The sequence below is a fragment of the Camelina sativa genome, chromosome 14, assembly GCF_030686135.1.
Source record: "Camelina sativa cultivar CO46 ecotype springtype chromosome 14, ASM3068613v1".
NCBI lineage: Eukaryota > Viridiplantae > Streptophyta > Magnoliopsida > Brassicales > Brassicaceae > Camelina > Camelina sativa.
In genome coordinates this window covers 18,660,883-18,731,944 of record NC_141893.1, presented here as the reverse complement: position 1 = coordinate 18,731,944, position 71,062 = coordinate 18,660,883, and the positions used below count along the sequence as shown (strand labels likewise).

The window sequence follows — 71,062 nt, the reverse complement described above, 5'->3', positions numbered from 1 at the left end:
GGGTTTTGGGGTTCATTGAAACAGGGAGCTGTACGAGCTAGATTGGTAGAGAAAGTTAATCGGTTTGGGAGACTAAAGTCGAGTCCTTATTGCAAGAAGATATTCTCCAAAAACATTTTCAAGAAGTGACTTTTATTAGTAACAAAAAGAAACTGTTGTTGTTAATTTTGTATTTCAAGATCCGAAACAAAGCGACACTGCCCTCTTCGTTTGTCGTCGGTCTCTTTTTTTTTTTTTTTTTGTAGTGGATGAGGAACAACTTTTGCTTAACCAGAACGTCGTACGTGTTATTATGTGCTTTATGCCATTATACCATTTATGATATATTCCTTTTATTTCAAAATATATGATGTTTTAACCAAAATACACAGAATAAAAAGTGTCTAATTTTAAAAATTTAACCTATAAAAAACAATACTGCATAATAGAAAATATTAAACTAATCTAAAACTTGTTAGAAATTTGAAAACATCCTATATTATGAAACAAAAATTCTTTTCAAAAACATCTTCCATTATTAAAACGAGGACATGAGACAATGGTTCTCCCCTCTTAAGAGACAATGGTTCTCCCCTCTTTCTCTATATATGTGATATCAAAGGAACGAGGACATGAGAAGTATTAAAACTAATTAAGAAGATCTGTAAGTTCTAAAAAGTTTAGTGATACATTTAATTAGATGATATGGAGAGCTTAAATAGTTTATTGGGAGATGGTGAACCGGAGATTTACCGAGATTGACGGTCGAGATGATAAACCCAAAAATGGAAGTCATGAAGATATTATTCTAGAAGATATTAGATAAATGTTAATATTGATTTAAGAAGTTTAGCATTATCGTATAAATAATATTTAGTTTACAATTATCATAATCTTAATTTAGGAAACTCATCTCTATATAAGAGAATGTATTTTGTACAATTACAATAATGAGAGTCTAATATAATTCTTCCTCTAACACATTATGTGTCTTTACTCTCATCAAATCCTACATGGTATCAGAGCCCAAGGTTCAAGTTCTGGTGGACCTAGAAAAGTGGATACGGACATGCCTCTTGTTAACCCGAGTAATGGGGGCCCAAGAAGGGGTTTATTATCGGTTCAAGTGGGATCGGTTCGAGATGGAGTTATCATCTCGAGGAGGCGTGTTAAAATCCCATTTGTGGTCCTTGGTTTGAAGGGGAGATTGTTGGAATACAATCCAAGTCCCACATCTGAAGTTTGATAAAACTATCATTAATATATAAAGGGTTAGGGCCAATCTACTAATTGCCAATTGGTTTTTAGTTAATAGCCCAAGATAAGCCCAAATTTAACATGTTGTAAAGAAGAATAGAATAATTTGTGTGTGTATTCATCGAGGTTTGTACAAGGTATTTATACAACTTTGGTAAACCCTAAGACAAAGATTGCTGACCAAGCAACTATACAAGTCGGCTAACTATCGAGGCCTTGTATACATCGGCCCAATACTCCCCCTCAAGATGGAGCGTGCAGATCACAAACGCCCATCTTGGACATCAGATTAATGAATTGAGGCTTACCCAACGCCTTATTTAAAACATCCGCTAACTGCTCTTTAGTACCAACATGTGCTGTAGTGAGAACTCCACCTTTAATGGCATCACGTACCCGATGACAATCAATCTCGATATGCTTCGTTCTTTCGTGAAACACGGGATTAGCGGCAATATAAAGTGCAGACTTACTATCACAGAACAGGCGAGCCGGTGTCGATGATGGGAAACCCAAATCCGTAAAGAGTTGTCTTAACCACAATATCTCGCGTGTAGCAGTCGACATTGCACGATACTCAGCTTCACAAGAAGAATGCGACACTACTTTTTGTTTCTTAGTTTTCCAAGATATCGGAGACCCACCAAGCAATGCAACATAGGCTGTTAAAGATCTTCGTGACAACGGACACGTACCCCAATCAGCATCGCAATACACAGAGAGTTGTAAATCGGAACGAGAGCTAAGCAAGATACCTTGCCCTGCTGTCCCTTTAGGATATGTCACTACTCGTAACGCTGCCGCCATATGCCTTTCACGTGGCTTTTGCATGAACTGCGACAAAATGTGAACAGAGTACGAAATATCAGGACGAGTGTTAGCCAAATAAATAAGTCGTCCTACGAGTCTTTGATACGAAGCTGGTTCAGGAAGAAGAGGACTCGTATCCGAAGCAAGGTGATGATTCTGCTCCATTGGTGTTTCAGCTGGCCGTGAACCAAGAAGACCAGTTTCTTGTACTATATCCAAAGTATATTTTCTCTGTGTCAACATAAAACCTTCCTCATTACGGGCTATTTCAATACCCAAAAAATATTTGAGCTTGCCCAAATCCTTCATACGGAAACACTCGGCCATATATGTCTTGAATTTGCGGATTGCCTCACTATCATTTCCACAAACAATAAGATCATCAACATAAACTAAAACACGAATCTCGACACTCCCACGGGTATAGGTAAATAAGGAGTAATCAGAGTAAGACTGAACAAATCCGGCTTTAGTAAGAGCGGTAGAAAGCTTCTCATACCAACAGCGAGGTGCTTGCCGGAGCCCGTAAAGTGATTTATGGAGGCGACACACTTTATTTGGTTCAGGATGTGTAAAACCTTGCGGAAGCTTTTATATACACTTCTTCATGAATATCACCGTGAAGAAAAGCGTTGTGGACGTCCATTTGATGCACTTCCCAATTATTTGCAGCCACAAGACGTAACAAACTTCGAACAGTTGTCATTTTTGCCACCGGTGCAAACGTTTCAGCAAAATCTCGACCCGCAACTTGTCGATTTCCTAGCACCACAAGGCGTGCCTTATACCGTTCTATACTTCCATCAGAGTGAAACTTGATTTTATAAACCCACATTGTGTCAAGAGCCACTTTTCCCTCAAGAACACCAACTTCTTTACCCATAGCATTCGTCCACCGTTTGTCTTGAATAGCCTCTTTGTAACTTCGTGGCTCCACCGATGCACTAACCGCTGCAAGAAAAGCTTTGTGGCGGGTCGAAAAACGTGCATCAGTGATAAAATCGGTGAGTGGGTATAGTGAAGTACCTTGGACCGTGACGAGAGAATCGCGGATGGAGTGATCGGGAAGAACGTGATTAGATGGAGTGCTTGCCACATTATTATACAACAGGTAATCTTGCAATCGAACAGACGGTATCTTCGTACGCTTACCATGTCCTAATTCAGCTTCGACGGTACTAGGATCATCATTCACAACACTAGCAGCAGATGTTCTAGGCGACACAATGGGTCCAACTTCTAGAATTGCAACATCAAGATCAGCAGGACTAACTTCACGAACCTCTGTTTCGACAACTTTGGCTGGGGAGTCCGTCTCACTCGTAGAACCCACGACACTCCCCCTGTTTTCAATATTTCCCGATACGTCAAGAAGCCAATCAAAATCACAATTGTCTACAACACAGCTAGAGGGTTCGGATTCCAACTGAGAAGAGAATGGAAATTCAGTTTCCTTGAATATCACATCACGAGACACAAAGAACTCATTTGTGTCCAAATCGTATAAGTTCCAGCTTTTCTTACTGTACGGGTAACCAACAAAAACACATTTTCTACTTCGTGAGACAAACTTGTCTTTGTCTCGTATCTGTTTGTGAGCATAACACAAAGAACCGAACACTCTCAGCTCATCATACGAAGGTTGTTGTCCAAACAACACCTCATGAGGACACTTATGACGTAGAAGCTTTGTTGGTGTTAAATTAATAACATGAGCTGCAGTCAATACCGCTTCTCCCCAAAATTTAGTAGGCATATTTGCTTGAAATAACAACGATCTTGCAACATTTACGAGATGACGATGCTTTCTTTCCACTCTACCATTTTGTTGCGGTGTTCCCACACAAGTGTTTTGATGTACAATACCCTTTTCTCGAAACAAAGATGACAAACACAAGAATTCTGTTCCATTATCACTTCGAACCATTTTAACCGCCTTACCAAATTGTTTTTCTGAATAAGCACAAAAATTTTGAAGAACACTCTTAAGTTCTAATTTTTCTAACAGCAAAAATGTCCACACAGTACGAGAAAAATCATCCAAAATTGTTAAAAAATATGATGCTCCGTTAGACGCTTTGATACGATAGGGACCCCAAACATCAACATGGATTAAAGCAAAATACTCACTTGTTTTATTAATACTTTCCGAAAAAGAATCTCTAGTTTGCTTAGCCCGAAAACATGTGTCACACGGACTTGGACTAGCAGAAACAGAAACACCAGAAAACAAAGGCATAGTAGCTAATACTGAAAACGAGGGATGACCTAACCGCTAATGCCACAACTGTTCATCAACCTTCCGAACTGTCTTGTTTACTCGAGCAACTTTGTCATCCGCAAAATAATAAACGCCATCACGTTCTTTCCCGGCTCCAGTCAGCGTCCTCGAAAACCGGTCATGTAAAACACACACCGCGTCGGTGAAAAACGCAAAACAATTAGAATCCTTCAAGAGTTTTGATACCAAGACTAATGAGCAATTCAAATCTGGTACATATAAAACATCATATAAACTAATACGATCCGATAAAACATCATGTCGTGATGATGTTGTACTTCCATCTGCAAAACCAATCGTATAAGGTGATGTATCTTTGAGATTTGAAAGAACAGACAAATCTCCCGTCATGTGATGAGAAGCTCCTGTATCAAGAATCACATCTCCACATATCTTACCAATCAATTTGTCACCACCTCCACTTGATTTTTCTTTCAACATCTGAGAAAGCGCATGTAACATTTGTTCTGGAGTGAGATTAGTAGAACCCGCAACATTCGGATTGGCACTTGTTGCATAGGCAATATTAACTTGTCCTCTTCCTCTTCCACCAGAAAAATCACCACGACCACTGCCTCGGTTTGAACCACGTCCTCCTCTACCATTCCTCTCGGAGAACCACTCTGGATATCCTACTATCTGCCAACATGAGTTCTTCTCATGACCAGCTCTCCCACAGTTGGAACAGAGTCGATCACGTCCTCTGTTTCCACCAAAACTTTGACCCCCAAAATTACTTTCTTCACGAGAATCACGTCGAGCTGTATTTGCATCACCACTCCCTTGTTCACGACAAGCTAGAAATCCAACAGCTTCATGTTGTTGTTCACGTACCTTTGCTGAATTCAGCCTGTCTTCTTCTCGAATCACTTTGTTGTACACTTTCCCGAGATCAGGCAACACATCAGCCTCAATAATTGCAGTCACCACATGTCCGAATCTCGACTCGTCGAGAACCATCACGAACTAATGAACTCTTTCATCTTCTCTCTCCTTCTCATATGCTGCTGCCGCAGAACACGTACAAGCCGGTGGTGGCCTATACGTTTGCAGCTCCTCCCACATCTTGGCAAGCTGTCCATAGTAATCAATCACCGCTTGCCCTTCTTGTCTACATGAAGCTAACTTAGCCATTAGTTGATGCACACGTACTTTATTCCCAACTGAGAAACGTTCTCGCAAATTGTCCCACAACTTGTGAGCATCGGTGAATAAAATATCCCACATATGCCCACGCTTCAGATGGTCATGCTGAGCGTGAAAGGGGGGTGTTAGTGTAAAATATCCCACATCGGAAAGATGTAAGGGATTTAAGTAATATATAAAGGGTTAGGGCCTCTCCACTCATTGCCAATTGGTTTTGAGTTGGAAGCCCACAGTAAAGCCCGAATTTAATATGGTATCAGAGCAATCGAACTCTTTCATCTTCTCTCTCCTTCTCATATGCTGCTGCCGCAGAACACGTACAAGCCGGTGGTGGCCTATACGTTTGCAGCTCCTCCCACATCTTGGCAAGCCGTCCATAGTAATCAATCACCGCTTGCCCTTCTTGTCTACATGAAGCTAACTTAGCCATTAGTTGATGCACACGTACTTTATTCCCAACTGAGAAACGTTCTCGCAAATTGTCCCACAACTTGTGAGCATCGGTGAATAAAATATCCCACATATGCCCACGCTTCAGATGGTCATGCCTGAGCGTGAAGGGGGGGTGTTAGTGTAAAATATCCCACATCGGAAAGATGTAAGGGATTTAAGTAATATATAAAGGGTTAGGGCCTCTCCACTCATTGCTAATTGGTTTTGAGATGGAAGCCCACAGTAAAGCCCGAATTTAATATGGTATCAGAGCAGTCGATCCTATGGATCTCTATTACTATGGGTTAGGATTTTCGTTTGCTTCCGCTTCTATAATTTTCTATCTATTTTTAATCGTTTCTTTATTTAAAAAAAAATCTATAATTTCTTTGACTTTTTATCGCTTGCTTCTTATGCAAGGTTCTTCTGATTTTTGTCAAAAAAAAAAAATCTGGAATTTGTATCTTGACACACACGTGAGTGTGTTTTTTTTTTTTTTTTTATGTTTGGCCATGATTTGGGTTGTGGTGAAAATAAATCCAAGATGTACGATGGTGTTGGTCTCTTGGTCAAAAAACAAAAAAAAGAAAGAAAGAGGAGGAAGATGAGAAGAAGGACGTGAATCGTGATTCTTTTTTTTTAAGGAATTATGTTGTATTGGTTAGTGATTTGGTCACGTTTGATTCTTATTGACTAGCAAGTTTGCTAGGGCGGTGATGAAACTTAGATGTGCGGTGTGTTGAAAGATCGATCATAAACCAATGGTGATCTTTGGTATCTAAAGACAAAGAAGAAGCGAGTTGGCTTGTTTTATAGATTCGACCAAAGATTATGTTTTTGGCTAGCACAAGTGTTCCGTGATGATGATGTTTAAGCTGATAACGGCCATCACGTATCCATGGTGTTGAAGATTGTTGGTGATTATGTTTCACCAAGTTTATTCTAATTATGGTTTATTGCTTAATCGAGCATAACCTTAGGAATTGACTCTACAGCTGAGTATAAATGCCACGAAGATGACTCTACGGCCGAGTATAAACGCTGTTGATGACCCTACGACCGGGTATAAACGTCGAGGACCTAACGGCTGGGTATTGTAGCCGCATTGAACCCTACGACCGGGTATAAACGTCGATGATGACCCGACGGTCGGGTATAAAGCTGTTATTTTGAAGACTTGTCCAATCTCACCCGTGTTACCACGTATGAGCTTGACGGAGGGTATTGGGAGATGGTGAACCGGAGATCTACCGAGATTGACGGTCGAGATGATAAACCCGAAAATGGAAGTCATGAAGATATTATTCTAGAAGATATTAGATAAATGTTAATATTGATTTAAGAAGTTTAGCATTATCGTATAAATAATATTTAGCTTATCATAATCTTAATTTAGGAAACTCATCTCTATATAAGAGAATGTATATTGTACAATTACAATAATGAGAGTCTAATATAATTCTTCCTCTAACACATTATGTGTCTTTACTCTCATCAAATCCTTCATAGTTAGAAATCTATTGAAAATGATGTTTATTAAATCGAGCTTGTTTTTATGTTTTATATAATGATCAAGATTCAAATGTTGTTTTTTATTTATGGCTAGAAAAATGATGAAAATGTATATCAAAAGTCTTTTCAAAATCATCATTATGAAAAAAATAAGACTTAAATCAGCTTTTCAATTTCCAGTATGATTTAAATATTATTTTTAATTTATTTATTCTTCCAAAACTCATTATTACTTTAATTTTTTTTTTATACAAACTCATTATTGCACCATTCACTCAAATTCTAAAACTTACTCCATTATCATTCCACAATTCTTACACTACATTTGAGTCCTTATTGTAAGAAGAATATTCTCGAAAAACATCTTGAAGAAGTGACTTTGATTAGTAACAAAAAAAAACTGTTGTTGTTAATTTTGTATTTCAAGTTCGGAAACAAAGAGACACTGCCCTCTTTGGAGCATGACTAACAACTTTTGCTAAACCAGTACATCAGGTAGTCGTACGTCTTAGAATATTTTCTTTATGCCATGACTAACAACTGTTCTCACTCTTTCTCTTTTAACATTATTTGATATGATCATTAGATCAAGGAACGAGGACATAGAAATGAAACATTAGGACTAACTAAGAATATGTATTGCAAGTTCCAAAAAGTTGAATGATACATTTAAATAGATGATGATAGAAGTAGAAATTCATTGGGAATGATGTCTATTAAATCCAGCATTTTTATTTTTATAACAAGCCCAAAACATCATGAATAGTTGTTTTTCATTTATGGCTAGAAAAAATGACGAAAATGTATATCAAAAGTCTTTCCAAAATCATCATTATAAGAAAAAGTAAGAGTTTAATCACCTTTTCAATTTTCAATACGATTTGAGCATTATTTTTAATTTATTGAATATTTCAAAACTTATTATTGCTTTTAATTTTTATTCACATTAATATTTTTTTAATTCTACTACTAATTTTCAAAAATCATCCAACTTCTTTAACTAAATATATAATATCAGAATAATAATAATAAAATGAAAAAACTATTTAATATGTTGAAAAGAAAAGAAAATATAAATGTTTTTAAAAAAATTGATATGATGGATGAGAAAATAAATAATGATATCAAAAGAAAATAAATGAAACCAGATAAATATACAATAGTGATGTGCTTAAACAGAAAAAAAGAAATGATTAATGTACTATTAGATGAAATACTAGACAAAATTGTACTCATTGTTTCATAATATATGATATTTTTAACTTGTAATATAAAGTTAATTATCTTTTATTGGTTTTCTCTATATATTGATCAAGCCTGGTATAATAGAATATTATCTTCTATTCTATATTCATGGTAGAATATATAGATACGATCGTTTATTCTATTTTGAAGCCTGATAGTATTGGCCATGATAGAATTGAACACTATCGTCTATTTTATACATTTGAGTTGTGTTAAGATAGAATAGCTTCAGACTTGTTTACTTGTGTATTACGATAGATTCTCTTTGTAAACCTAAAATGTTAATAGAAGAGAAATATATCTCTCTCATCCTCTCAAATTCCAAATTCGTCACTGTTCATCATATCCTTTTTTTTTTTTTTTTTTGGTCAAAAGCTTGGTATCATTCAGATCATACAAAGTTAAGAGTAGCCAATATTACAAAAATAATAAGGCTTACAATAAGCATAACCAAACATAACAAGACAAAGGGATAGCTAGAAAAGTTCGACAAAGAATCCATGATAACTTGGAGACAAAAGCTTAATGGCAATTTGACGCAAGTGACAACACAGTTTGTCGAAGGATCATCCATGGACAGAGCAATGAACGATGCAATGGTCACTGTCAATAGACTCTCATATCAGAAACCATAAAAAATTTGGTGAGAGATTTATCTCATGTAACCATTCTATTGGTTTTGTTTTATTTTTTATTTTTTAAAATTTAAATTAAAAATTAAATTATAGAAAATCTATTAAAATAATATATCTGAGAAACTTACACTTGTTCTACCAATGCATATGATCTTATAATATACTTTAACTTGACCACAATGGTTCTCCCTCTTTCTCTCTTACATGAGTTGATATGATCATGATGAGATCGAAGGAACGGGGACATTAGAAATAAAACATTAAGACCAATCAAGAATATGTATTGCAAGTTCCAAAAAGTTGATACATTTAATTAGATGGTATAGAGAAATTAAATAAGAAAAAATCTATTGGAAATAATATCTATTAAGTCTATTTTTTTTTTACAGCAAAGTCAGAAACATCATGAATAGTTGTTTTTCATTTATGGTTAGAAAAAAAAGACGAAAATGTATATTAAAAGTCTTTTCAAAATCATCATTATGGAAAAAAATAAGAGTTTTATCACCTTTTCAACTTCTAATATAATTTAAACATTATTTTTTAATTAATTTCTTCTTCTAAAACTTCTTATTGCTTTTAACTTTTTATACACACTAATATTTGTTTGATTCTAGTAGCAAATTTCAAAAAACATCCACTTTCTTTAACTAAATATATAATATCAGAAAAATAAACAAACGAAAAAATCCTATTTAATATGTTAAAAATAAAATAAATTACAATAAAAAAACAAAAAATTGATATGGTGGATGATAAAATAAATAACGATATTAAAATAAAATAAATGATACCAGATAAATATACAATATTGATGTGCTTAAACACAAAAAAAGAATGATAAATGTATTAGATGAAAGACTAGACTAAATTGTACTCTTTATTTCATAATATATGGTATTTTTAACTTGTAATATAAAGTTAATTATCTTTTATTGGTTTTGACCCTTTTTCGTCAACCAAACAATTGATTTTTAAAAAAATTAATATTATTTTGATCATTCATATTCTAAATATTATTATTATCATTGGTCAAATTATGTTTGAGTAGATAACAAATGAAGTTTTAGTAAAAAAAAAACAAAAATCAAATATACATTGTAAATCTCATTATTAGTTTGCCGATGTAATCATATTAGGGGGAGGTATTGGTTTAGGATTTAGAAAGAATTTTAATGACTTCATGTTCTTGCTGATTTTTAGAATCATAGAAAATTGAAAGTTAAAAATGAAGGATTCTAAGAGATTGTTTAGGAAGTTTTTTAAAATCTTGCTGATTTGTTTTTTCTAATCTTGTAAAATCTTTCTATTTGATGAAAGAGTTTTCATGACTTTTGTTATGAAGGAAATGATATAAAAATCCTAAACCAATAATATAAAATTTAAATTCATTAACAACCCAAGATTCTTTTGTTTTACTTGAATAACATAAAACTTTAAATGACTTTATAAAACTCTTAATCCAATAACACTAGATTTATCAAGATTTTAGATAACTTTTTACAAATCCACAACCAATAACACCAAATAAGAGTTTTAAAAAGTCTTGATTGAATAACAACATATTTACCTAACTTTTAAAGTTATAAAAATTCTTTCTAAATCCTAAACCAATACCTCCCTTTATTATAGCATAAATGATTCAGTTAGCTTTAGCTTCCCAAGAGTGACGTAAAAACCAAAAACATGGGACATTCTAATTAAGGAAAGTGCGATTCCAAAAGCGACATTAGGGTTTTCTGAGTCTCCCTCACGCTAGGGCTTGTGACGGCCACCACCGGTGAGCCTTCATGTCGGAGGTAGATCCCCCTCAAGGGGACGAGTCTTCTTCGCAAAATAAGCAACAATCTTATGCAGCTGCAGTGATTAAGCGTCCTTCGCTTAAGAAACACGACTATGATGTTAATTGGGTGGATGGAGTCCCAACGATTGTGGTTCCTGATGTGGTGCTTCAGGATTCGGTTCCTCTCTGGGACGATTTCTTGGTGGGTAGGTTTCCTTCAGCGGCTCCGCATGTTGCGAAAATTCATGTAATAGTCAACAAGATCTGGCCTCTTGGTGATAAGTCAGTCCGAATAGATGTTTATGAAAATTCTGCAACTTCTGTCCGATTCCGTATTCGTGATGAGGCTACCAGGAAGAGAGTTTTGAGACGTGGAATGTGGAATATTGCGGGAGTACCTATGATGCTAGCTAAATGGTCCCCCCTTCCAGAGGATGCGCAGCCTGTTATCTCCTCGATGCCCTTGTGGGTTTCTCTGAAGAATGTTCCTCACTCTCTCTTTTCTTGGGAGGGTCTCGGTTTTTTGACCAGCCCAATAGGTAACCCTATTAGGTTACACCCAGATACTGAGTTGTGCAGTCGGTTTAGTGAGGCTAAGGTTTTTGTGGACGTCAATCTTACGCAAACCTTGCCTTCCACGTTTCGTTTTCAATTGTCAAAAACAGAGGATGTAACTGTGGAGTTCCAGTACCACTGGCTCCCTCCAAAATGCTCTCGATGTAACGGGTGGGGGCACATTAGTGATGATTGTGTGTCTGCTCCAGTGTTCCCTCCTAAAGATTCTGATGTTGTTATTGAAGAAGGGGAAATTGTTTCTCCGAAAAAGGTTACGGAGGCAGAGGTTCCTCCTCCGGTCCCGTTTCAGCAAACTGCAGTTACTGCTGCTGCAGGTGTGAGTAAGGAAATTCCTTCTCAAGTGGATGATGCTGCCGGTTGGTCAGTTGTCTCTCCCGGGAAGGGCTGTAAGAACTCTGACAAAGCTCGTAGTCCGTCTGCTGTAGGACATATTACTGTTTCCGGCTCTTCTAGATTCTCGGTTCTGGGGGATACAGAGGATGTTGGTGACTCGGAAATGGCTAACTCTGATCATTTGGCTCCGGCTGCTCCGGCCCCGGCTGCTGTAGTTACAGAGCCTGCAGCAAAAACTTTAGCTACTGTAGTTCCTACTAAGCAGACAGCTGCATTGGATGTTCCCATTCGCGCTTCTCTACCATGGCAGACGAAACAGTTACACAAGACTACTTCAGAGTCTTCTTCTCAGCAAGCCAAGGGGGCTCCTCCTGGCGTCTCGAGCAAGAAGAACTCCCGAACTCGCCATTAATGTCTGGTTTTTTCTGGAACATGCGTGGTTTTAACAAAACTAAAAAACATTCTATTGTTCGTGATTGGTTGCAAACTGAATCTCTGCAGTTTGGGTGTTTACTTGAAACGCGTGTCCAGGAAACTAAGGCCCCTAGGATCATTTCTTCAGTGTTCCGTGGATGGTCTTCGATTACTAACTATGAGTTCAATGATCTTGGTCGTATTTGGGTGGTATGGAAGGAAGATGTGCGTGTAACACCGGTTTTTAAGAGTGGTCAGGTCGTCACCTGCTCAATTCTTTTGCTTGGTAACACTATGGAATTCTTTGTCTCGTTTGTTTATGCATACAATTTGGCTGAAGAAAGAAAGGAGCTTTGGGAGGATCTTAAGTCTCATTTTGACTCCCCACTTTTTACAAATCAGCCTTGGGTGATAGTTGGAGATTTTAACGAAATACTTGATGGTGCTGAGCACTCTACTTATGATGACAATCCCTTTGTCACTAGTGGGATGCGGGACTTTCAGGATGTGGTACGGCATTTTTCGCTAACAGACATGCCTTCGCATGGTCCTCTGTTTACCTGGGAAAACAAGCGAGCTGAAGGTCTAATTTGTAAGAAGTTAGACCGTATTCTGGTTAATGAGGATTGGAGTCGTCGCTTTCTTGATGCTTATGGTGTTTTCGAAGCTGGTGGTTGCTCAGACCACCTTCGCTGTTGTTTCTCAGTAGGGAACCAAGTCTGCAAACCTAGGGGGCCATTCAAATTTACGAATGCTATCATGTCCTGTCCGGAGTTTCTTTCCACCGTGCAAGCTTTCTGGGATACTTCGGAGAGCCTCTATCACTCTACCTCTGCTATGTTTCGTTTTGCAAAGAAGCTTAAAGCACTAAAACCTCTATTAAGGTCTTTAAGTCGCCGAAAGCTTAGTAAACTCTCAGAGCAGGTGGAGGTTTCCCACAAGGATCTTTGCCAGAAACAACTTGCTATGCTCTCAAATCCCTCGTCGGCTGCGGAGGAGGCTGAGGACCAAGCATTTCAGCGGTGGAATCATCTGTCTGATCTTGAGGAATGTTTTTTGAAACAACAGTCCAATTTACACTGGCTATTGGTGGGTGACAAGAACAACAAATTTTTTCACAGAGCTGTCCAGGCTCGACAAGCCCTTAATGCTATTCGAGAGATTCTCTGTCAGGATGGCTCCATTGCAAAAACTCAACCGGAGATTAAAGCGGAGGCAGTAAGGTTCTTTGAGGAGTTTCTAACTTTTGAGCCAAATGACTATGAGGGGATGAGCGTTTCTCAGTTAGAGGAGTTAGTGTCATTTCGTGTCTCTTCTCCTCAACAGGAGGGTTTGTTGAAGTTGGTTTCTGATGAAGAGATTCGACAAACGCTATTTAAGATGCCGGTTGGTAAGTCCCCTGGTCCGGATGGTTATACTGTCGAGTTCTTTAAGCAAGCATGGTCAATTATAGGACGAGACTTTGTTGTTGCGGTTCAATCTTTTTTCCTTAAAGGCTTCCTCCCTAAAGGTGTAAACTCAACAATTTTGACTCTTATCCCAAAAAAATCTGACTCTACGGAGATGAAGGACTACCGTCCTATTTCTTGCTGCAATGTGTTGTATAAGGTAGTCTCCAAGATTATTGCTAATCGTTTGAAGGTTATATTGCCTTCATTCATTGCTCCTAATCAGTCAGCTTTCATAAAGGATAGGCTTATGATGGAAAACCTGTTGCTTGCTTCAGAATTGGTGAAGGACTATCACAAGGAGTCCATCTCCCCTCGGTGTATGATGAAGATTGATATCTCCAAGGCCTTTGATTCAGTGCAATGGCCTTTTCTTATCAACATCCTCAAAGCTATTAATGTCCCCGCGAATTTCATTCATTGGATAGAACTTTGTATCTGCTCTGCTTCTTTCTCTGTGCAAGTCAATGGGGAGTTAGCTGGTTATTTCCAAAGCAAAAGAGGTTTGAGGCAAGGATGTTCTCTATCCCCTTATCTATTTGTCATTTGTATGAATGTCCTGTCCCTAATGCTGGATAAGGCTGCTACTGATCAGTTCATTGGTTATCATCCTCGCTGCAAAACAATGAACCTCACACACCTCTGCTTTGCTGATGATATTCTCATCTTTACTGATGGGAGCTCACACTCCATAGTGGCGACTCTAGCTGTTTTTGATAGGTTTGCCGCTGTCTCGGGCCTCCGAATAAACCTTCAGAAATCCTCGCTGTTCATGGCTGGTTTTTCAACTCAACATCAGCACGACATCCTACAGCACTTCCAGTTCTCTGTGGGCTCACTACCTGTTCGGTACTTGGGACTCCCTCTCCTCACCCGTTCTATGACGCATGCTGACTATCTTCCTCTCCTTGAGCGTATTCGTAGTCGTATATCCTGCTGGACTGGTCGGTTTCTGTCTTTTGCGGGTAGACTTCAGTTGATAAAGTCGGTGTTATCTAGTCTCACCACTTTCTGGTTCTCTGCTTTCCGTTTGCCGAAGCGATGCCTTCAGGAGATTGATAGTCTCTTCTCGGCTTTCTTGTGGTCTGGTCCGGCTCTAAATACAAAAAAGGCCAGAATCTCTTGGCTTGACGTGTGTAAACCAATGCATGAGGGAGGGCTGGGGCTTCGTCGTCTGCAGGATACGAACACGGTGTGTATTTTGAAGCTCATTTGGCGACTAGTGTCTGCTAGTACCTCTCTTTGGGTCAACTGGGTTCGAAGGAACTTGATCCGCACTGGTTCGTTTTTCTCTGTCAATGAGAGGAGTGTTGGTGGATCATGGATGTGGAGGAAGATTTTGAAATACCGTGACCTTGCTGCGAATTTACATAAAAAGGAGATATCTTCGGGCACTGACACTTCATTCTGGTTTGATGTTTGGAGCCCTATTGGTCTGCTGTTTGCTCAACTTGGGAACCGGGGTAACATTGATATGGGGATCCCACAGAAGAGTATTGTGGCAGAGGCCCTCTTGCATCGACGACGACGGCATCGTGTTGATATTCTGAATCAGATTGAGGATGCTCTTGACTCTATCCGCCACTCAGTGCACCCTCAAGGTAGTGATCGTCCACTCTGGAAACAGAGGAATGGTTCTTTTAAGAGTATATTCGCTTCCTATGACACTTGGTGTTTAATAAGGCAACCAAATGCTCCCTGTGCCTGGTCTGCAGGCGTTTGGTTCACTCATTCAACACCTAAGTACGCCTTTATAGCTTGGCTTGCTCACCATAATCGGCTCTCTACTGGTGACAAGTTAGTTCAGTGGAACGCTGCTGCAAATGGAGATTGTGTTCTCTGTCAGGGTTGTGGGGAAACGAGAGAACATCTTTTTTTCTCCTGCTCCTATTCCTCGAACGTGTGGTCTACTCTTGTTCACAACTTGCTGGGAGCCCGGTTCACCACGTCTTGGACAACATTGGCTTCTCTGCTCGTGGACTCTTCTACTCCTCGCCTACCCCTGTTTGTCCTGCGGTATGTCTTCCAATCCACTATACACAACCTATGGCGGGAACGTAATGCTCGAAGGCACGGAGAAGCTCCTAGTTCGTCATCCACCCTTTGCCGCTTCATCGACAAGCAAGTCCGCAATCGTTTGCTCACACTGACCTCCACCTCTGGCTATGAGAATGGACTCCAGCTCTGGTTCCGAAGTCATCCTCTCCCAACCATATCAGTCTCTTAAACTCTTCGGTTCTTAAACTGTTGTTCTAATATGTAAAACCAACTTTGGACCACTGTTGTTTTTTTTGGTGAATATAATTTAACATTTATACAAAAAAAAAAAAAAAAAAAAAAAAAAAACCAAAAACATGACTACGACTGATACAATATATTGCTGGTAGCTTTAGCTTTGGTTTAGTTGGTTTTTGAAGAACTCTTTGTATCATTCATTCAAATCTAATGAAAGTCTTATGATGATACACCAGTAAATAAATGGATTTTTTTTTTTGACAGGATTAAAAGGAGTTTACACAAGGAAAATATCCAAAAAATCATTAGGAAAAAAATATATGTTAAGTCTATGCCATATTTTTTTTTCTTTTTTTAAGTTTATGCCATTTTATGCCTAATGCAAGGTAAAAAATAAAGAAAAACAGTTGTATTTTAATTGTGGCAAACGAAAGTGATGAAAGGTTTGGGAAACTACAGTCGAGTCGTCATTGCAAGAGGATATTTATATATTCTTGAAACTAGTATTTTTCTTGTGTGTGATGGAATGTGAATGAATGATACGATGATGAACAATGGTGAAAGCAAGGTGTTTCAATTCCCCTTATGCAGTTGTAGTATAAGAGGTGTCAATCCAATCTGAGTGTTTGCAAGCAATCAGGATGTGCATATATGTCTAAGTCAAGCCAAATATTAAAGATGTTTGTCACTAACAATCCTATGATGAAATGTAAAATGCAGAATGTAAAAGCTACTAGAACTAGGTGCTAAATGTAAATGAAACAGAATGATTATTACAGTTATGAAGCTAGAACAGAAATAGAAACTGTGGTAATGAACTAATGCAATGCAAGTAATGAAGAGGACACTAAGCAAATGCAACAGAAATGCAACTAGAATGAGACAAGAGATAAGACAGGACAACTATAAAGCATAAACGAAAGTTCTGGGGATGAACTCGAGCAAGCACTCGATCGAGTGTAGATCGAGTGCAGGGTCGAGCTGGACAAATCCGGAAAACAGAGCAATGCAAGAAAAACAGAGCAACACAAAAGCAAATCAAACAACGATCAAACAACAGGATTTAAACTAGGAAATCAGTAAAAAAGGAAGGCCTTGAGGAGGGATTCATGGGCTGGACTATGATTGAGGTCATCTAACTTGGTCAACAAATCTCAAACAACTTGAGCTAATCTCTAGACATATATTTCTAAGACATGTTTAATCCACTCTCATGGCAAGAAACAATCAAACTCATGCATCTCTAGACTTGTTCTCACAAAGTAAAGAATCTACACAAGCAGACATTAAGCAATATGTCAAAAATCAAACAAGACTTCTAATCTCTTAGCAAGCCTAATGATAGTGTCTAGATCTAGCCTTATCTATGCTCCTTAGACATTGGTATGATGCTAAGATGCTTGAAATCAGATCCTACCCTCTCAGTTATAGGACCAGCATTAAGAATATCTAGCCTAGAAGAGATCTACAACAATCAAGCTTGACCAAATCAAACAAACCTCAAACACAACCCAGCCTAACCCATCTTCAAGATCCTAAGCAACTACTCACAAGCATACATGATGAACATCAAAGTCATAAACCCATAAAATGATGAAACTTGCATGATTAGATAGATAAAGCAAAGATCTACGATATTGAAGAAGGAATCAAACACGAATTCTTAATATCTTGAATGTTATGGAACCAACAAAATCCAAGAATCTTATGTTTTTCTCCTTCAAGGAGGTACAAGATCTAAAAATAAAAGTGCAAAAGGAATAATTCCCAAAAAGGTAAAAACTAGGTTTTTGACTCTCTAAAAAGCTGCACTCTTTCGTGGCTGCTGGTACAAGGCCTTTAAATAATAAAAGTAGTGGAAGCCCTAAAAATGCTAAAAGACAAAATAGCTAGGCGGCTCGGCCAACTCAACCCGGTGCTCGTCGAGTGACCGGTCGAGTTGGCTCCTCTTATGCTCCTTCCACTCGGTCGAGTCCCTCTCTGCACACGGTCGAGTGTCTGGTCGAGTGGGCGGTCGAGTGGGACTCCGGACCTTGGTTCTTCAGCCTTAACTCTCTTGCTTTCTCCTCATGATTTCTTCACTTCTCCTCAGCATTGCTTATGATGTTCATATATTTTACCCTGTTTTCCCTTAATATATTCACATCTTTTGCATCTTTTTCTATCCATTTTGACCATTATTGCATAGCTTTAGGACTGTTCTTGCATTAGATTTTAGTTGCATTGCATTTGCATCTTTTCATGCATAAACAGGTGATTTTGGAGCTTAAGGAGCATGTAAGCAATGCTGAGGAGAAGTGAAGCAATCATGAGGAGAAAGCAAGAGAGCTAAGGCTGAAGAACCAAGGTCCGGAGTCCAACTCGACTGCCCACTCGACCAGACACTCGACCGTGTGCTGAGAGGGACTCGACCGAGTGGGAGGAGCACAAGAGGAGCCAACTCGACCGGTCACTCGACCGAGCACCAGGTCGAGTTGGTAGAGCCGCCTGGCTATTTTGTCTTCTAGTGTTTTTAGGGCTTCCACTACATTTTCTATATAAGGGCTTGTACCTGCAGCCACCAAAAGGCCCCAGCTTTTTAGAAAGTCTAAAACCTAGTTTTTACCTTTTTTAGAATTATTCCTTTTACATTTTTATTTTCTTAGATCTTGTACTTCTTTTAAAAAAGAGAAAAAAACTAAATTCTTCATTATTGTTGGTTTCATAACTTTCTTAATATTGAGAATTTGAGTTTGGTTCTTTCTTCAATATTGTAGATCTTTGATTTATCTTTCTAATGATGCAAGTTTCAGTATTTTCTGGGTTTATGATTTTGATGTTCATCATGTATGCTTGTGAGTAGTTGCTTAGGATCTTGAGGATGGGTTAGGCTGGGTTGTGTTTGAGATTTGTTTGATTTGGTCAAGCTTGATTGTTGTAGATCTCTTCTAGGCTAGATGTTCTTAATGCTGATCCTATATCTGAGAGGGTAGGATCTGATTTCAAGCCTCTTAGCATCACACCAATGTCTAAGGAGCATAGATAAGGCTAGATCTAGAGACTATCATTAGGCTTGCTAAGAGATTAGAAGTCTTGTTTGATTTTTTTGACATGTTGCTTAATGCCTGCTTGTGTAGATTCTTTACTTTGTGAGTACAAGTCTAGAGATGCATGAGTTTGATTGTTTCTTGCCATGAGAGTGGATTAAACATGTCTTAGAAATATATGTCTAGAGATTAGCTCAAGTTGTTTGAGATTTGTTGACCAAGTTAGATGACCTCAACCATAGTCCAGCCCATGAATCCCTCCTCAAGTCCTTCCTTGTTTATTGATTTCTTAGCTTAAATCCTGTTGTTTGATCGTTGTTTGATTCGTTTTGGTATTGCTATGTTTTTCTTGTGTTGCTCTGTTTTGCGTATTTGTCCAGCTCGACCCTGCACTCGATCAGCACTCGATCGAGTGCTTGCTCGAGTTCCAACCCAGAACTTGTTTATGATTTGTGTTTGTCCTGTTTCACCCTAGTTGCATTTCTGTTGCATTCATTTAGTATCTTGTTCATTACTTAACTTGCATTAGTTCAATACTTGCATTTCCATAGTTTCTATTTCTGTTTGTCATAATCACTCTGTTCCATTAGCATTTAGCTCCTAGTTCTTGTAGTTTTACTTTCTGCACTTTCGAGTTCATCATAGGATTGTTAGTGACAAACAACCTTTACATTTGGCTTGCTTAGACTCATATGCACATCTTGATTGTTCACAAATACTCAGATTGGATTGACACCTCTTATACTACAATTGCATAAGGGGAATTGAAACACCCTGACATCCATTCATTCATAAGTCATCATTCCATACATCATTCACCACCACCTACAAAAAGAGTCAGTTTCAATTTGGCGTTGTTGACCATTTGAGTTTGTTTTGTGACATTTAGGATCATTATTAGTCTAAGATTAAGTTCGTTTACGCACTTGTGAAGTTACTGAACTCGAATCTTCCTTTGCTTGGCTGTCTTGAGTTTCAGGTACCCACTCGACCACCCACTCGACCACCACTCGACCGAGCCGTGATCGAGCACTTGATCGAGTCAGATGCCGGATCCAAATAGCCATTACTTCCCAGTCGACTCGACCACCCACTCGAGCCTGCGCTAGACCGTGTACCTGTTCGAGTTTGTAGTCGAGTTTGTTGATGCACACAAGGTCCAAAGGCAAAGACAGTATTCAAAGGCCTATTGACAACATCCACAGGCTACAAAAGGGTTTGAGACATAAGCAAAGAAGAGTAGTTCAACAACAAGAAGCACAAGTAGTCATGGAGCAGCAAGATCACCATGATCATAGACCTAGACACATTGGTGCTGGGGATGCACCTAACACACACAACCAAAGAGCTGGTATTGTGCCTCCGGCTATGGCAAATAATAATTATGAAATAAAGAGTGGATTAATCTCCATGATACAAGCCAACAAATTTCATGGGTTGCCAATGGAGGATCCTCTAGATCACCTTGATGAGTTTGACAGAATATGTGGACTCAGAAAAATCAATGGAGTAAGTGAAGATGGCTTCAAGTTAAGGTTATTCTCATTTTCCCTTGGAGACAAAGCTCATCTATGGGAGAAGACTCTTCCTACTGGAGCTATAACCACATGGGATGCATGCAAGAAAGCTTTTCTGGCCAAGTTCTTCTCCAATGCAAGGACTGCTAGGTTGAGAAATGAAATTTCTGGGTTTGCTCAAAGGAATAATGAGAGTTTTTGTGAAGCTTGGGAGAGGTTTAAAGGATTCCAAACTCAGTGTCCTCACCATGGCTTCAGCAATGAGTCCCTTCTAAGCACATTGTATAGAGGAGTGCTTCCCAAGATAAGAATGCTTCTTGATACAGCTTCAAATGGCAACTTCCTCAACAAGAATGTGGAAGAAGGATGGGAATTGGTTGAGAACCTTGCTCAGTCAGATGGAAATTATAATGAAGATTATGATAGAACCATGAGGATCCCCTCCACTGATCAGGAGGACAAATACAAGCAGGATTTAAAGATGGTCAATGAGAAGCTTGACAAGATTCTCCTAAGCCAGTCAAAAACCATTCCCTTCATTGGTGAAGAAGAAGCTCCAGTCCAAGAAGGAGATAGGGAGTTTGCTGAGTTGTGTTATATGCAGAACCAAGGAGGAGGATACAAAGGCTACAACCAAGGTGGAGGATTCAAGCAGAACAACCTCTCTTATAGGAGCACCAATGTAGCCAACCCTCAAGACCAAGTCTATCCACCTCCTCAGCCTCAACAACAGCACAACTATGCACCCAAGCAGCAGCAACAAGTGTTCCAGCCCCAATTGTGTCCCCCACCAGGGTTTCAGACTAACCAAGGTCAGGAACAAGACCTAAGAACAATGATACAACAGCTGTTGATTGGGCAAACCAATAGGCAAATTGAGGTAGCAAACAGAATTGCTGAGCTGAACAGAAGGATGGATGATAATTAGAGTGAACTTCATGCCAAGTTTGACACACTGACATCCAGGATTGTGACTATGGAGAATCACCAAGCTTCTGCCTCAAAGCATGACCATCACAAGGGCACAACTATTGTGCAAACTACTGAATTTGCCAATGCTATCAATCTTCGCAGTGGAAGAGTCTTACCAACACGGCTAGGAGCACATCCCAACACTGAGGACAGTGGAATTCAGGAAGGGGAGGGTTTCCCACAAGAAGAAACTCAGAATGAAAACACTGTTGAATTCGACGTACCACTCGACCGAGTAGGTGGTCGAGTACCCGATCGAGCTGCTTCTCAGGAGAAAATCAATCCAGTTACCTCCAAAGAAAAAGAAGTCCGGTTCATTCCTCCTCCTTACAAGCCTCCACTACCTTTCCCAGGAAGATTTAAGAAACAGATGGTTGAAAAATACAAGGCATTGTTTGACAAACAAGTTAGAGAGATTGAGCTTAGGATGCCTCTAATAGATGCATTTGTAATGATCCCTCCTTACCAAAAATTCTTGAAAGATGCTGTGATGGAAAGGATCAAAGAAGTTCAAGGGATGGTGATTCTCAGCCATGAGTGTAGTGCCATAATCCAAAAGCAAGTGAACCCTCAAAAGCTAAGAGATCCTGGTTCCTTTACTCTACCTTGCTCTATAGGGCCCTTAACCTTCAATAGATGCCTTTGTGATTTGGGAGCCTCATTAAGCCTAATGCCTCTATCAGTTGCTAAGCGCCTAGGGTTTACAAGGTATAAGCCATGCAACATCTTCCTAATCTTAGCTGATAGATCAATAAGATTACCACATGGTGTTTTGGAAGATCTACCAGTTAGAGTTGGAGTAGTGGAAGTCCCAACAGACTTTGTAGTCTTGGAAATGGATGAAGAACTAAAAGATCCTTTGATCTTGGGGAGACCTTTCCTGGCTACAGCAGGAGCAATAATTGATGTGAGACAAGGGAAGATTGATCTCAACTTGCGAGAAGACCTCAAAATGACATTTGACATTGTAGAGGCTATGAAGAAACCAACAATTGGAGGACAAGTCTTTTGGGTTGAAGAGTTGGACAAATTATCAGGAGAATTGATGGAAGAGCTAGCAGAACAAGATCACCTTAGAACTGTTTTAACCAAAAGTGGAGAGGAAGGGTTCATCCATGAAGAAACCAAGGCCTATGAAGATATATTGGACTCCTGTGGAGAATCACACCATCCAGAGGTTTTTGAGGGGTTACCAGCATTAAGAGAGGAAGTTTGGTCAGTTCAAACAGCAAATACGGATAGCTCGACCACCCACTCGAGCATACACTCGACCGAGTACCAACACTACTCGACCGAGTGCACTGCCGAGTCCTCCACAGACGACTGGTCTGAACTGAATGCACCAAAAGTAGAGCTAAAACCTCTCCCTTCTGGGCTAAGGTACGTCTTTTTAGGTGAGAACTCTACTTATCCTGTGATAGTAAATGCTAACTTGGGTAGGGAAGAGCTTGATATGCTAGTTGTTGAGCTAAGGAAGTTTAGAAAAGCTATTGGTTATACTTTGGATGACATTAAAGGAATTTCACCTAGTCTCTGCATGCATAGAATCCACCTTGAAAATGAATCCTACTCTAGTATTGAACCTCAAAGAAGGCTTAATCCCAACCTAAAGGAAGTAGTCAAAAAAGAGATTCTTAAATTGCTTAGAGCTGGTGTGATCTATCCTATTTCTGATAGTACTTGGGTCTCACCAGTCCACTGTGTCCCTAAAAAGGGAGGAATCACTGTAGTAAAGAATGATCATGATGAGTTAATTCCCACTAGAACCATAACAGGACATAGAATGTGCATTGACTATATGAAGCTTAATTCTGCTATTAGGAAGGATCATTTTCCTCTTCCATTTATTGATCAAATGTTAGAAAGATTAGCCAATCATACCCATTACTGTTTCTTGGATGGATATTCTGGATTTTAACAAATTCCTATTCATCCCAAAGATCAAGAGAAGACAACATTCACATGTCCATATGGTACCTTTGCATATAGGAGGATGCCATTTGGATTATGTAATGCTCCAGCTACCTTTCAAAGGTGCATGATGTCAATCTTCTCTGATCTTATTGAGGATGTGGTTGAAGTTTTTATGGATGACTTCTCTGTCTATGGAGATTCTTTTTCTTCTTGTCTTACTAATCTATGTAGAGTTTTAAAGAGATGTGAGGAGACAAATCTAGTCTTGAATTGGGAAAAGTGTCACTTCATGGTTGAAGAAGGGATGGTTCTTGGTCATAAGATTTCAGAGAAGGGTATTGAAGTTGACAAAGCAAAAATTGAAGTCATGGTTCAACTTCAACCACCAAAAACAGTCAAGGACATAAGAAGCTTTCTTGGTCATACTGGATTTTATAGAAGGTTCATCAAGGATTTCTCAAAGATAGCTAGGCCATTGACAAGGTTGCTTTTCAAGGAGACTGAGTTCAACTTTGATGAAGATTGCTTGAAGGCTTTCAAGGAGATCAAGGCTGCTTTGATATCAGCCCCAATAGTCCAAGCTCCAAACTGGGATCTTCCATTTGAGATTATGTGTGATGCTTCAGATTTTGCAGTAGGAGCAGTTCTGGGACAGATGAAAGATAAGAAGTTGCATGTTATTCACTATGCAAGCAGGACCTTGGATGAAACTCAAGGAAGATATTCAACAACAGAGAAAGAGCTTCTAGCATTGGTCTTTGCCTTTGAAAAATTCAGAAGTTACTTACTAGGGTCCAAGGTAATTGTGTACATCGATCATGCTGCTTTGAGGCACATCTACTCAAAGAAGGACACAAAACCAAGGTTGTTAAGATGGATTCTGCTTCTCCAAGAGTTTGACATGGAAATAGTTGATAAGAAAGGGATAGAGAATGGAGTAGCTGATCATTTGTCCAGAATGAGGATAGAGGAGGAGATTCCAATCGATGATTCAATGCTTGAGGAGAAGATGATGCAAATAGGGACAACTCGGCCTCCAACTCGACCGCCTACTCGAGCATGCACTCGGCCGAGTACGTTTGGGCACACGATCGAGCAGGATGAGATGGAGGAGTGGATGGCACTTGAAAGTGAAGATCTACCTTGGTATGCCGACATAGTCAATTACAAGGTGTGTGAAGAAGTCCCGGCAGATATGGACCCTTATAAGAAGAAAAAGCTCCTCAAGGACATCAATGGGTACTATTGGGATGAACCTTACTTATACAAAAAGGGATCAGATGAGTTGTTTAGGAGGTGCATAACAGAAAATGAAGTTGAAGGAGTGCTAGGGCATTGTCATGGTTCTACTTATGGAGGCCATTTTGCAACTTTCAAGACAGCCCAGAAAGTCTTACAAGCTGGTTTACGGTGGCCTACATTATTCAAGGACACTCACAAGTTCATCACAAAGTGTGATGCTTGCCAAAGAATGGGAAATATCACAAGAAGGAATGAGATGCCCCAAAACCCAATTCTTGAAGTTGAGATATTTGATGTGTGGGGAATTGATTTCATGGGACCTTTTAATCCTCTTTCAAATGGGAATGTCTACATATTAGTGGCAGTGGACTATGTCTCCAAGTGGGTAGAGGCTATTGCCAGTCCTATTAATGATCACAAAGTGGTACTTAAACTTTTTAAGACCATAATCTTCCCAAGGTATGGAATTCCAAGAGCTGTGATTAGTGATGGAGGAACACACTTCATCAATAAGATCTTTGAAGGAATGCTAAGGAAGTATGGAGTTAAACACAAGGTGTCTACAGCCTACCACCCCCAAACAAGTGGACAAGTTGAAGTGTCAAACAAACAAATCAAGGTCATTCTATCAAGAATAGTAGGAGAACCAAAAAAGGATTGGTCTAGTAAACTTGATGAAACACTTTGGGCCTATAGAACAGCTTTCAAGACACCTATATGAAGAACCCCATTCCAACTGGTCTATGGCAAGTCTTGCCATCTCCCAGTTGAAGTTGAGTACAAAGCCCTATGGGCAATCAAACTTTTGAACTTGGATCTAGAGATAGCACAAGCTAAGAGAAGCCTTGAATTGCATGAGCTTGAGAAAATCAGATTGGAAGCTTATGAAAACTCCAAAATCTACAAGGAAAGAACTAAAGCCTTCCATGATAAGAAGATTCTCATCAAAGCCCTACAGGCTGGAGACCAAGCTTTGATTTACAATTCAAGACTCAAGTTATTCCCTGGGAAGTTGAAAAGTAGATGGGGAGGCTCTTTTGAGATAAAGGAGATCCTACCATTTGGGGCTGTCACACTTCTCAACAAGGATAATAGTGAGTTCACAGTCAATGGTCAGAGAGTTAAGAAGTATTTGGGAGAAAAGGAAACACATGAGAAGTGCACAATGCTTCTCCAGGATGCTCCTCAAGCCTAAAAAGGCATCAAGGGTCAAGCTTAGTGACTTTAAACAAGGTCACTAGGGAGGAAGTCCCTAAGGTATCCCTGTACATAATGATTAGAATTCTGTTATTTTGATATTTGTTTTGGTGTTTTCATGGTCAGGGAAGCAAGGGAGTTTAATTGAAAGAAGAAAAGGACACTCGCGGTCCAGCTCGACCCCCCCCCCCCCACTCGAGCACGTACTCGACCGAGTCCCGGTCGATTCCCATCGTCGAGCTGCCCCAATCTCCACCTCCAAATTATCAACAAGACCCCAACTACACTTTTGACAGCATGCAAGAGGATGTGGACAGTTTCTTCTCCAATCCTTGAGGTACCACTATCACCTTCCCTTGTAAATACCATTGCATTTGATGTTGTGTTTTGTGTTTAATCTTCAATCCTCTTACAAATTTCTTTCTGACAGAGGACTGTGTGATTTAAGTTTGGGGGAGGGTTTGAGATAGCATTTGATGTTGTGTTTTGTTTTCTTATTTCAAATTTTTAGCATCATCATGTTAATACTTGCATAGCATCTAAGGCATAGAAAAACCCTAAAAATTTGAAATTTTTTGCAAAATTCTTTATAAAAAAAAGAGTGTTCATGTAGTTTGCATTGCATAATAGCATCTTGTTTAGCATGTTTCATGTAGGATTGTATAATATTTGCATTAGGGATCTATGATGAGTTTTTGCCTTGTTAGCTTGTTTAATTCACTAAACTAGGATCAATGCCCAAGTTAATAGTACTTTGATGCTAGTTGAGTGGTTAGAAGCATAAGATTGAACCAAGCCTTGAATTCCTGCATTGCATTTGGTCTAAATTGAAGCATGTTGTGATTTGATGCCATTTCCTACTTATAAGAACTTAATATTGACTGTTAAATATCAATGTGTGCATTGCTTTAAACTCATGGATACCATATACATATTTGGATCATCTTTCTCCTTTTTACCACTCTTGTTGATCCAAGTAGCTGATTGAATCATTAAAATCAGTTTCCAATACCCTTAACCAACCCTTCTTTCAAGCCATGTTTATTCTTAAGTGTGTAAGGCCTTTTTGGGATTGAGCTTGGTAGAAAGTGTTAGGTTTGAACTGACAAGAATGATGCCTTGTGTAGTTCTAGTTTGCATTTTCCAAACTAGATAGGACTAGGTGATTTCATTGTTGGGTTTGGGATTTGGTTGTTTGAAAAAGAAAGAAAAGAAAAGAGGATAAGAGAAAGAAAAGGTTAGAGTCTTTAGGAGGGGAATGTTTTTAAGTAAAATCAAAGTCTAGTGAAAGAATGGGAAGTATGATATTGTTTAAAGATGGTTTCAGTCAAAGAAAATAAAGAAAGAAAAAGAAGAGTTTAGCAAAATGCTTTTATGCCTTAAGAATAAGAAGAAAAGAAAACCATAGCAAATAAGTAAGAATCTCCCATTCCACTAGAAATATCAAATAAGAAACCTCTCCTAAGACTTTAAAATCAAAAGAGAAAAGGGTGAAAGAGAAGAGAAGAAGTTAAAGGGTAGCACTAGGATCAATTGGGTTTAGATTGATAGGATAAACACTGTGGGTGCCTTTGGGTAGACAAGGTTTTGTTCTTGTATGTGTCTAAGTGTTCTTACCTTTAGCATTCTTCTAAAGCTCAATCCATTTTTTATGAGAGAACCTTGATATTGATAAACCCCACTCTAAAGAGAGACCATCATTGTCTCTAAACCTTTTACTGCCAAGCCAAATGAGTTTAAGCATTGCATATAATTGATTCATGTTCTTGATTAATGAATGTTAAAGGAAATGGTTGATTTGAATGCATGTGGACATCTAAGGCTCAAATCAGTAAAGGTTGTGATATGCTTGTCTAAAATCTTTAAGTACAGCTCATTCAACTTGCATCATAGTACTAGTAACTTGGACATTGATTCTAGATGGTCTATTTGCAAGCTTTAGGAGCTGAGATCCCACTTTCAAACCTCACCTACCTTCTTATGTCTTGTTCATTTGCTTGAGGGCAAGCAAAGACTAAGTTTGGGGGTGTTGATGTTCATATATCTTACCCTGTTTTCCCTTAATATATTCACATCTTTTGCATCTTTTGCTATCCATTTTGACCATTATTGCATAGCTTTAGGACTGTTCTTGCATTAGAGTTTAGTTGCATTGCATTTGCATCTTTTCATGCATAAACAGGTGATTTTGGAGCTTAAGGAGCATGGAAGCAATGCTGAGGAGAAGTGAAGCAATCATGAGGAGAAAGCAAGAGAGCTAAGGCTGAAGAACCAAGGTCCGGAGTCCAACTCGACTGCCCACTCGACCAGACACTCGACCGTGTGCTGAGAGGGACTCGACCGAGTGGGAGGAGCACAAGAGGAGCCAACTCGACCGGTCACTCGACCGAGCACCAGGTCGAGTTGGTCGAGCCGCCTGGCTATTTTGTCTTCTAGTGTTTTTAAGGCTTCCACTACATTTTCTATATAAGGGCTTGTACCTGCAGCCACCAAGAGGCCCCAGCTTTTTAGAGAGTCTAAAACCTAGTTTTTACCTTTTTTAGAATTATTCCTTTTGCATTTTTATTTTCTTAGATCTTGTACTTCTTTTAAAAAAGAGAAAAAGACTAAATTCTTCAATATTGTTGGTTTCATAACTTTCTTAATATTGAGAATTTGAGTTTGGTTCTTTCTTCAATATTGTAGATCTTTGATGTATCTTTCTAATGATGCAAGTTTCAGTATTTTCTGGGTTTATGATTTTGATGTTCATCATGTATGCTTGTGAGTAGTTGCTTAGGATCTTGAGGATGGGTTAGGCTGGATTGTGTTTGAGGTTTGTTTGATTTGGTCAAGCTTGATTGTTGTAGATCTCTTCTAGGCTAGATGTTCTTAATGCTGATCCTATATCTGAGAGGGTAGGATCTGATTTCAAGCCTCTTAGCATCACACCAATGTCTAAGGAGCATAGATAAGGCTAGATCTAGAGACTATCATTAGGCTTGCTAAGAGATTAGAAGTCTTGTTTGATTTTTTTGACATATTGCTTAATGCCTGCTTGTGTAGATTCTTTACTTTGTGAGAACAAGTCTAGAGATGCATGAGTTTGATTGTTTCTTGCCATGAGAGTGGATTAAACATGTCTTAGAAATATATGTCTAGAGATTAGCTCAAGTTGTTTGAGATTTGTTGACCAAGTTAGATGACCTCAACCATAGTCCAGCCCATGAATCCCTCCTCAAGACCTTCCTTGTTTATTGATTTCTTAGCTTAAATCCTGTTGTTTGATCGTTGTTTGATTTGTTTTGGTATTGCTCTGTTTTTCTTGTGTTGCTCTGTTTTGCGTATTTGTCCAGCTCGACCCTGCACTCGATCAGCACTCGATCGAGTGCTTGCTCGAGTTCCAATCCAGAACTTGTCTATGATTTGTGTTTGTCCTGTTTCACCCTAGTTGCATTTCTGTTGCATTCATTTAGTATCCTGTACATTACTTACCTTGCATTAGTTCAATACTTGCATTTCCAAAGTTTCTATTTCTGTTTGTCATAATCACTCTGTTCCATTTTTTATTTAGCTCCTAGTTCTTGTAGTTTTACTTTCTGCACTTTCCATTTCATCATAGGATTGTTAGTGATAAACAACCTTTACATCTGGCTTGACTTAGACTCATATGCACATCTTGATTGTTCACAAACACTCAGATTGGATTGACATCTCTTATACTACAATTGCATAAGGGGAATTGAAACACCCTGACATCCATTCATTCATAAGTCATCATTCCATACATCATTCACCACCACCTACAAAAAGAGTCAGTTTCAGCTTCTATGCTCCTTAAGCTCCAAAATCACCTGTTTATGCATGAAATGATGCAAATGCAATGCAACTAAACTCTAATGCAAGAACAGTCCTAAAGCTATGCAATAATGGTCAAAATGGATAGCAAAAGATACAAAAGATGTGAATATATTAAGAGAAAATAGGGTAAAATATATGAAGATCAATTCTCTAAAAACATCTTCAAGAAGTGACTTTGATTAGTAACAGAAAAAGCTGTTGTTGTTGTTATATATTTTGTTGTCGTCTCTCCTTTCGTAGTGCATGACTAACAACTTTTGTCAAACCAGAACACTACGTCTTAGTATGTGCTTTAGGCCATTATTCTTTATAATCTAGTACTTTCTCAATTTTGTAAAGAACTATTTCATAAACAATGTTGTTTTATGATTTTAATGTTGTATCAAAAAGAGTGTTGTTTTTATATTTTCAATACAGTTTTTAAGACTAAATTTCTAATCTTTTTTTATCTCTACTATTTCAAAAAGTATTATGTAGTGTGTATTTATAAGGAATAAAAATAAAAAAATTTATTTTAATTTGCCTGAAAAATAGTAAAATGAAACTCTTTGCAAAACAGAACTTAAAAGCTGATTCTCCCTCTTTCTCTACATTATTGATATGATATTAATGGAATCAGGACCTTAGAAACATGAAGACTAGTCAAGAAGATGATCGTAGAAAAATTAAATGAAAAAATATTTATTGGAAATGAAGTCTATTAAGTTCACTTCATTTTATGACTTATAACAAGCTCAAAACATCATGAACAATTGTTTTTCATTTATGGCTAGAAAAATAGTGAAAACGTAAATCAAAGGTCTTTTCAAAATCATCATTTTGAGAAACAAAAAAAAGTTGAATCAACTTTTCAACTCTCAGTATGATTTAAACATATTTTTTCCAATACTACATATTTTTTCCAATACTCAGCATGATCTCTAATTTTCTTTAAATATATAGATTGATCAAATTAAAAACCCAAACATGACTAACCTTTTTAACTTATACTTCCTCAGTTCTTTAATTCTTGATGTGTTAGTTTAGAAAAAAAACAAAAATTTTAATTGATTCTTCAATCTATATCTATATGCACAAATCTCACTATTAGTTGACGTAAGAGTGGCGTAAGAGAGTGGGTCATACTAAAAACTTATTTTTTGGTATAAATTTTAAGCACCAATAAAAAAATGGAGAAAAACTAGATTGACCCAAATTAAGAGTTTAATTACTAAATTAACTCATAAAATATGAGGGTTAGATGAGTTATTTTTTGCCTAAAATACCCTTTTTGCTTTATGAGGAACAAAATAAAGTCAAATTTACCCTCACAGAATTTTTTTTAATAAAATCTAAATATTTTCAAAAGTCTGTTGGACTAGTTATGACAGATTTATTTGTGTATGACAGATTTGTCTTGGCACAACCGATTTATTTTTGTATGACAGATTTATTTTGGATGACAGATTTTTTTAGCTACACTTATGACAAATTTATAATTGATGACAGATTTATTTTTAATGACAGACTTATTTATAAAGACATCACAGATTTTCACAATATATGGCAGATTTGTAAAATGTCTGGCAGATTTATTTTCCACAGTTATTTCAGATTTATTTTCTTGATTAAAAGTTTGTCGTAACATGACAGATTTTTTTACAGAAAAATAATTACTAGGTTGACCTCTAGTGATAACAGATTTGTTTTAAGTTACAACAGATTTTTTAATTTAACCAAAAAACTGTCGTTTGATAACAGATTTATAACATTTTTAAAAAATTGCTAAAATGCCCTATGGGAATACCATATGTTATGGCAGGTTTTTTTACGCTATGACAGTTTTTTTATTTGCTTCCAAAAATCTGGTGTTTGATAACAAATTTATTAGATGTAAAATGTAAATATAGTGACAACATATTTGTTTTAAGCTATATTTTTCAGTCATATTTTTATTAATTATATTTTTTATAAATCATATTTTTAAAATCATATATTTAAAGCATATTTTATACATTTTAATTTTCCTAAATCATATTTAAAAAATTAACATCATATTTTAAAATTATATTTTTCTATATTATATTATATTCTCATAAATCTTATTGTAATACTTCTTATATACATTATTTTTTAGTTATAATTTCATACATTATATTTTAAATAAAACTTATTTAAACTATATATCTTAAACTTCATATTTTTAAATCATATTTTTATACATAATATTTTTATAAACATTTTTTTGAATATTATTTTTATACATTATATTTTAAATCATACTTTATTTTTAAAAATTATATCAAAAAAATAAACATCATATTTTTTAATCATTTTATATTTTTCATTAATTATATTTTTAAATCAAAAATATTAAATGCTATAATGTATTTTCGTTTTAAAAAAAAAAGTTTAGAAAAAAAATCTGGATTTTTAGTCTTTTTACCTAAAAATTGTGTCATTCTAGTTATTGTATAGGATGTAGTGTTAATCTAGCAATTAATTGCCAAATTTGTGTGAAACTAGTTTATTTTCACATAAAAAAAATCAAATGAAAAACCCAAACATGACTATGACAGAGTCTATATATCTCGGTTAAGCTACATTGGTATTGTTGGTAGGTTTAGTCTTGGACCTCTTGGTTTAGTTATTTTTGTAAAGAACTGTGGTACTGGTACGATTCATTCTGATAAAAAAGAAATCATTTTCGTCTTCTAATTAACTGTGTCATTATAAAACTTGTTCTAATATCAGGATAAAACTTTTTTTAAAATGACACAGCAAATTAGATGACGAAAAGGAAATTTTTTTTATGGATTAAAAGGATTTTGTACATGAAAAATATCCATCAGGATTACAATATTTTAAGTTTATGCCATTTTATGCCTAATGAAGCTAAAAAATATTCCAAAATAGTTGCATTTTAGTTATGGCAAACGGTTTGTTAATGGATCCCTGGAATCTGTTCCGGTAAGTAATCGTTTGGATGTTGTGTAATTTATCCGTCTGGGTTTTTTCTCCTTAATTTAACTTGTTTGGTTTTAGCCTTCAAAAGTGTTCTTGTACTCATCGATTTAAGTTTCCGGAAAGATTGATTTTTTTGTCGGCCTTTGTATTTTACCTTAAAGTTTATCAATGACGAAAAAAAAGTTATGGCAAACGTCGAAAAGTGACGTAAATGAGCATCATTTTTTTCCTTTTAAAGTCAGTATAATAGAGAGAAATTTAAGAGTCATATCACATTTTCAACTTTCAATATAATCTGATTTAAACGTTATCTCTATTTCATTGCTCTTTATAGAAATGTTTAAGTTGATTCAACTTTTTTTTCTTTTCTCAATATAATCTGATTTAAATATTGCTCGTTTCTATACAAGTTCATCTTTTCTTTCAATATTTTTGAGAGAAATTATCCAACTTTACAGTGAAATGTTATTTTGAGAGTGATATAAATAAATAAAGAGAATAACAACAATTGATATATGTTGAAAAAGATGATTAGAGTCTACAGTATTTCGGTTATATTTGCAACACTGTTTATTATTGTTTAATTTATGAAATTTATTTAGTTGTTGTATTTGGAACAAATAAGAGAACAAAAAACAGGACCAAAATAACAAAAAAACAAAAAAGGAACAAAATTGCAAAGCTTTCAAATTTTTGTTAGCATGCAGCAAAACAGAGTATCTTATAAAGAAGTGACTTTGATTAGTAACCAAAAAAATTATTGTTGTTATTTTGTATTTAAAGATCGGATAGGACATTGCCCTTTTTGTTTTTGTTGTTGGTTCCCTTTTAACAACAACTTCTGTCAAACCAGAACAGTGACGTGTTAGTCTGTGTTTTAGGCTAATATGCTCTTTATATATAAAAAACTTTGATCACACACTGACACTGGTTCTCTCAATTAACAATCAAAGTAAACAAAAGTTTCAATGTTCCCGACTAAGCTCTTTTCGATGTTGATGATCAATTTGATGTAAGATCAAATCAATTTCAATGTGAGAGAAATGACCTCATTAGAAGTATTATGACTCATCAAAACGATGAACTGCAAGTACTAAATAGTAAAAAATAAATTTTTAACAACACATTCAGCGAGATGATTAAGTTAATTTTGAATAAGGAGGGTAGCAACTGGGGTTAAAGTTGAATGCTGACTGTAAATTCATTCGTTTTGATGTGGAATTTACAATCAAAATAAAGAAAAGGGACAAAATTGTAAATTCATAAGAAATCCTAGGCAGGCTGCAAAAAGTAGTGAAGTTTTGAGGCTCTGTTGCATATTAATGGCGAAAAAACGACAAAAGGAGACAAACTCAGCCTTGGACGTGAAGACCTCTGCCTCTCCCTCCGTACGTACACTCACCACACAACATTCTCTCTCCCCACAAAACCATTTCCTGTTATATATCACCAACCAAAACCTCTCTCTCTCCGTATTGTTTCCTTGGCTTTACTCTCTCTCTCTTTTCTCTCTCCTCTTCTCTCTTCGTTTCTACACACTTTTACTCTGTTTCTGATCTGATGTTTGGAGAAAGATTCACGCGTTTTGGAGGGTTTCAAGGAGATTTTAACTTGGGACGAGCTCTTCCTCTTCCTCCTCCTGATTTTGGTTCTGATGGGTTTCTTACAAAGAGTCCAGACACAAACCCGTTTCTGAAGAATCAGTGTTACAACAACAAAACTGGTGATGCTCTGGATTTGTGTAGAAAGCTTAACAAAATGGGTATCTCTTGTGACATGAGCATCTGGACCAAACCTGAAGAAGAACCTTTCCGGGTCGACCCGGGTGATTTTGGGCCTAGAGCTAGAACTCTTCATGGGTCTTCTGGGTTTGAGCAGGAGGATCTGACTGGAGGAGCTGCTTCTCAGATTCATCATGATGGGTTTCGCAACTTTTCCTCTGTTCGTCTGCAAAACAACAACTTTCATGGAGCTTCTTCTCCGGAAGAGCTTAGATTGCTTGGCTTTCAAGGTTCCTTTAACCCAAATGGGTATGAAGAGACGATGGCTTCTAAGACTCACAGAGATTTCCTCTTCGACCATATCCATCAACCCATAAAGCGTTCTCCTCGTCTCAGAGGCAACAACGGTGCTTTCAAGGGTTCGTTGATGTTTGAGGGATTTAGGGCTTCTCAAACCCTAGCCGCCATGGAAGGTTCTGGAGCTTATTATCCAGAAGATAGTTCTCATCTGATGAGAAGGTATCCAGAGGATACTCTGATCGGTCAAGGCTCTTATGATAGGATGAGTCCAAAGAGCAGTATTGATTTGCCTTTGCCTCTGAGTCTCGTCTCCGTGGTTGATGTGTACGGATCTGTGATCTTAATGGCCAAAGATCAGACTGGTTGTCGAGTATTGCAGAAATTAGTTGATGAAGGAACGTTTCTTGAGACTAATGTTATATTCCTTGAGATTATTGACCATGTCGTTGAACTCTCCATGGATCCTTTTGGGAACTACATTGTCCAGAAGCTTATAGATGCCTGTGATGAGGAACAGAGAACGTTGATTGTTAGTGTGCTGACATCAAAACCAAGGGAGCTTATCAAAATCTGCCTCAACGCTTATGGGTAAGCTCTTCTCTTTCTATCAACTTTAGTAAAATTTTAAAAATCCTTGATTCATTAATTTTTAGTCAACGAGTTCAATAGAGATGGAGACATTTCATCTTTTGAGAATTAAGATGAAATCTTTCTTGTTTTTTTTGAGAAAGATGAAGACATTTTCTGTTTATGGAAATATTTGATATCTCTTCATAGTTTGGTATAAGGTTTAGCCATCGCTATCATTAAAAGAAGGCACTATTTGGTGGAGAAGTATGAATTTTGGTTTTTACTTTTTGCTGTTTTTGGACAAACCAAAAACTGCAAGCTTTATGGGAAGAAAAAAAAATAAAGCTGAGACCATTGGACAAAACCCTATAAATCCGCTTATATACTTCTGATTTCAAAAGATGAAAACTTTTTGGCCAAAGCTTAGAAATTTGCTATACGTTTTTGAATTCTCATTTGTGGCTAATGGGTTTATGAATTAAAAAACAGGACAAGAGTTGTACAGAAGATGATTGAAACAGTGAGAACAAAACATCAGATGGCATTGGTCAAGTCAGGTCTCAAACCAAGCTTTCTCGCTCTTGTTAAATATTTGAATGGCAACCATGTGATTCAAAGCTGCCTTCAGTCCCTTGGCCCTAATGACAACAAGGTTGAATTTATGTCACATCTTTTGTTTCGTACTTAAGCTTTGATGAACGTTGTGAAATTGGGTGTTGGTTTGAGTTGGAAGCAGCTACGAAAGTCATGTGCTGAATTGTTGTCAGATATTAATATTTATCATTTGATTCTTACTTAAGCTCTTATGAATGATGTGATTTTGGTGTCAGTTTGTGTTAGAAGCTGCTACAAAGCACTGTGCTGAGATTGCAGTTCATCGCCACGGATGCTGTGTTCTGCAATGCTGCGTTGCAAACTCTGTTGGACCGCAACATGAGAGACTCGTTGCTGAGATATCAAGAAACGCACTTCGCCTTTCACAGGATCCTTTTGGGTAAACATTATCTCCACTGTAGACTCTAAATATTATTTCTTATATCTCCACTGTATAGTTTGAAAAGCTTTCCTTATGGTTAATAAATTTTTGCAGGAACTATGTGGTGCAGTTCTTAATAGAGCAAAAATTTTCTGCAGTGAAGTTGCTAGTTCAGTTTAGAAATCACTACGCCGAGCTAGCGACTCAGAAGTTTAGTAGCCATGTGATTGAGAAGTGTCTAAGGGAGTATCCAGAGAGTCGTTCTGAGATTGTCCGCGAGCTCCTCTCTAGTCCAGATTTTGAATATCTTCTGCAGGATCCTTATGCGAACTATGTGATCCAAACCGCACTCTCTGTAACCAAAGTAAGTCCAAATAGATGAATCTTTTATAAGCTTTCAAAAACAGAACTTGATGACATGGCTTTTGGGGTTAACGTAGGGAGCTGTTCGTGCTAAACTGTTGGAGAAGGTTTACAGATTCGGGAAACTACGGTCGAGCCCTTACTGCAAGAAGATTTTCTCCAAGACTATCTTGAAGAAGTGACCTTAATTAGTAACTAAAAGCTGTTGTTGTCCTTCTTTTGTGTTTCAAGATCATATAGGGCTATAGAGATAACACTGCCCTGCCCTTAATGTTTTTGTTGTTGGTCTCCCTTTTTGTAGTGACAACAACTTTTGTCAAACCAGAACTACTTGTTAGTCTGTGTTTTAGGCCATGTACTCTTTAATCTTTAATTATATATATAACTTAAAGAGACCACACTGGTTCTCTCTGTCTCTCTTTTGCATTATTTGGGAACTCAAAAACACACAACAGAAACAACAACCAAGGTTTTGGAAGAACAGAATCAAAAGATTTTAAACTCATCAAAGAGAAATAGAGAGAGAGAGAAAGAGAGAGAGAGAGAGAGAGAGAGAGAGAGAGAGAGAGAGAGATGTAGAGAATAGAAAACAGAAGCTAGAGCAGCAGCTTTTGTTTCTCTGTGGAGGATTTATTGATTAAGCATCATCTTCACCAAGAAGTGCGACAAGCATCTTCTCGTAATCACCACGAGTGTCTTTGGTGATGGCTTTCTCCAAAGGAATGCTGTTCCTGCGCTGGTACTCCTCTCCTATGACCTTCAAGTCAATCTCAGCTCTTGTGGTCACAATTCTAGTGAGAGCTCCTTCGTCGGTTCCAGTTTTGTTGATTGCTGAACGAAGCACATCCACAAAGTAAAGCTCTGGTCTTGTCAAGCACTGAATCGTAGACCTCAACAGTGAAAGGAACTTGTCATCATCATCTCCTTCCTCAAGGCTCTTGAGGATTTCCTCGCCATGATCATCTTGGTAGCGATTGAAAGTAGCATTGATCTGGGCTTTGCTCCTTGTGGACAAGATTCTAATGACATCCTCATCGGTGTAGTGCTTGTCCTTGATTTTCTCATGGATCAGCTTAGCCTCTTGCTTTGCCAATGTCATGTTCACTTCATCCCCTTCGTACCTGTATGAGGTAACAAGAGGAACCAAAAGCTTCCTGAAGTCACCGGTAGTGTGGTGAGCAACGTCCTCTTCAAGGGACTTCTTGTAGCGAGCATGGTAAGCTTGCCTAGCGTGAAGCAGCTGCGTTGAGGTCCTTGTGCAAGCTACTTCCATAAGCACTTGGTTGCTTGAAGTCCATCTTTTGGTGGCTTCATTAGTCAATAAGGCATCGCGCTCAGCGGGTTCAAGAGTCCACAACAAGATAGCCCTCTGTTCCATGGCCAAAACCAATTAGGATACAATGACTTAACACAGATTTAAAAATCCAATACTTAAAAGTCTGAAATCGTACCTCGAAGTCGTTTGAGAGTTCCTTGTCAAGGGTCTTGAGAAGGTCTTCGCCGTAGGTTTCATGGTATGATTGCCTGATCTGTTTCCTCTGTTCAGCACTTCTGTGACCCAAGATTGATATGATCAAATCCTCGTTGGTACCCCATCCTGAAAAAACACGAATAAGATTCACTTTATATAAGCATCAAAGTCAAATGGCAGATCCAAGAAAGCCACACACTGCAGATCCATGACAACAATCAAGATCAAAGTATAATCTCAATCAAGATCTTGGACTTCAAACAAATCATCACATCAATACAACATTTCAGATCTAGAATAAGAAGACAGATCTGTGAGTTTGAGTTTGAGAATCAAAATAACCAATCAAGATGTCGTGTGAATGTTAGCATTGTCAGTATCAACATGATCATACAACCAAAAGTCCATTACACACTGATCAGAACAAAAAAAAAGAAAAAAGGATCAAAAGATTATTCTAGATTATTCTAGATCCAACAAGAACCAAAGAATATTCTAGATCCAACAAAGAAACGAGATCACTGGGGACTGATCCGATCCATGAAAGAACAAGCTCGATCTACAACATCAATACCATCATCAAAACAGAATGATCATATAATAAAACACTACCGACACAACGTCCATAATAGGATCGGACCAAAACCAAGTTCGATCCAAATCAAAAACCATCTAAACGAATGATCATACAATCATCGACCAAACCAAAAACAACAGATACTGATGATAAGGTACATAAGAAGATAAACAAGATCAACAAAAACAGAGAACAAGAAGAAGCATAAAACTATACCTTCAAAAGCAGTTCTCAATTGCTCAGCATCTTCAGATGGAGCAGGAACAGAATCAGAAACCTTAAGAGTCGCCATTTTTTTCTTCTTTGCAAGTTCTTTGTTTCTTCTCCACTCAGTGGTATATGTTGAGAGTCGAAGCCGACGCAAGATTGACTTATAAAGGAGAAAGGAAGGCTAAGAGGTTTTAGGACACGACGTGGCCTGTCCGCATATACCAAAATATCCTTGAGCAATTATTTATTTGATCTGCCACGTGTTCCATATTACACTTTATGAATTACTATCTTTTTGTTTTGTTTTTTTTTTCAATTCGCATCTGCTTAGCTTTATTCGCAGGTCATGATTTCACCGAAAACAATCGTAATCTCCACTTTAACGGTTTGATTGGTTGTCACAAGATTTATACGCGTTTATATTTAAGTTTTCTAATCCTTTTTTTATTTTATTAAGACATTACAAAGTACTAGATCAGCGTTTGTTGTGCTCACTCTCTATGTTTTTTTTTTTATGTTTTTTAAAATCATTTTGTATGTGTGTGAACTATGATATGTGGTCTGAGTTATCCGTTCCCACTGACTCTGATATATGATAAACACGTATTATCATATAATTGAGTTGTTATAATTAATTTGCCAAAAAACATTATATGGTATAAATTGATATAGTGAGTTTGCTATAGAATTATGATATACTAATATTATAAAAACGACCGACAAATAACATTTATGTTGTAGATATTGCAATATGTCTTATTAAGTAAATTTAATTTAAATGTAATAATAATCATAAATTTAATAAAATTATAAATAATTAATAGTATTATATCACAAATTTTGTTAATTTTTTTGTAACATAGTATATTAAAAACATTAACTATAATATTTACAATCTTATTATTTTTAAGTCTATGCTTATATTTCTGTTTCATATCAAATAAAAATGAAAGACAATAAATTTGACAAAACTCAAAAAAAATGTAAATAATTATTTTTTAAATTTTTTTGTTGGGCATTTTTAATTATTATCAAAAAATATAAGAGAAATAAAGCATTTTTTACTATTCAAATTCAAAAAAAATAACTAAGTTTTTTAAAATAGTAATTCAAATTACTACCTCTTAACTTATGAGTGTTATCTTTTGATTTAACAATATATTTTTTGAATAAATAAATAATTCTGGAACGAAACCTTATATAGCTTTAGACACAAAACTAAACATGTTATGATTGATATCTTTAGATTTAATAATATATTTTTTGAATAAATAAATAGTTGTAGAACGAAACAGTATATCCCTAAAAATGGTCTCGTCCTAAGAACCAATCAACCCAACAATCTCTAGGATTTTGTCAATAATTATTACCAGTTGAGTTATTGTAAGTCAATCATAAATTTAGAACCTAACAAAAATTCAAACGTAAATTTTTAAATACAACTTATGATTGATAACATTTTTGAGTTATGTTAATTATTTAATTTTAAATCATATTAATATTACCTTAAGAGCTTTCCGTGTTTTCAATTATATTCACCTTTTGTATTAACTATAGATATATTTTTTTGTGCAAAGTAGTTATAGAGTAATATTAAGAAGTTAAATGTAAGATCCAATCAGTTTTAAGTTTTTATACGTGAGTACGTGACGGGGTGTTTTGTTTGTAGTGTGAGTCCTTCGGATTTTTCTTATAAATTGTTTATACTAGTTTCGACATGAGGAGATCTTAAATTATTTAGTACCTGACAAATTGTAAAATTATTTAACCGGCGCTGATAAAACAAAAGAAAAAATAAATCTAACCTATATCAAATGCAAACGTGGTGTCCATTAGAACTTATTAGATAGAAAACGAAAATTATTTGTTTCTTAAAAGTCCTACTTTGCATAAGAAAATCTCTCATATAGACAGTAGTATTACACATATTAGAAATATTAATATAATAATATACAACACATTTTAGCGAATAAAATATCAGATTCTGAAAAGTTCAGCTATTCTTTTTTGGTGGAAAAAAGATACAATGTGTAAACCAAGTATATATTTGTTTAAATGACAAGAATATATAGTGACTACTAGTGTGATATAGTTTCTTGAACTGATTTAAGAAGTGTTTGGACCCATGTTATAAAGTTATATACAATATTTTAGAGAGAAACAACTATATCGACCTACTTAGTTTTGCTAACAACAATTTCTCTACCGTCACGCGTGGCCCAATCCCATTACACGCGGAGTTACATGCTCTGATGTGGGCTATGGAATTCTTGTTAGTGGTTATGATTGACTATCAAACATTTGAGATGGATTGTGCAGAATTGATTGTGATGGTGCAGCTGCCCGAAGATTGTCCGGCCTTCTCAAATCTACTGGAAGAATTCTCCTTGCTCCGATCTTCTCTCCCTTCCTTTACCTTGACCAGGATCCCTCGTGAGTCCAACGTCAGGACAGATTGTCTTTCCCAATTTTCAAGATCTTTAATTTTTAAAACTTGTTTTGTAAACTCTTATTCTCATGTCTGGGCAACCAATCTTAGAGTAATCTTTTAATTTGTTTAATGTTTAGTTGGAAAAAAAAAATTCTCTACATATTTTCTTTTTTTCCAATTTACATAATTTTTTTTTAAATTCATATTAGCCTGACCGACATACTTTGAAACAACCCGACCCGTTTCTTTAATAATAATAATATAATTAAATACTTCATAATATTTAATTATAACTCAAACATTAAACCAACAACAAATCAACATGCACAGCGGAAGGCAAACCAAACCAACTCCAATTTAATATAACTATTATATCAATTAAAACCAATATAAACCAGCAACCTAGCATACTTTTAATATGGTTCCAACAACAAAATAACATAAACACAACACAACAATCAAGACCCTAGATCATCCTCCTCCTCATCGCCATGATTCCATGCTACACATTACCTACACCACAAACACAATGAAATGCGTAATTATTACCAGAACTAGTGAAGCGACCCTCCCATCTACGAGCTATACACACAAGCAAATTAAGAGCACAACCACAAATAAAACATAACAAACCAGTCATTAAATATAACACCCAATAACACATTCACCACACCTACACATCATCACACAAAACAAGTCATACAACCCAATCGCTTAGATAAGCTCATGGTCATGCACTTACCTTATCAAAGTGATTCACAAAAATAACTACAACCAGAATAGAGGCTCTCCTTGCATCTGAAACAGCCTACAACATCCTACAACAAGTTACACAACCAAAACGACTTTGAAACAAAACTGATAGACATAACAGAAAACTTCAGTTTTAAAGACGAAAACCGAAAACGAAAAACCAACCGTTAACGTTCAAATCCCTCCGGTGGAAAGCTATCCCTAGGGGTCAAGAAGCTTCCCTCAAAATATCGTGACGATCGGATAATAGACGAGCCCATGATCTCACTTACAATACCTGCTGGTCTCAGTTCGCGTCTGAGACGACACACCTCACGAAACTGCAGATAAAATCTCGATTATTTGCTCAAATCCAGATCCATAAAAAGGAGAATCCAGATAAAATGCTTATCGATAACTCTACCAAAACTCATTATCTTTGGGTACAATTTGCTATGCCGAAACCTATTTTCCCTAAAACCTGACAGTTCTGTCTCTCTTGCTTTACATACCAAAATCGAATCTCCCCTTCCTCAAACCTTTTCTCTACACACAAGCTCTCTTTTTTCTCTCTACAGGAACGACCACAGCCACCAAAAGAGAGTAGAGAGGCATGAGTTATAGAAAAATCTAGGGTTCCATGGTTTAATCAAATTAAACCAAAATTTATCTAAACTGATACTAAACTGATTCCACCCAATTCTAATATAAATTCCAATATTTCATTATTTTTCGGAAAACAGGTGTTACAATTGACCCTGCTTTCATGTACTGATGATGGCGGACCCACGTAAAAGTTAGGAGGGTCAACTGACGGAGTTAAAATGTTAAAATAAAGTTTTTTTTTGCATATTAAATGCTGAAGTTCTTAGGGCAAAGTTGGTATTCCTTAATATTATGAAACCCAAACTCAAGTTTGATCCTTCCACACTATACCAAATCTAATAGTCTCTTATCTTATATTTAATATATTTAAATAGCTTAAAAAATCAAAATTGACTCGGGTAATGGGTCCGCCATTGATATTGAGTATCAACAACAACGGTGAATGGTTGGTTGGTACGTTCCAGATTGGACTAAATTTGGACCGATCTGCTATTTTTCAACCATTCGCACACTTATTTGATATACTCCATATTAACTCTGGACCAAATCCAAACCAATAAAATACATGTTAGTTGGAGTAAACAATAATTCCATACTAAAATATAATTATCTATCTGCATTCTTTTGTCTGCTTAAAAAATGTTCCATACTCCAGTATGAAGTTTAACATACCTAATTATTAATACGCAATGTTTAGTATGGAGTGTATGAACTAACCATTCAAAACCAGCAATAAAAAAGCGAAACAAATTTCTTAAAGATTTGGACTGTCCGTTAGTCCCATAGAGAATCACACAAACTATTCTAAGGACCATGGAAACCTATGGCAACCAAATTATATGATAACTTTTTTTTTTTTTTAAGATTGCGATTATATAGAAAACTAGAGTTGGGATAAATAACCAAACCAGAAAACCCCGAATTATATTAGTAGCAAATGGTTACAAAACGTGACAAAAATGTTGTGGCTACATACTCACCACAATCTTCAAGGGTGGTTGTCATTAACTTGTTACTAATTGGGACAAGAAGTTTGTCGCAAAGTTTTCACAGTTAGCTTCGGATATGTTGTAACATTTAGCTACGGGTTATTGTAACAAATTAGTTTCGATTGATTACAATATAAACGGTAACTAATTAGGTACATGTTGTAAATAGAATTGTAACAAAGTTGCAACGAAATCGTCTCGTAGCTATCTGTTTGATCCGTTATGTGTATCTTATTTGAAATGTTAGTTTATTATGGAAGTCGTTGCCTTCTGATGCAATGTTAAATATGTTGTGCCAAATTGAAAACAAAAGTACAAATAAGATACAAAAGTACAAACAGGAAGTGATACAACGTTGTACTAGCAGACAAAAGACTACAGAGCAGAGTTTTAAGCAAAAGACTACAGATCCGAGTTTTAAACCGAAATAGACAGCAGAGTTTTAGACGACAATACAGAGCAGAGATATAAACCAAAAGTTTCTGCTCAAAGTATTAAAACAAACGGGCAGGGGTTAAAGAAAGCTGATAGTTAGTGTTCATCAGACGATGGCACTACCTTGAAATGCATCACCGTCATCGTCTTCTGGCTCATGAGTCTCATCAGGCACATTTGTGGGATGACTGAGATGGATGTCAGCATCTTCAGGATTGGCATCTCGGTTGTCCCTATTGTTGGCTTGAGTTGGATTGGTCATTAATGCACCGTACCATTAGTTGGTTGAGTCGATGGGAAAGAGTGTGAGGCACCTTCAGGCATATATTGCTTCATAAATTCCAGAACATTAGCCAGCTGCTCTTGAAGAGATGTGAGTTGACACTCAAGAGAGATCCTTTCCACTGCACCAGCTGAGCTTTCTCCACGCTCACGAATGTAGTTTAATAACATCATTATTTTACTCATATTAGCTATAGTTTTTATATGCATTTAGGAAGAGTTTGATGAGATTTCAAGTATAAAATGTCTATTATCAGGTATTTCAGGTTTCAATAAGATTTTACAGGTTTTATAGCAATTTGGACCAAAAGACAAGGAAAATACGTTTTAGAAAATTTTCAGAGCTTTACAGTACGGGAAACCTTTGAAGAGCTTCCATAACTCAAAATATATCATGCTTGGTTTCTATGTAAAGCTGGAAGAGTCATCGTTCTCCTCGATGTGGAATCAAGTCAATACATTCATTCATCCGAAAGTTATGCCCGATTTACCGAGACGTGTTATAGACCGACGTAAAGAGAAGCAACCAGCTGATGGGCTTTCATTCAAGGCCTGAACAGCGACCACAACCGCAGACCCTTGTCCTGAACTTAAGAAGAGAAGACGTTTCTACCCTTACAAAACCCTAACCCTAAACAAAACCCTATAAATACTCTTAAGACCTAGGGTTTTGAGGTGTGCTTCCTTTGTGCCTCTAAGTTCTTCACCCACGCCACCAGCAGCCGACCTAGACACGACAAGAGACTCCTCTACCGCCGTCGAAGCTCGTCCCCTCTCACCTCCTCTTAGAAGCCATTGCCAAAGACACCAAATCTCTACTCTTCCTTATTTCTTTTATACTTACATTGCTTTTGGGATCAAGTTACTTTTGTGACAAATAGAGAAGTTTTCTTTGAACCCCTTTTTGTTTATTGATTCACTTTTGATGCTATACTTTATAATATCAATGTCGTTTCTTTGCATCATGAGCGAGTAGTTTTATTTGTTGGGTTCTATGGGGTGATTCAAGGGGAATTCATGGTTCGCTTCAATTAGGTTGTTAGATCTTATTTTCGGTTTTATTATAGAGTTCTTTTGGGACATCTTTATCTTAATGCTTATGCTTGGATTGATCACCAAGTACTGATCTAGAGAACGGGAGCGCTAACCGTGTTATCCTACTTCTCCGAACTAGTGTTATACCGAAACCTTGCTCATAACCTGCGTAAGTTGAGTTGCGAAGTTTGGTGAATGTATCGAACTTGTTTAACTAGCTGGTTGACATGCGTCGTTGCCTGCGAAAGTTGAATAACGGAGTGTGAAGACTTTAGACTTTCATTCTATGAGAATAGCTTGTTAGTTCATTAGAGTTTCATAGTTGAGAACCTAGACCGAAAATTAGTATTTACTTGTTAGATCTTACACTTAATATTGCTTACAACCATGAAAACCCTGAGATGACTCCCAAAACGTCCAACGCCTTAGTCTTATAGTTTTAAATCGCTTTTATTTACTTTTTTTTTTCTTGCAATAGTTATTAGGAAAACCAAACCCCCAATCTCTTCTTTAGTCCTAGACATAGTTCTTTCTCTTATAATTCAATTTGTGTTTGCTATTACTCTTTGTGGGATTGATCCTAAAATACTACAATTGATTAACTATGCACTTTCAGTCGTCGTGTAGTCTTTTCAGGTAAAAGATTTGGAGTGAAATTCTACACACATCAAAGCTTTTTGGCTCCGTTGCCGGGGAGTAACTAGCTGCTCATTGAATTTGATAAGAATTTGGAGTGAAATTCTACACACTTTGAATTTTTCTTTTGAATTTTTCAATTTTAGTTTTAATTTTCTTGTTTTTTGATAAACTCTATTTTCCCTTTTAGTTTATGTTTTTGGATTTTGTAGTGCATGACTAGGAGTCAACCCTCCGGAACCGTATCTCCAATTCAAGACATTGATCGACTAGAACGTGAAATTAGGAAACTTTGAAGACAACAACTCATGGCCGAAGAAAGGAACCAGGACCAAGGTCTCCTTAACCTCGACCAACCGTTGATACCTCCTTCCCACAACGAGCAAGGAGAACCAATTATTGCACAAGGTGGTAACCCCAACCTTGTAGCCGCTGATCCGCAACTCGACCCTGAAGTTGGCCGAGACCATCAACAAGCTCCTCGTGATGCTAATCCTCTAGGCGTGGGAGACAACCTCGATGTTCCTCCTCACCAGCCTGCTCTCGTCGCTAATCCACCACTTCCTCAAGTTGGCGGAAGACAACCTGCTTATGTGCACCCTCTATGACACCTCAAATTTCCAAAATCAAGATCATAGTTCCTCCTGAGCTAAGTAGCGAGAGCAAGGAACAGATTCAAGAGATGATAAAGCATACTAAAGAAGTTCTTCTTCATGCAAAAGTTTTTGAAACTTCTGCAAAAGGACAACTTGTTATTGAAGCTGGAGCAGACTATCAAGATCTCAAAGGAGCCGAAGGAGCATTGATTTCCGAAGCTGACCTTTCTCAAGCCTAACTTGGCCGTCACCGTCGAGCCAACGACGTTAAACAAGAGCGCTTCTTGGGAGGCAACCTATGTCTAGTAAGTTTTTATTTTTAGGATTTATTTTCTTTTACTTTTAATATTTTTGCATTTTAGTCTCAGGTTTTCATAAAAAAAAAAAAAACACAAAAAAATAGAAAATAGAAAAGCCAAAAAGAAGGAAGAAGAAGGACTATGGATTGGCAATGCACGCTATGACTAGTGGCAAGTACCACCTACTGACCGGCCATGTTCACCGTGACCGATGTACGCTGAAAGCAACAGATCATCACCGTCCTTGAGTGATCGATGCCAAGAGTCCCCACCAGCCATACCAACCTTAGCCAATGCCATATACTATGCACTATGTACTATGTACCATGTACCATTTCCGACGTACCGTGTACCATGTCCGACGTCCCACGTACCATGTACCATGTCCTGCGTACCACGTACCATACCCACCATTTGCTGATGACCGCGACCGTTCATTCGTGTACCGCGAGACTACTCCAAACCCACACCATCCTCACCACCTACTATCACCATTCTTTTACTTAGGTGTTGTAAACTAGAGAATCGAAAGAAGGAATTCTCTTGTTCTTATTATTGATAATCGAATGAGGTTACATATATATAATGATTACAAAGTCTAAACTTAAACCGATTAGGAGATGGACCATCGGCCATGGGCCATCGGCCATGGGCCATCGGCCATGGGCCTTACACAATAGGATAAGTAATGGGCCGGTTATGGAAGTCCACTCCAAGTGTTTTACAACACTCCCCCTTGGATGGCATAACCGTGCCGATGCTAAGGGATCAATGCAATGTGCTTGGGGATGCTGCCTCATTAAAACTTTACCAGGAAAACCCAGTGGGACAAAACCATGGTGAAGGAAAAAGAGTACATCACACATCACTCCCCCTGTTCCAAGCATCACTCTAAGTCCTTAAGCCTCCGCATACCAATCTGGTGCGTGAGCCTCTTGAATGTGGATGCTGGGAAAGACTTGGTGAAGAGATCGGCTGAGTTGTCGCATGATTGAACTTGCACCACTCGAACATCTCTGGCCTTTTGTAGTTCGTGTGTGAAGAAGAACTTTGGTAGGATGTGCTTCATCCGATCTCCCTTGATGTAACCTTCCTTGAGCTGTGCGATACATGCCGTATTGTCTTCATAGATTACGGTTGGCTCTTTGTGTTCGATCATACCGCAATTCGCCCTGATACGTTGAGTCATCGACCTCAACCATACACTTTCTCGTCCGGCTTCATGAATTGCTAGGATTTCTGCATGGTTAGACGAAGTGGCCACAATACTTTGCTTCATAGAACGCCACGAGATCGTCGTACCATCATGTGTAAATACATAGCCGGTTTGAGACCTAGAGTTGTGCGGATCCGATAAGTAACCTGCATCAGCAAAACCAACTAACCTTCTTTGTTATGGTTAGTATAATGTAAACCCAAATATGTTGTCCCTTGTAGGTAACAAAGTAAATGCTTAATTCCATTCCAGTGCCTTTGGGTCGGACAAGAACTAAATCTTGCTAGGAGGTTCATGACAAAACATATGTCCGGTCTAGTGTGGCTAGCCAAGAACATTAACGCTCCTATAACACTGAGGTATGGCACTTCAGGTCCGAGAACTTCTTCATCGGCCTTCTTTGGACCAAATGGATCTTTATCCAAGTCTAAGCTTCTAACAACCATTGGGCTGGTCAATGGGTGAGCTTGGTCCATTTTAAACCTCTTGAGTACCTTTTCTTTGTATGCCTTTTGATGCATAAGGATTCCATTATTTCTGTACTCAAGTTGCAATCCCAAACAGAATTTTGTCTTGCCTAGGTCTTTCATTTCAAATTCTTTCTTTAAATACTCTACTGTTTGGGGGATTTCCCCAGAGGTCCCAAGGATGTTTAAATCATCCACATAAACTGCTATAATAACAAACCCTTTGTTTGCAAACTTCTTTATAAATGTACATGGACTGATTAGGTCATTTTTATAGCCTTCTTTAGCTAAATATTCACTTAACCGGTTATACCACATTCGACCACTCTGTTTCAGTCCATAAAGGGATTTGTTCAGCCTAATGTAGTACTGTTCTCGAGAACCACTCTTATCTTTGAGCTCAAAACCCTCTGGTAATCTCATATATATTTCATTATCCAGTGGACCATATAAGTATGCGGTTACAACATCCATTAACCGCAAATCCAGTTTTTCTCTTATAGCCAGACTTATTAAGTACCTAAATGTTGTTGCATCCATCACAGGGGGAGTATGTCTCCTCATAGTCTATTCCTGGTCTTTGAGAGAATCCTTGTGCTATAATCCGTGCTTTGTATCTCACGATTTTATTCTTCTCATTTCTCTTCCTTACAAAGACCCACTTATGTCCAACTGGCTTTATTTCAGGTGTTGTCCTTAAGATCGGACCAAACACACTTCTCTTCCTTAAAGAGTTTAACTCCACGTCAATGGCTTCTTTCCACTTTAGCCAATCTCTACTTTGAGTGCACTCTAATATAGACTTGGGTTCATGATCCTCATTTATCTCAAGTGCTACCTTGTATGCAAATATTTCATCGATGTCGACATCTTTCCGGTTCCATTGAATTCCATACATGATATAATTTATTGAGATCTCATTATTATCAACACCTTCAGGTCCTTGAGGTTCAGCGTCCCAAACCTCATTTGGTACCTTAGGATTTGCCGCGGCTATGTCTGTATTTTCTGTAATTCCCTTAACCTCGGTCTGTTTTGCACCTTTGGACTTCCGAGGGTTCTTATCTTTGGAACCTAATGGTCTACCTCGTTTCAAACGTGGCTTAGCCTCTGTAGAAACTTGATTATTGTGTTCCTTCTGAACATCAATACGTACTGGTGCATTACAAGCTGATATGTACGATTTTTTTACTCTCTTTGGGTCAGCAAAGGAATATGGCAATTATATAGCTAGCTTTTGCAAATGTATAATTTTCTGGACCTCTGCATCACAGGCTAGAGTCCGAGGATCTTGCCAATTCAAGGATGGTTGATTCCATGTTAATTCTTTAACCAACTTGCTAGTCTCTCCACCCAACATAGGGAATTCAGATTCTGTAAATTGACAGTCCGCGTATCTGGCCTTAAATAAATCTCCTGTGGTTGGCTCAAGATAATTTATAATGGTGGGAGACTCATATCCAACATATATTCCCATCCTCCTTTGAGGTCCCATCTTAGTTTTATGTGGTGGAGCAATAGGTACATAAACGACACAACCAAATGTTTTGAGATGGGATATGTCTGGCTCATGACCCGTTAATAATTGGGATGGTGAATATTTGTGTTCACTAGATAGCCTGATGCGTATAAGTTCTGCTGCATGTAAAACTGCGTGTCCCCAAGCCGACACAGGAAGCTTCGATCTCATTAGCAATGGTCGAGCAATTAATTGTATTCGTTTAATGAAGGATTCAGCTAATCCGTTTTGTGTATGGACATGTGCCACAAGATGTTCCACACTCACCCAATGGACATACAGTAATCATTAAACGCTTGGGATGTAAATTCACCATCATTGTCTAGACGTATAGTCTTTAGTGGAAAATCTGGAAAATCTGCTCTTAGCCTTATAATTTGAGCTAACATCCTAGCAAATGCTAGGTTCCTTGTGGATAACAAGCAAACGTGTGAATATCTGGTTGATGCATCGATCATAACTATAAAATATATAAACGTCCCACAAGGTGGGTGTATTGGTCCACATATATCACCTTGTATCCTTTCCAGAAAATTTAAAGTCTCTTTATTGACTTTGGCTGGTGATGGCCGTATAATAAGTTTCCCTTGTACACATGCTACACACGTGAGATTTTAGGGATAACTTTTCTCTCTTTAAGGTTGTGCCCATTTGAACTATTAATCAGTTTACGCATCATGTTCGTACCCGGATGGCCAAGCCGGTCATGCCATAGAGTGAACTGTTCATTGAACATTTTGTGCTTTGCCAAGTTAGCTTCTATCATGTTAATCTTAGCATGGTATAAACCAGTGGCTAGTGCATGTATAGTCTCTAGGAATTTCTTATGTCCATTTACAATTTCTATAATGTATAGAAATTCTTTGCTACCTTCACCCTTTGTTTCAATATGATAACCATTCAACCGAATGTCTTTAAAGCTCAATAAGCTTCTCTTAGAGCTGGGTGAGTACAAGGCATCACTTAGTTCAATATGTGTGCCATTAGGTAATAATATATGACCTTGGTCGTAGCCTTCTATTAAGCTTGTTATACCCGCAATTGTACTAACATTGGCATTTTTCAATATGAGGTTTATGAAGTATCTTTTATCCTTCAATATTGTGTGGCTGGATCCACTGTCCACCACTAGTACACTCATATCCTCGGCCATTTCTATAATGACAATAATTTTGTTTTAATTTTTAATAAAACAAGCAAATAAATATTGAAATAAAATCATTGAATTTAAACCAAAATAATTATCCAATACATAATCCGAAATAAAGCATAAAAGCTTAGAATTTAAACCAAGGCCATAACATAAAATTAGTTATCTTCTTTAAAACAATCGGAAGTCTCATAGGCTAGTGAGTCATCATTCTCATGGTCGAAGTCATTTTCACCATCGAGATGCACATAGTTGGCTTCTGGGTTCTTCTTCAAGACTTCTTGATATGCATCAATAAGATGCTTAGGTGTTCTGCAATTCTTGTCCTAATGGTTAGACATACCACATCGGTGACAACCCGATTTAGCCTTGTTTTGTGGTTTAAAGGACCCACGGCTAGCTTGGTACTGTCCACGACCACCACGTCCTCTACCACCAGGACCACGACCATAGTGTCTTTCTCTGTGGACATAGTTGGTCTCCTTGGTCTCTTTAGGCTCATTATAATTTTGCTTTGCCACATCTACCTTGTGTGCTTCTGGTAATGGGGCTGTACCAGGAGGTCTTATAGCACTATTCATCAACAACAACTCATTGTTCTGCTCAGCTAGTAGCAAACATGAGATTAGGGCCCCATAGGTTTTAAAACCTTTTTCACGGTACTGTTGCTGAAGTAGTATGTTGTGAGTACTAAAAGTAGACAATGTCTTCTCTAGCAACTCTTTCTCTGTCACCTCAGTACCACACAACCTAAGGAGTAAGACAATCCTAAAAAGCTCTGAGTTATACTTATCCACGGATTTGTAGTCCTGGAACCTTAGGTTTTTCCAATCGAATTGAGCCTTTGGTAGGAGCACCGTTTGTTGGTGTCCGTATCTGCGTTTAAGCTCTGTCCAAAGGTCAAGAGGATTCTCTATGGTGAGGTACTGATTCTTGAGACTCTCAGCAAGGTGATGGCGCATATGCATAATGGCCTTGTAATTTTGCTTATCGGATGGTTCAAAACCTTCCTCAATGCACTCAAATAAGTCCTTTGACTTCAGCATGATCTTAGTGTCCAATGCCCATTGCAGATAGTTGTCTCCAGAAGCATTCAAGGCAGCATAGTCTAGGTTGTTAAGCTTTGCCATCTGCATAAAACAGAAATAGACAACCGATCATTAGCATGCGGTGTTTGAGACCGAACCATGCAATCAATTAATAGGTCATGCGGTATTTAAGACCGAACCATGCCTTAGGCCATGCGGTATTTAAGACCGAAACATGCGTTGCCTTTCACTTATTATTTTCGGTTTTTGGTATGCATGGAAGACAAACAAAACTAGATAGGAACTAGCATGCAATAATTTCCTTTTCTTAGATGTTTTTAGAGATTTCCTTTTCTTAATATAATTTAGAAATTTTCCTTTTATGAACTTTTACTTTTTCTAATTAGGATTTAGACAATTTTTAGGGAACTAGAATTTCTCTAGATTCCGATTTTAATTTAGAATTTTAGGGTTCTTATGCAGCCGAAATTTACAGGAAAATTCTATGCCAAATTCGATTTAATTTTCAAGGAGGCATGCAGTTTCATATTTTAAATATCCTAGAACAATCAGATTAATATTTCACTTATGGAACTAGATTTTAACAGTTTAGTTCTAGGGTGCTTATGCAACAAACAATCAAGCAACAATAAACAATCAAACAACCGGATTTTAAGCTTGACAAAGTTTGGTGCAGTTTCACAAACAATCTAACAATCCTAAACGACCGGTTTTAGAGTTTTATAGAATTAAGAAATCTTAAACATTATTAGTTGTGTACTTGCATGTTTAGGGTTCAATAATCTTTAAGCTCAGGTTCGATTATATGGTCCCATAAGATTTCGATTTTACCTTAACACCAAAGGGGTCTGACCGGTTTTGATTTGGGAGCTAAAGACCTCAGATATAACTTGACCACGAACCACGAACCTTGAACAGAACCGCAAACAGCTTTCCCACGAACAGATCTCGAACCGCTCCTTGTACCGCTCATGTACTGCACTCACCCCGGAAGTATAAACCACGAACGAACCTCGAACTGGTTTCGGATGGAACTTGATCACGAGCACAGGTTTGCTCGTGAACAGGAATTAGTTTCGAACAAAGAGGAGAAGGACGGCGGTTTAGGGTTTTGGTGGAAGAAGAAGGATGAACGGCGGCGGTTAGGGTTTTAGGGTTTTACTCAGCTGGATCTTTAGAAACGATCGTGCTGATAACGTGTTGTAAACTAGAGAATCGAAAGAAGAAATTCTCTTGTTCTTATTATTGATAATCGAATGAGGTTACATATATATATTGATTACAAAGTCTAAACCTAAACTGATTAGGAGATGGACCATCGGCCATGGGCCTTACACAATAGGATAAGTAATGGGCCGATTATGGAAGTCCACTCCAAGTGTTTTATAACATTAGTTATGTTTTTATTATTTTTGTTTTTCATTATTATTGATGGTTTTAGGTTTTTGTTTCAAGGAGGATGCATTTAGAGATATATCAAATAGAATTCTATTGAACTTAGCCTAGTTCATACTCGATGTCAAGCAACCAAAGGAAGTATAAACGGTTAGTCACTACATTTTCATTCCACAGCCGAACTCTCGACAACTTTTTGGGCAACCATAAAATGTCTAAGAGTCGACAAACATCATTCCATCAAGGTGACATTGTTCTTAAACCCTACACTTTTCCTTATGATTTTTAATCCTCATCACTTTCTTTTTTCCCACCGAGGACTGTGTGATTTAAGTCTGGGGGGAAGGATGTTCCATCCTATACTAATGCTACTTTCTATTTTGTTGACTTGAGACCTTTTTCCACTTTTTACATAAATAATTTTGACGTTTTTATCGAGTCACATTTTTTTTATTGAGTCAAAACTAGTAGAGAATTATGATCTTATTCTAACGGTTTATTTGATTTGGATTAACACTCTTATGACTCTTGATTATGCTTGACAACAGAACCAAAGTTTGGAAAGACTGTGAGCCGACTCAACAATCCCCCAAGTCCCTATTCGATGGATATTCAGATGATCTAACGTTGTCTCTAACTTTTATAGGACCTAAACCGGACTTAATTATCAAGCCCTGGGAATTGGTATACATTGGTCTAGGTCTCTACATTCAAGCCACACAAGACATTGCACTTTTTCAAAAGTATGTTCCTCTCTCTCTTCCCTTCAATACTCTAAAAAAAAAAAAAGAAAAAAAAAGAATAAAAGATGATATGATTTTGATCAGTTTAGAGGGGTAGGTAAATTACCTGTGACCTCATTATTCTACTCTTGAGTCGATCACACAAAGCTTGGAAGCGACGGGTAGGTAAATTACCGATGACCCCAGTATTCGCCTACACCTTTGATTAAAAAAAAAAAAAAAGGAAGAAGAAGTGAGAAAAGGGAGAGGAAATGAATCATATGAAGAAAGTCTTGGCTTGAAAAGAGTCTACAAGCCTCTGATCGATTTTTTCTTGGTAAGATTTCACTTTATATTATTGCTTTAATTTATGTAAAGAGATGAAAATAGAGATTCTGAAGACTCTAAAGAATTGTGGGATTAAGGAGCATTGATGATTCTCATGGTGGATTACAAATGGAAGTTCCTAATGTCAAGGCGAAGAAGAGTGCAAAAACAGTATCCCAAAGATAAGTGAATTCCCATTATTTTCAAAACCTCTTTTCGCCGTTCTTGTGTCTCTTCTCAAGAACACAATTTTTTCTATTTTTTTTCTGATCTCTTCTACTACTCTCTAAACAATGGCTGGTGATACAACCTCAGCTCTTTCTACTACTACCACTACTACTACTACTAAGGAATCTATCTCCTCTTCTCCATACTACCTATCTTCTAATGATCAGCCACATCATGTTCTTACTCCATTTCTTCTTAACGGTGAAAACTATGAGAAGTGGGCTAAGATTGCCCGTAACAATCTTGCAGCCAAGCATAAAATTGGCCTAGTTGATGGATCTCTTCTCAAACCCTCCTCTGATTCTCCTGATTATCAACAGTGGGTTCAAGTCAACTCGATGATGTGTGGATGGCTCTACGAGAGTCTCGATCCTCAAGTCCAGAAGGTGATCTCGTTCATTGACAACGCAAAGGCCCTATGGGATAATTTGCGTGTTCGTTACTCTATTAGTAACGCTTCTCGTGTTCATCAAATCAAGTCATCTATCGCTCGCTGTGCTCAAGATGGACAAACTGTTGCTGATTATTTTGGCACACTCAAGGTGATGTGAGATGATCTTGATGACTTTGAGCCTTTTATTGACTGTTGCTGTAGCTCTCCGTCTTGTCCACAACGTCTCAAGCAGCAAGGTCGTCGTGATCTTGAGCGTATACACCAATTTCTCATGGGTCTTGACGCTTCTCGGTTTGGTACTACGCGTACCAATATTCTTAGTCGTTTTAACCGAGACACCAACATGACACTTGATCATGTTTATTCCGAAGTTATTGCTCAAGAACGACATCTTATTATTGCTCGCTCTAAAGAAGAACGTATTGATGCTATTGTTTTTGCGGTAAAATCTGGTGTGAATGCTATTGCATTGGTTACTCGTCTTAATCAAGGTCCTTGTACTCATTGTGGACGCACTAACCATTTCGGTGGACACATGTTTTATACTTCATGGTTTACCCGATTGGTGGGTTGAGAATCATGGTGATTCTCGCGGTGGTTTCCGCAACGAGTCCACTCGTGGTCGGGGTCGTGGTTCGTATAGAGGACGCGGCCGTGGTCGTTCCTTCTCTTCTCCTTCTTACCGAGCCAACAACGCTCAAGCTACTACGGTTCCTGCTGATGAACTTTCTGGTATTCCTGGTGTGAGTAAGGAGACACTTTCTGCGATTGTGAACTTGTTGAAATCTGATCAATCTCCTAGCCATGACAAACTTTCTGGTAAGCCTAACTGTGTTGAGTTTTTACTTGATTCTGGAGCATCACATCATATGACTGGTGATGATGAGTTGCTCGTGGAGGTTCATGACATTCCTTGCAGTGTCATCGTCCTTCCTAATGGGAAGCACACGTTTGCTACAAAAGAGGAGAAAATGCTTCTTGGCGATCGAGTTCAACTCAATCGTGTTCTCTATGTTCCGGATCTCTCTTGCACTCTCATCTCTTTGGCACGTCTTTTACGCGAACTGTCATGTTATGCTATGTTCACTGACAAACTTTGTGTTATACAGGACCGCACTTCGAAGATGCTGATTGGCTCCGGTGAAGAGAGAGACGGGGTTTATCATTTTCATGGGGCGGTTTCTGCACAAGCTCATCATATCAAGAAATCTACAAAGTCTCTTTGGCATGAACGTTTAGGGCATCTCTCTACGAAAGTCCTATCTAGTTTTCTATCTACTTTTCCTGATTTTGAACCTCAACATAGTGATAATATTGATTTTTGCCAAGTTTGTATTCATGCTAAACAAACAAGATCAGTTTTTCCCGAGAGTACTAATAAAGCAGAAGATATTTTTTCCTTGATACATTGTGATGTGTGGGGACCTTACAAAATGGCTTCTACCTGTGGAGCTCACTATTTTTTAACTATTGTGGATGATTATTTTCGGGCTGTATGGACTTATCTTCTCCTCGCCAAAAATAAAGTTGCAACTCATCTTAAGCAATTTGTGGCTATGGCTCTTCAACAATTTGGTAAAAAGATACATGTTGTCCGTAGTGACAACGGGAGTGAGTTCATGTGTCTACGATCTTTCTTCAAGGATCATGGCATTCAACATCAAACTTCCTGTGTCTACACTCCTCAACAAAACGGACGGGTCGAACGCAAACACCGCCATATTCTCAACATGACACGTACTCTTCTCTTTCAATCTGACTTGCCAACCAAGTTTTGGGGCGAAAGTAATCTGACCGGTGCGTACTTAATCAACCGTACTCCTACTCCGCTCCTTCATGGCAAGACTCCATATGAGATTCTTCACTCCACTTCTCCAATGTATGATCATTTTCGCGTGTTTGGTTGTCTTTGTTTTGCCCAAACGCCATTCGTCTCGCCATGACAAATTTGAAGAGCGAGGACGTAAATGTATCTTTATGGGTTATCCTCATAATCAAAAAGGTTGGCGTGTTTATGATATGGAGACTCACGACTTCTTTGTTTCTCATGACGTTATCTTCAATGAGAATGTTTTTCCATATGCAAAGGAACAGTTACCCTCTTCGCCATCACTGCCTTTGGTTATTCCAGCTCCGTTTATTGGAGACGACGAGCTTCCCGATGAGGCCATTCCACCGGTTCTTGTTGACAGGGGGAGCTCTGTTTCAACAACCCCAAACTCGTCTTCTTCTCCTGTGGTTCCACATGTTCCTACTGTGATCCCGTTATTCCTATTATTGATCTTTCCAATGATGAGTCTGATGAGGATTCTGGTGAAGCTTCGCATGGTTGTGATCTTGGTACTGAACCACTTGGTCGTGGTCATAGGCAGAAACAGAGGTCTACGCGTCTCAAATCGTACGTTACTTACTCTGCACGACACGCTGAAACCCTCACCTCTCTCAAGCCTGCGTCCTCCCTAGCATCTTCAGGCACGTGTTTATATCCTATTGCAAATTATGTCTCATTCGACAAGTTTAGCTCTGCCCATCAACAGTTCCTTGCAGCTGTCACTATGGTCGATGAGCCTGTTACCTATAAGCAGGCAGTTCAAATTCTCGAATGGCGGGAAGCCATGCGCAAGGAGATTGATGCTCGAGAACTCAATAAGACTTGGACACTAGAACGTTTACCACCTGGTGTCAAGGCTCTTGGTTCTAAATGGGTGTATCGTCTTACGTTAAACTCTGATGGTACTCTTGAACGCTATAAGGCGCGGTTAGTTGCTCTTGGTAATCATCAAACCGAGGGTGTTGATTTTACTGATACGTTTGCTCCGATTGCTAAGCTACAGACGGTTTGTACTCTGCTTGGAGTTGCTGCGGTTAAGAATTGGGAGCTTCATCAAATGAATGTCTACAATGCTTTCTTACATGGGGATCTTGACGAATACATTTACATGAAACCGCCTCCGGTGTTTCTTCCTGATGATCCATCTCTTGTGTGTAAGCTCAAGAAGTCTATTTCAGGTCTCCAACAGGCTCCACGATGTTGGCTCTCCAAGCTATCTACTGCTCTTCTTGACTATGGTTTTGTTCGTTCTCATAAAGACAACTCTCTTTTCTCTTACACTCGTGGATCTACTGTTCTTCATGTCCTTGTTTATGTGGATGATTTGATCGTCTCTGGAAATGACTCTATGGTTATCACGTCTTTAAAGCGTATTTGAGTCGTTGCTTCAAGATGAAGGATCTTGGTGCTTTGAAGTACTTTCTTGGCATCAAAGTGGCTCACGGACATGATGGTATTTTTCTTTCTCAACGGAAATACTGTCTTGATATTATTGACGAATGTGGCCTCTCCGGTGCTCAACCTACTGATACTCCGTTAGAACAGAATCATACGTTATTATCGTCCAAGAGTAAACCGTTGTCGGCACCTGATCAATATCGTCGTCTTGTTGGGCGACTCATGTATCTTACACATACTCGGCCTGAGCTGAGTTATGCGGTGAATATTTTAGCCCAGTTTATGCAAACTCCGCTTATGGATCATTGGGACTCTGCTCTTAATGTGGTTAGATATTTGAAATCATCCCCATGAAAAGGCATTGTGATTTCTTCTAAGTCTTCTCTTCAAATTAATGCCTATTGTGATTCGGACTTCAATACATGTTCGAATACTCGTCGTTCTCTCACTGGTTATATGGTTATGCTTGGTTGTTCTCCTCTCATTTGGAGGACTAAGAAACAAAAACGTGTTTCTCTATCCTCGGCTGAAGCTAAATATCGAGCTATGGTCATGACTTGTACATAACTTCTGTGGCTCAAAGAGATTCTCGCCTTTCTTGGCATCACACATTCTCAACCTATGCGGTTATATTGTGATAGTGAAGCAGCTATGCATATCGCGGCTAATTCGGTGTTTCATGAGCGTACGAAACACATTGAGAGTGATTGTCACTTCATTCGCGTTGAAATTGTTTCTAAAACTATTGCTACAGCTTATGTCAACACTCATGAACAACCGGCTGATATCTTTACTAAGGCGCTGGGTCGAGATCAGTTTCAATATCTACGGTCCAAGTTGGGCGTTCTCAATTTACACGCTCCAACTTGAGGGGGAGTGTTAGGAGAAAGGATATTTTCCTATTGTTTAGCTAGCATATATTATGTCAATATTCTCTACTTGTGCATCAAGACTATTGTATCTATATATATGTATCTTCTACCTATCAATAAAACACACACATATTTTCTTTAAGATTTACAAAGCAACCAGCCGATGGGCTTTCATTCAAGGCATGAGCAGCGACCACCACTGCGGCCAAGTCCAAGCCTCCTCCACGGTCCAGAAGCCTCTTTCGCTGCCCCTTGTCCTGCACTTATGAAGAGAAGACGTTTCTACCCTTACAAAACCCTAACCCTAAACAAAACCCTATAAATACTCTTAAGATCTAGGGTTTTGAGGTGTGCTTCCTTTGTGACTCTAAGTTCTTCACCCACGCTACCAGAAGTCGACCTAGAGACGACAAGAAACTCCTCTACCGCCGTCAAAGCTCGTCCTCTCTCACCTCCTCTTAGAAGCCATTGCCGAAGACACCAAATCTCTACTCTTCCTTATTTCTTTCATACTTACATTGCTTTTGGGATCAAGTTACTTTTATGACAAATAGAGAAGTTTTCTTTGAACCCCTTTTTTTTTATTGATTCACTTTTGATGCTATACTTTATAATATCAATGTCGTTTCTTTGCGTCATGAGCGAGTAGTTTTATTTGTTGGGTTCTATAGGATGATTCAAGGGGAATTCATGGTTCACTTCAATTAGGTTGTTAGATCTTATTTTCGGTTTTATTATAGAGTTCTTTTGGAACATCTTTATCATAATGCTCATGTTTGGATTAATCACGAAGTACTGATCTAGAGAACGGGAGCGCTAACCGCGTTATCCTACTTCTCCGAACTAGTGTTATACCGAAACCTTGCTCGTAACCTGCGTAAGTTGAGTTGCGAAGTTTGGTGAATGTATCAAACTTGTTTAGCTAGATGGTTGACATGCGTCGTTGCCTGCGAAAGTTGAGTAACGGAGTGTGAAGACTTTAGACTTTCATTCTATGAAAATAACTTGTTAGTTCATTAGTGTTTCGTAGTTGAGAACCTAGACCAAAAATTAGTATTTACTTGTTAGATCTTACACTTAATATTGCTCAGAACTATGAAAACCCTAAGATGACTCCCAAAACGCCCAACGCCTTAGTCTTATAGTTTTAAACCGCTTTTATTTACTTTTATTTTCTAGCAATAGTTATTAGGAAAACCAAAACCCCAATCTCTTCTTTAGTCCTAGCCATAGTTCTTTCTCTTATAATTCAATTTGTGTTTGCTATTACTCTTTGTGGGATCGATCCTAAAATACTACAACTGATTAACTCTGCACTTTCAGTCGTCGTGTAGTCATTTCAGGTAAAAGATTTGGAATGAAATTCTACACACATCATAGTTTCTGCCCCCGAGACCGAATATCCTCCCATTCTGTGACGGTACCACCTAATGAAATTATGTTTTGTTAATATAAAAACTCATAACATCAATATGTGTCTCATAAACACCCACTTGTAACTCGAGCAAACAATCGAATATGTATAGGTTATCAAACAGTGTAGACAACAAAAGATCTAAATCATACCTATTCATGATAGATGAACAATATAATATGTAAGAAAAAGATAAATCCAAATCTTAAGAGTAAGTTCAAAACTGATCCAAATTGATATCATAGGAGATCATGTTACCTTATAGAACAGTTCATCCTCCTGAAGTTGTGTCAACCCTGTGGCAGAGAAACCTCCTTGTGAGGCGCCATCCGCGGGTTGAGAAACTGCATCAATCTCTCTTTGAATCTCTTCTTCAATCGACCTCGCCCTATCATCCATATAAGAACCATCAACTTTGAGGTGAGTCTCTCTGAGAACTTGACGCATTGAAGGCAAGATTCCTTCTTTTTGTCGCTAAACATCAAAAACAGACATAGTTTAATAACATTACAACTTCGTGCACAAACATCTATTCAAACATAATAAACTCAGGTTCTTCCGAAAAGTTACAATTAACTCTCGGAGCTGGTCTTATGAACATGATCCAGAGGTGTGAGCGTGTGGACCAAAACCATCATGAGAAGACAAGCGATTCTCTGAAGCTATCTTGCTCTTCTTCCTAGATGCGTCTGTGTCCCAATACTCCTGCATCATCTCCCAGATATCCCCACTTATCCATTCTGGCTTATTACTAGAAATTTTGGCCTTCGAGATCATGTCTCTAAGGCGGCCACCAAAAACATGATACCACAGATGATATACTTCTCCGCCTACTGTATCATCCCAGTAAAAACTTTGCTGTAACACGAGACAAAATGTATAAGTAGTTACAAATTATGAAAGTTGTATGGAGATGTTTGACTACTAAAGTATGTACACATGACTAACGATAAAATCACCTCACCATTGCATGAGCGCCTCATTGGGAACAGAGGAGATGTTGTACCATGGTCCATCAAACTGCCTCCGGATTGAAGCAACGATTGCTCTCTGTGGAGGGTTATCAAGCCCTAACCTGAATACCCCTTCCGCCTTGTCCACCTCTCCCCTGTCCGTTAAGTCTCCCTCCGCCGCGTCCACCACGTCCATAACCACGGACATCACCACGACCCCCGCCAAATCCACCACCAAAGCCATAACCACGACCCCCACCAACGCCACCACCAGCGCCTTCAGCACCACCTACACCACGTCCACCACCAAAAACAGGACCAATGCCACCCCCACGACCCCCACCACCGACACCATCAGCGCCTTCAGCACCACCTACACCACCAAATACAGGACCAATGCCACCCCCACGACCCCCACCAATGCCACCACCAGCGCCATCACCACGTCCACCACCAAAGACATGACCAAGTCCACCACCACGGCCTTCACCATGACCATCTCCACGTCCACCACCACCACCACCACGCCGACCACCAAACCCACGCCCTGTAGCACCAGAGCCACTGGTCCCTCCTGATCCATTTGAATTCATCTGCTACGATGCATTATTAAGGAATAGATCTGTGAGTAATATAACCTAGAGTTTGTTATATATTAAATGAGTGTACCAAATAATAGATCTTCCATATTCATGAACTCTTGAAAAACCCTAGGTTGTTAAGGAAACAAAAAATCTACTTAGAGATCTGATATATGAAAACCCTAACTACTTTACCTTAGGTTTGTCGATGGTAACGGAGAGTGAGATATGTAGGTGATAAATTGGAGAGAGTCTGTATATTTCGCTAAAGTTACCGGAGTTGGAAATGGAGAGTGAGATATGAAGGTGATGGAGACAGTGACACTGTTGTTTAGAGAGAGCTAATGGTCACCGGTATGAAGAAAAAAGAGATAATAACAAGAATGAAACAAATAACTCAGAGTAACCGATGAAGGAAGATCAAATGTTATCTTGGTCTATATGGAGAAGGAGGAGAAGAGTAACCTTGGAGAGAAGATAAAGAGGCAAACGAAGAAAATCTTAATCGGATTATACTTTGCTACAAAAGAGATGATTATACACCCACTTGTGTTCAATTAACGCTTGGATTGACGTGTTGGTGTGTATATGACGGACACATGTTATATGGTAAGAGTGCAACACATAGTTTAATCCTTAATTAATTCCCACTTGCCTTGTCATTTCGTTAAACAAAGCAATTTGGTACGGGCCTTCTTGTCTGGTCCATCAAATGTTGTGTAACATCCTATTGGGCCTGATGGGCTGTTGCGTTTTGGTGAGAAAACAATACAATTCCACCATCTGATTTTTTGGTTTCCTTCTCCATCGGATAACCTGTGCTTCTCTGCATCAGATCTCGAGTGAGTGATGTCGTAAAATCAAAACTTATCAAGAGTTGATAATATAGGAATTCATCCACAATTTCAACCCCCCTTACTCACCCACCGCAAATAACTCCATAGTCACGAAGAGTTCCTCTCTTAATCGCAAGTCAAGCCAATCATGTAAGCTTCGTTCTTCTTTCATAATCTTGATATAAATCTTGTGAGTTGTTAGGTTATATCATATTATCAGTTATTTATTATCTTGGTTGAGAGGTATATAGATGGAAAATTTTGGTTGAATACATATATTAATTACTGTTGTCAAATATTTGTCGATTCGAAAATCATGTTACTAGATGTCGATGTGTCAACCCCCTTAATAGATCTGTTTGAAATTATGAAACTCTATTGTAATTGTAACTCTTGTTTCTGTTGCTTTCTTCCGTAATCAAGAAATGAAAGTGGAGATAGGCGATGGAACTCAATTTATATGAAACAGGTTTGTCCGTTTTTATCTTACTTTAGGGTGATTGGGTTTATTTAATTTTTTCCATTATACACCTTTTATATGGGATCTGTTTGTTGATTCTATACCGCTGGGAATAGCTATAGATTATCAGATTTGAGTGATAGTTTATTTCTCATCATGTAGATACTTTTGAGGAGGTTAAGAGCAACAAAGACACAGATGAAGATGTAAGTAATCCCTATAAAACAAACATGTTTAACAAATAGTGATCTGAATTATGCCACATACGTGCATAATTCAGATTTGGCTCTTGACTCATCAATAATTTCTGGTAAGTCTCCTCTCTCTTTTGGTTTTAGTTGGTGGTAACTTGCTCATCAGGTAAGTTATCATCACTGATGATTGTGTGATCCGTGTGCTGGAATAGAACCTCCTTATGTAAGGAATTGGTTCCCGGACTATGTATCTCAACTGCACACAAGTGATGACAGTCATTGGTCTCCTCCTCGAGACTATGAATCTACGGAGGATAGAGAATGTAAGAAAGATATTTCAAAGGTATTGTAATTTTCTGAATACCACAACTTTTAGAGGTTTTCAAGTACATCGTCTGTCAATAATTTTTTGTGTTATCGCATGTTAAGGATATATATCAGTTTTATGTTGCTGATGCAGGTGAGAGATTCTGCTTTTTGTATGTTCATTCTTCAAAAAACTAGATTACTGAATACTTGTATTTAATGCAGATGACTAAACTTGTTGCATGTCTCATGTTCTTATAGACCAGATGGATGTCGGTTCTCCTTGTCAATGTGATGAAGTCATGGCCTTGAAGAACAGAGTGAAATACTTGGAAACTGTAGTGGAGAATTTGCATGCTCAGATCAATCGTTTAGTCCATTCCACCAAGAAGGCAAGAACAAAATGTAATTCAACTAGTTGTTTTTAATAGTCGTGATGTTGTGTAGTGACTTATGAAAGCTTAAGGGTGGATGTATTCGAATGAGATGCTCACCCGGACTTATGAATATGTGAAATCTTAAGTGTTTATGTTCTGGGTTTTCTTAAAATCCTACTTAAACATACATGTATGTTGGTTAACTTAAGAATGGAAGGTTCCGATATGTAAACTATCTTTTAATAAACAAGTTGAGATTGCAAACGCTTGATATATTACACTTTTCAGTTAAGTGTCAATTAGTAGCTGCAAATTCTACTGTTATTAAAAATGCATATTATACCTGGATATTTGAATTTCATTTCAGCCTCTCAAGTTCTTTATTATTTATCATATAGAATTCAGATGTCCATTTAAGAAACAAAAATAACATAAAAAAAAACACAATGTGATCTTTCAATGGTTAATTATTCTTCTTCCTCTGAACTAAAATATTTTGATTCATCTGTCATCTCCACATCAGTATCGTGATCTTCAGAATCTTCATCGACTGGATCTTCAGGAATATCTTCTACATCCCCACCAGGTACAACTAGTGATATTACATTAAGTACATTAACTGAACTCATATAAAGATCATTTTCGACTTCTTGTAATGGTGCTCGTTGCTTGATAACTATGTCAAGTATTCCTCTCGGATATACTTTCACAACAACCAACCACTCGTTTAATCGGTGCTTCACACGTGGATATGGGAAAAAACATACTTGATCTGCTTGTGTTGTCAAAATGAAAGGATCATACTTGTCATATATCCCAGACGCCCGCACCTCAACAACACCAGCTTTACGCATTCTCGTCCCTGAACCCAAAGTCGTATCAAACCAAACACAGCGGAATAAAGTTACCTTTAATCTAACAACTTCGTGATAAGCGATCTGAATTACTTGTTGGAGTTTTCTTATAATACGTTTGTTCGTATTCACTACTCCCACGCACACAAATCTCATAATTGGCTGTAGTTTTATTAACTGCACGGTTAACTATATGAAAGTTATAACCTCGTGAATAGTATGCATTCCAACATGTGGACTTCCATATTGGCCCTCGCACAAGCTCATGTAACCACAACAGATACGTATTTGTGTGAACAACTTGAACCTTAATTCCAAACAAAGTACAATCAAACGTGTCATATATTCATTTATCCACCCGGACTATATATTTAAACTATAAAATTACCATGACCAATAATGTGATCAAAAGCTTACCAAATTGTATAACCAGTCGGAATAGTCTCTTTCTTTCAATGTCGCCAACATAGCATCGGTAATCCCATCATTTCTTTGTCTTGCCTCATTATCAGATAATCTGCATATATTGATAAATAATGATAAGTTAAAACTTCTTTGTATGAAAAAAAACACTTGTAAATGAGAAATGGTTTACCTTTCAAATTGTTGTAGTTCTTCACAATTGAGCAGAATATAAGTATGAGGAATGTGGTTATCAGCATCATTTAACCACTCATAATATGTTTTACCACTTCCCCCACCAACATGTCTAAATAATGCTGGTACATCATACGAGTAGCTATATTGTTGAGCAAAACCACTAGCATGTCGTCTCTGAGTACTGTTTAACGTAATATCTCCAATAGAATCGTAGTGGTGAAAGCTGAAATTTGTGATTTCTTCATTGATATACTGCTCCACAATTGAACCTTCAACACTTGCTTTGTTATTCGCTTTTTTTTTCTTGAGGTGAAACATGAATCCTTCAAATGGGTACATCCATTGAAACTGCACCGGTCCACGAAGCTCAGCTTCTCCAGGTAAGTGAACAGTCAAATGTTCCATAACATCAAAAAATGATGGAAGAAATATCTTCTCCAGATTGCAAAGCGTCTGCGCTATATTATTTTTCAAACAATCTATGTCACCTCTATTCAACGATCTTGAACAAAGATCACGAAAAAAATGCCCACATCTACATTTACAAATGAAACAAATAATTACTAAAAACATAGTTCATAGCATTGGTAGGATACTTATAATAGATATTTATATTTACTTGAGATTGCTTCATGGATTTCTGAAGGCAAGAGTTCACAGAAAACGAACGGAATTAATCATTGCATAATGACGTGGCAATCATGACTTTTCAAACCATATATTTTACAATCATGGTCTATGTGTATGCATCGTCCTATGTTTGATACATAACCATCCAGAAACTTTGCCACATCCTTTAACCATTTCAGAAATTCCCGCTTGGCATTTGGAGACAACCTGAATATAGGAATTGGAGCCTTCCCAAATGAGGTAAGATGTAAAGGTTTCCAATCACAATACAGAACCAAATCTTTTCGTGAGTTTATCGAATCTTTTGTTTTGCCTGCGACATTTAGCAAAGTGTTAATAATGTTGTAGAAAAAGTTTTTCTCAATATGCATTACATCAAGGCAATGTCGTAGAAGATGTGTCTTCCAATATGGCAGATCCCAGAAAATACTATGCTTATGCCATTGATGAGTCACACCATATCCTTCAATGCAGCTGTTTATATGCCTGTTTCTACCACATTCATTTGTTTTCTCCATTCCATATATTCCCTCCAGGTGATGCTCTAAGATTTCCTCGCCCGAGCGATAATGAGGTGCACTCTTCTCAACAACCATATTCTTCAGAAAAGTTCTGCTATTTTGTCGATAAACATGATCTGGTGGCAAAAAATATCCGATGACAATCAAACCAAATTGATTTGCGCCCATGCTTTAATTGGAAAGCATCGGTCTCTTCCATACAATACGGACACGATAATCTTCCATGAGTTGTCCATCCAGATAACATCACCAATCCCCGAAAATCACTAATCTTCCACATTAACACTGCTTTCAGATTGAAATTTCGCTTGACTGAAACATCAAATGCTTCAACACCAAAATCCCATAGTGCCTGCAATTCTTCAATCAACGGTCGCAAGAAAATATCCAAACTTTGCTTTGGGTGGTTTCGCCGTGAGAGTAAAATGCTAAGATATAAATATTCTCTTTTCATGCACATATCTAGCGGAAGATTATATGGAGTAAAAATAATAGGCCACAAAGAGTAGTTACCACCAAATGATCCAAATGGGTTAAACCCATCTGTACAAAGTCCTAGATAAACATTCCTACTTGTAGATGCAAACTCCAGATAAAGCTTTTGAAAATGCTTTCACGCCTTGCCATCTAAAGGATGTTCCATCTTTCCAGCATGACATGAATGTTCTGCATGCCACCGCATATGTGATGCGGTTCTCTCAGAAAGATATAACCTTTTTAGTCTATCTGATAATGGCAGGTAGAACATCCTCTTGTACGGAATACGTTTTGTAGCAGAGGAACGTTTCCTCGATGTCTTCTCTGGTTTGTACCTTGGATGCTCAAAAAATTTGCATACGATTAAATTTTCATCAGGGTCACCCAATAAATCATGCAATTATTTTGATAGACATCAATCCCATAGTACGACATACTCAATGTACGCATCAACTTCTCTGTTTCATAATAGCTTTTGGAGGCAACATTACCTTTAGGCAAAATCTTATGAATCAAGTGTGATACATCATCGACACATGTTTTTGCTAGATTGTGGTTCGTCTTAATGTGCATCACATCAGCAGCTAAAGAGAATTGTGACAAGCCTTCTACACAATTATCATAAAGAGGTTCACTACCAGTATTTAAACAGTGGAAAAAACTTGCAGCCTCAGAGTTAGGCACTTTCCAAGCATTATCAGGTACAATAGGTTCATCAGAGTATTCACCCCTTTCAATATTCATTCTAAAAGAAAATATATATATCTCAGTAATGTTGTTAACTAATGTCTATGTATACAACATATAAATATATAACTTTTTGTATATATATATATATAGCATTTATTATTTTTTGTCTTTTTTTTTATTAACCATATACTTCTGAATTAAATAAGATTTTTTTTTAACATAAATACCTTGTTTGTGGCATCAAGATTTCTTCTATAAAGGCAAACTGACCTATGTATGCATTAGAATTTCATTCCTGTTCGGCTGTTTGAAACCCAATATTATCAAAAATTTCGTGTTTTCCTTGATATTGGTATTGAGGCTCGAACAATTCACCATGAGCTGTCCAAACATAGTAGTTGGGTTGAAATCCTTTGTTATATAAATGCTAGTGGACAATATTTGTGCGAAGAAGCACTTCGTTTTTACACTGCCGGCATGGACACCAAATTCTACCCCCCTCATATAATCGTTGCTGCGCAAAATTCAAAAATTGCTCCAACCCAACTTCATATTCTACAGAAACTTTCGCCCTATATGAATCCATACGCTGATACATCCACGCTCGCTGAACTTCAATATTATTACTTGAGGAAGACATTTGAATAAGTGGAAAAAATTGTTTATTACTGAATATTCGAAAGGACTCAGTAAGAAAAAATATAAAACCAAAGAAGGAAGAGAAGACGATTTCTGAATATGTACGAGAAGTCGTTTTATGTTATTATAGAAGAGAGAAAATCTTTATATAAAAGTTTCAAAAGAACCATTCACACAAATGAACAGTGATTGTTTCCAACTTGTTGGTGTGACAACACCCAATTAATTGCTATATTGAAATTTATGTCATACTCACAATAATATTACCCACCATTGTCAACAACATGGAGCACAAATAATTCAATACGAAACACGACAACCATCACTCTGTAGCTAAATTACGACAACCATTTTCTAATATGTATTGCTACACGATATTCATTGTAGCAACAATTACTAGTAATTGGTAGCAATACAATACAATTAATCTCCATTTGTTTAATTATTATCAAAATATTAACTACATTTTGTGACGACGTCTTTTGTGGACAATGCCGCTATAATATTATGTGTCATAAATTATGTAGCAAATTTAATACAACATTTTTTTGTAACAATCCGTAACTATAAATCTACGTTTACTCACATAAAAGCTATAAATTAAATTACCTCATAATTTGTCACTAATTGGTCACATTATGTAGCTATATTTTGCTACAATTATTTCGGTAACAGATACCCGTAACTATTTAAACGATTTTTACTAGTGTAATATCACGGTGGACGATCGGAGTTGAGCTGTCATGGTGCATATACGATAACGTGTACGCCACAACTTTCACGATGTTGATCCTTTTGGTCTAGTTGAGCTGCCTCGCTTCTATGTCGTCAGCTAAAATTTTGTTTAAACTTCCTTTTTCCATGTACTCGTAGATCAGAAAAGTGTGGCGGTGGTGGGAGCAGAAGCCAAAGAGCTTCACCACATTGCGGTGACGGATCTCCGTTAACGCTCTTACCTCTATTAGGAACTCTTGCTTCACCACTGGCTTTGATATCTCTTCGTCCATCGTCTGGTGTAGCTTTTTAACGGCTAAGATTGCACCTGAGAGGTTTGCTTTGTAGACTTTGCCGTATCCTCCGATTCCGATCAGGTATCTTGGATCAAATCCGTTTGTGGATTGGATGATATCTTGGTATTTGATTTTGCCATCATAGCAAAAGATGGACAAAGTATCTCCAGTTTCAGCATCTGAGTTGTTGTTTCCATTTTTCTGTTTTCGTTTCCGAAGGTAGTAGATAAATATCCCTGTGCATATAGAGAGAATGACGAGTGCTCCTAGGGTCCAAAACACAAGGAAGCCATTCTTCCCTCGGGAAGTAATAGGGCATGATTTCAACCTTTGTCTAGGAATATTACTGCATAAGCCTCTGTTTCCCTCCAATGAATCTGCTGTTGCATTTTGAAATAATGGATTGTCTGGAAGCGGACCCTCAAGTCGATTATTTGATATATCGATGTATGTCAGTGCTTTCATGACCTTGAAACTTGTTGGAATGATACGTGAAAGATTGTTGTGTGAGAGGTCGACCTTGTCGAGGCTCTGCAAGTAGCTGAGTTGTGAAGGGATTTCTCCGTCGAGCCAGTTAAAGCTGAGATCAAGATAAGTTAACTGAGCAAGTTTTGTTAATCTGGGATTGTGTCCTTCAAATTTGTTTCTGCTCAGGTTCATGTAATGGAGGTTAGTAAAGGAGTCAAAGGTTTGTGAGATCTGAGAGAGACTCGAGCTTGGTTAAGAAACTTAAACCTGCAGGAACTCTTCGAGATAACTGATTTCCATTAAGTAGCAGCTTAAAAAAACCTGTAAGATTTCCAATTCTCTCTTGAAGCTCACCAGCGAGGTTGTTGGTAGATAGATCCAGCACAACTATTTGTGTCATGTTCCAAATCTCTGGTGGGATAACACCTGTGATGTTGTTGTTTGACATGATCAAGGCACTTAGCTTTCGACTCTTCCGCCAGTTGCCTGAAATCTCACCATGGAATTTGTTATGG

At 37.7% G+C, this 71,062-nt stretch overlaps 4 protein-coding genes, 2 long non-coding RNA genes, 1 other non-coding gene and 3 pseudogenes across 12 annotated transcripts in view; 4 read left to right on the top strand and 6 right to left on the bottom strand.

Moving 5' to 3' along the window:
• Positions 1-343, top strand: part of LOC104743819 (pumilio homolog 9-like) — a 1,892-nt pseudogene extending 1,549 nt beyond the window's left edge. Inside the window, exon 5 of the transcript XR_015580803.1 lies at positions 25-343. The product of XR_015580803.1 is annotated as a pumilio homolog 9-like (transcript). The remainder of the gene's footprint in view (positions 1-24) is intronic.
• Positions 344-4,403: 4,060 nt separating this feature from the next.
• Positions 4,404-5,461, bottom strand: LOC147928400 (uncharacterized; annotated as a pseudogene).
• Positions 5,462-9,056: 3,595 nt separating this feature from the next.
• On the bottom strand, positions 9,057-9,573 carry LOC147928399 (uncharacterized). Its single transcript, XR_015579538.1, has 2 exons — positions 9,426-9,573; positions 9,057-9,265 (listed from the first exon to the last, which is right to left on the bottom strand). It is a non-coding gene; the product is annotated as an uncharacterized LOC147928399 (long non-coding RNA).
• A 1,958-nt stretch (positions 9,574-11,531) lies between these two features.
• On the top strand, positions 11,532-16,078 carry LOC104743817 (uncharacterized). The gene is made up of 4 exons (XM_087486124.1): positions 11,532-12,317; positions 12,479-13,352; positions 13,443-13,621; positions 13,784-16,078. The coding sequence occupies exons 1-4, from the start codon at positions 11,538-11,540 to the stop codon at positions 16,076-16,078; spliced, it is 4,128 nt and encodes a 1,375-aa protein (XP_087342250.1). The 5' UTR covers positions 11,532-11,537.
• Positions 16,079-20,777: 4,699 nt separating this feature from the next.
• LOC147928398 (small nucleolar RNA R71) lies at positions 20,778-20,884 on the bottom strand. The gene has a single exon (XR_015581033.1). It is a non-coding gene; the product is annotated as a small nucleolar RNA R71 (small nucleolar RNA).
• A 13,191-nt stretch (positions 20,885-34,075) lies between these two features.
• On the top strand, positions 34,076-37,068 carry LOC104742073 (pumilio homolog 9-like). The gene is made up of 5 exons (XM_010463032.2): positions 34,076-35,349; positions 35,821-35,983; positions 36,162-36,325; positions 36,422-36,671; positions 36,748-37,068. Exons 1-5 carry the CDS (start codon positions 34,301-34,303, stop codon positions 36,850-36,852), a joined length of 1,731 nt encoding a protein of 576 aa, XP_010461334.1. The 5' UTR covers positions 34,076-34,300; the 3' UTR covers positions 36,853-37,068.
• LOC104742074 (annexin D1) lies at positions 37,030-39,232 on the bottom strand. Its single transcript, XM_010463033.2, has 3 exons — positions 38,935-39,232; positions 38,122-38,267; positions 37,030-38,039 (listed from the first exon to the last, which is right to left on the bottom strand). Exons 1-3 carry the CDS (start codon positions 39,008-39,010, stop codon positions 37,308-37,310), a joined length of 954 nt encoding a protein of 317 aa, XP_010461335.1. The 5' UTR covers positions 39,011-39,232; the 3' UTR covers positions 37,030-37,307.
• Positions 39,233-51,479: 12,247 nt separating this feature from the next.
• On the bottom strand, positions 51,480-53,343 carry LOC147928397 (uncharacterized). The gene is made up of 5 exons (XM_087486122.1): positions 53,224-53,343; positions 52,249-52,451; positions 51,971-52,071; positions 51,730-51,871; positions 51,480-51,633 (listed from the first exon to the last, which is right to left on the bottom strand). Exons 1-5 carry the CDS (start codon positions 53,341-53,343, stop codon positions 51,480-51,482), a joined length of 720 nt encoding a protein of 239 aa, XP_087342248.1.
• Positions 53,344-63,223: 9,880 nt separating this feature from the next.
• Positions 63,224-64,922, top strand: LOC104742072 (uncharacterized). Of its 5 annotated transcripts, XR_015580694.1 has the most exons (6): positions 63,279-63,471; positions 63,745-63,790; positions 63,944-64,091; positions 64,188-64,318; positions 64,405-64,435; positions 64,543-64,922. It is a non-coding gene; the product is annotated as an uncharacterized LOC104742072 (long non-coding RNA). The 5 variants fall into 5 exon arrangements; XR_015580696.1 differs by lacking the exon at positions 64,405-64,435 and having other exon boundaries at positions 63,224-63,471; positions 63,944-63,987; XR_015580695.1 differs by lacking the exon at positions 64,405-64,435 and having other exon boundaries at positions 63,277-63,471; positions 63,944-63,987; positions 64,120-64,318.
• A 4,836-nt stretch (positions 64,923-69,758) lies between these two features.
• The window catches only part of LOC104743814 (putative leucine-rich repeat receptor-like protein kinase At1g35710 pseudogene), a 1,854-nt pseudogene continuing 550 nt past the window's right edge, over positions 69,759-71,062 (bottom strand).

What these genes read in the sequence shown, in the direction of transcription:
- LOC147928397 (XM_087486122.1), bottom strand. Translation starts at nt 53,343, where the DNA reads ATGAGCGGTACAAGGAGCGGTTCGAGATCTGTTCGTGGGAAAGCTGTT. An exon ending in TAGCTCCCAAATCAAAACCG is followed by an intron (nt 52,452 to 53,223) that starts GTCAGACCCCTT and finishes TGTTTTATGCAG; the next exon opens with ATGGCAAAGCTTAACAACCT. An exon ending in GGACGTGGTGGTCGTGGACA is followed by an intron (nt 51,634 to 51,729) that starts GTACCAAGCTAG and finishes CAAGAATTGCAG; the next exon opens with AACACCTAAGCATCTTATTG.
- LOC104742074 (XM_010463033.2), bottom strand. Translation starts at nt 39,010, where the DNA reads ATGGCGACTCTTAAGGTTTCTGATTCTGTTCCTGCTCCATCTGAAGAT. An exon ending in ATTGAGAACTGCTTTTGAAG is followed by an intron (nt 38,268 to 38,934) that starts GTATAGTTTTAT and finishes GTGTTTTTTCAG; the next exon opens with GATGGGGTACCAACGAGGAT. An exon ending in AACTCTCAAACGACTTCGAG is followed by an intron (nt 38,040 to 38,121) that starts GTACGATTTCAG and finishes GCCATGGAACAG; the next exon opens with AGGGCTATCTTGTTGTGGAC.
- LOC104742073 (XM_010463032.2), top strand. Translation starts at nt 34,301, where the DNA reads ATGTTTGGAGAAAGATTCACGCGTTTTGGAGGGTTTCAAGGAGATTTT. An exon ending in ATCTGCCTCAACGCTTATGG is followed by an intron (nt 35,350 to 35,820) that starts GTAAGCTCTTCT and finishes ATTAAAAAACAG; the next exon opens with GACAAGAGTTGTACAGAAGA. An exon ending in TTGGCCCTAATGACAACAAG is followed by an intron (nt 35,984 to 36,161) that starts GTTGAATTTATG and finishes TTTTGGTGTCAG; the next exon opens with TTTGTGTTAGAAGCTGCTAC.
- LOC104743817 (XM_087486124.1), top strand. Translation starts at nt 11,538, where the DNA reads ATGCCCTTGTGGGTTTCTCTGAAGAATGTTCCTCACTCTCTCTTTTCT. An exon ending in AGACGAAACAGTTACACAAG is followed by an intron (nt 12,318 to 12,478) that starts ACTACTTCAGAG and finishes TGGTTGCAAACT; the next exon opens with GAATCTCTGCAGTTTGGGTG. An exon ending in GGTTTCCCACAAGGATCTTT is followed by an intron (nt 13,353 to 13,442) that starts GCCAGAAACAAC and finishes ATCATCTGTCTG; the next exon opens with ATCTTGAGGAATGTTTTTTG.